Source organism: Sminthopsis crassicaudata, chromosome 3 (genome assembly GCF_048593235.1).
Source record: "Sminthopsis crassicaudata isolate SCR6 chromosome 3, ASM4859323v1, whole genome shotgun sequence".
Lineage (NCBI taxonomy): Eukaryota > Metazoa > Chordata > Mammalia > Dasyuromorphia > Dasyuridae > Sminthopsis > Sminthopsis crassicaudata.
In genome coordinates this window covers 137,152,543-137,224,631 of record NC_133619.1, presented here as the reverse complement: position 1 = coordinate 137,224,631, position 72,089 = coordinate 137,152,543, and the positions used below count along the sequence as shown (strand labels likewise).

Genomic DNA, 72,089 nt, shown 5'->3' with positions numbered 1-72,089 from the left:
ACCAATCCAGAATATTCCAAAAATAATCTTATACATATATGCATATATATGATATAATAATATTCCAATAATATGTGTGTATATACATGTATATGTATGTAAATATATAAAACTAATGTAGTTGAGAAGAGTGATTACACCTGACAAAATACATGGCTAAATTAATAATAAGCATTCCTTCCATTTGGTAAACATTGTAATGTTTCCATATATTTCAAACTGTGTCATAAATCTATTTCTGTTCTGTCTAATATAATGGAGGATTTTTTTTCTAATTTATTTAACATTATAAGAGTACCAAAGAAACACTAGCTCTAGCCATCTGCTCTCACTACCTAGATACCTTAACTTCTGTGTATGCTACTTATGTCCACCTTATCTTTCTCCATTGTCTTTTGAATAAAAATCTTTCCTCATTTCATACTTTGGACATTGTGTTTTCCCATTATTGAAATGCATATGGAATTACTGGGACACTATTGGGAATAACGAGATTCCTTATAGATGGTGAAGTTCTCTATATGCTTCTCTTTTCAAATGACATTGTAATGAATATATCAAGATACAGAATAAGAGGGGCAGCTAGGTGGCACAGTGGATAGAGCACCAGCCTTGAATTAATTCAGGAGGACCGAGTTCAAATCTGGTCTCAGACATTGAACACTTCCTAGCTGTGTGACCCTGGGCAAGTCACTTAACGCCAGCCTCAGGGGAGAAAAAAAAAAAGATATGGAATAAGAGCTTCTTCAGTACATCCCAATTCTTCTAAAAATAAATTAATCTAACAATTTTTAAAATTTAATAATACCACTATATATACACTAAACCAGTCTGGTGTGAGGGTTATGGAGCCCTTTTCAGGGCTGCTCCTTCATCTGTCCACTGGACTCACACAACTATACCTGTGCTTCCAAGAAGCTATACTATGTACAGTGGGCATACCCCTGGTAAATCATTTTGGCAATGGGTTAAACTAGATTGAGGATAACTGAGGGGTCCAATACTCTTCTGTGAGTTAATGGAATGTCTACTCAAAGTATGTAAAGACCTCTCCTAGTGGAATGGGTGGATGAGAAAACTTTGTTCCAACAGCCATGAAAGTGGCTGAAGCAGATGCTGTTGAGTATTTAGAGTTTAATTAGATATCAAAGATACTAAGTTCATTCATGGCATCTTGGAACATCATAACAAATCATCTTGACTTTGTTTTGCCACTGGACTTTGATGACTATGGAGGAAAAAGTGAGCCCAAGAGCTTCAAACAATACTGCCTCACTCAAACTCTATTTATGTATAAATAAAGTCTGAAGATATCACTCATACCATTTGACCATTTCTATTTCTCTTGAAGTCCTGTAATAAGAGACAAGTGATGAAGCAATTGGTAGGAATACATTGGGAACTTTAGTCTATGGCGCCCCAGTCCATAGAGTTGTCTTCTCAATGAAAGTAGCAGTAGGATTTAGCACTCTTCTAGGTGTCTAAGCAACATTTTTAAGGGCTACATGGCTCCCTTCCTGATGTAAAGAAAAGCCTAGAAAAGATGGCCTAAAAAAATCGTCTGCTGTACCCTCTACTAGTTTGCTTACTTTGGCAGGGGAGGGTCCTACTCTGTGGTCAAAAGACAAAAACTGTACAAAAAATTAGCAAAAATTATTATATTCACTAACAATATATATGGACACTAACAAACATATGGACAACATGAAATCTAGGAGACCTGAAAAAAAGCACTCTCATTATGAGAGAACTCAGCAAATATTGTATCCAAATAGCAGTCCTAAGTGAAATAAAGCTAGCACATGAAGTTTACTGAAGTTTGAGCAAAATATACATTTTTTCTTAAGTGACCACAATGAAGAAGAGCAGTGTAAAGCTGGCAAAGGTTTTGAAATCAAAACAAATTTAATCAACAAACTTGATGCAAGCCAAAAGGAGTAAATGATAGGTTAAAGACAATGTTATGGATACTTGCAGAAAAGTACCACATCAATATTTGTGCATGTGTTTCCATCATGACAAACACTGATAAGGTCAAATAAAAATTTTATGAAGACCTGAAGATCATCATCATCAATGTACCAAAAGAGGAAAAGCTTAAAATTCATAATAACTTTAATGTCAGTGTAGGTAGGCACAGACTGTCAGACATCACAGGAAATCCTTATGAGGAATGGAATCAGAAACAGCAATAGCAATGGTCACTTGTTACTAAAGACTTGTGCATCTCATGACTTTCTCATCACCAACACTATCTTCTGTTTACCTAAATGCAATAAAACTTTGTGGATGTATCCTTGCAATGAACACTGTCATTTTGGCACTATGTCATTGTAAAGACAAAAATAGGATGTGAGAGTGACAAAGGTCATGTGTGGAACAGAGTGGTGGATTGATCATAGAGAACCCTCTCCAAGCTAAATACTTGAATTCAACAAAAGATGCAGCCCCAAGATTGGCCTATGACAATTATAAGGGGATCTCTCTCAGTTACTTATGAAAAAAGTCTTGTCAAAGTTCTAGTTTATACCTCTGTCCTTCATCTGTAAAATGGTCAACTACTTGAGGATTAGTGAAGCTTCAGAAAGCCAAAGAATGACTGATATGGTATTTGCTGTCTGACAGGAGCACCATTGAGATCTGTAGGCAATGTTTGTGTATTCAACCAAGGTCTTTGATATTATCAGTTGGACTTATGTAAAATTATGGCAAAACTTGTGTGCCTGGAGAAGTTCAATAGTATTATGCATCAGTTTCATGATAATATGTTTGCCTGGGTTCTTGATAATGGATAATACTCTTCTGCTTTATCATTCACCAATGAAGGGAAACAAGGTTGTGTCTTTGCCCCCATGTTTTTATCATGACGTTTTCAGCTATGTTGTTAGACACCTTCAACTAGAATGAAAATGGCATCAAGATCACAAATGCAAGTGTTGGTAAATTATTCAACTTGAAAAGGCTACAAGGCAAGACTAAAATGAAGATAGAGTTAGTGCATGCTTTTTTGTTTTCAGGCAATGAAGTCTCTGAAGCTAAAATGCATCAAAACATGGATCAATTCTCTGCAGCTTGTGCCAATTTTTGCCTAACAATTAACATTAACATCAAGATTTAATGTTAATAATTGATCCACATAACATCATACACCAAGATCAGGTCAAAATGGATTCATGATCTAGGCATAAAGAATGAGATTATAAATAAATTAGAGGAACATAGGATAGTTTACCTCTCAGACCTGTGGAAGAGGAATGAATTTATGTCCAAAGAAGAACTAGAGATCATTATTGATTACAAAGTAGAAAACTTTGATTATATGAAATTGAAAAGTTTTTGTACAAACAAAATTAATGCAGATAAAATTAAAAGGGAAACAATAATCTGGGAAAACATTTTGAAGTCAAAGGTTCAGATAAAGGCCTCATTTCCAAAATATATAGAGAATTGACTCTAATATATAAGAAATCAAGCCAATCTTCAATTGATAAATGATCAAAGGATATGAACAGACAATTCTCGGATAAAGAAATTGAAAGTATTTCTAGTCATATGAAAAGATGCTTCAAATCATTATTAATCAGAGAAATGCAAATTAAGACAACTCTGAGGTACCACTACATACCTGTCAGATTGGCTAGAATGATAGGGAAAGGTAATGCAGAATGTTGGGAGGGGATGAGGGAAAACAGGGACACTGATACATTGTTGGTGGAACTGTGAATACCTCCAGCTATTCTGGAGAGCAATTTGAAACTATGCTCAAAAAGTTATCAAACTGTGCATACCCTTTGACCCAGCAGTGTTGCTACTGGGTTTGTATCCCAAAGAGATCTTAAAGAAGGGAAAGGGACCTGTATGTGCCAGAATGTTTGTGGCAGCCCTCTTTGTAGTGGCCAGATACTGGAAACTACGTGGATGCCCATCAGTTGGAGATTGGCTGAATAAATTGTGGTATATGAATAGTATGGAATATTATTGTTCTGTAAGAAATGACCAACAGGATGATTTCAGAAAGCCCTCAAGAGACTTACATGAACTGATGCTGAGTGAAATGAGCAGGACCAGGACATCATTATGTACTTTAACAACAATACTGTATAATGATCAATTCTGATGGACGTGGCCCTCTTCAACAATGAGATGAACCAAATCAGTTCCAATAGAGCAGTAATGAACTGAACCAGCTACACCCAGAGAAAGAACTCTGGGAGATGATTATGAACCACTACATAGAATTTCCAATCCCTCTAATTTTGTCTGCCTGCATTTTGGATTTCCGTCACAGCCTAAATGTACACTATTTCAAAGTCCGATTCTTTTTGTTCAGCAAAACAATTGTTTGGTCGTGTATACATATATTGTATTTAATTTATACTCTAACATATTTAACATGTATTGGTCGACCTGCCATTTGGGGGGGAGGGGAAGAGGGGAAAAATTGGGAAAAAAAAAGTTTTGGTAACTGTCAATGTTGTAAAATAAAATAAAATAAATAAAAATAAACAAAATAAAAACTATTATTAATTTAAAAAAAAGATTTGATGTTAATGGCTCTTCACTAATAATTACCAAACTATTCATACATGAAAGGATCCAATATGGCAAATGAAGAATTTTTGAATACTATGCATAAGTTCACTTACCAAGTTGCATATTCCAAGGATATCCAAATAGTTGATGAAGTTGATACACATATTGCAAGAGCCAATTCTGTGTTTGGCGGACTCCAAAGCTTTGGCTACCAAACAAGCTCTATAAAGCCCTTGTGCTAACTTCTTTGTTTTATACCTATAAAATCTGGATAGTATACTTGTACCATGCCAGGAAACTGAATAAATGTTATTTGAAATCTCTTAAGAAGATTCTGAAGATCACCTTGAAAAATAAAATATAACACACTGAGGTCTCTTCTTCAGCTAAGCTGCCAAGTATTTAAACTCTACTGAAGATAATGTACCTCTAATGTATTGGCCACATACAAATGCCAAATGTACAGTTGCCTAGAAGACTATTTAAAAGAAAACTTGTGTAAATGGCTCACATTGTGATCCAAAGAAATGATACAGTGGCACTCTCATGGTCTCTCTGAAGAACTTTGGAAATCAACTGTGTGATTTGGGGGACACTGAAAGGACTATTCATCATGACATAACCACATCAAAGAAGGAACTGTGTTCTATAAGTAAAGCAGAATTGCAGTAGTTCAAAACAACCATGAGATGTGCAAATTTAAGGACATTTCCACACCAAATGTTCATATGCACTATTTCTTCCTGACCTGTATCAGAACTTCTAAAGCTTGCATTGGTCTGATCAGATATATTATATTTTGACCCCATGATATTAATATTATTTCTGGAGACATAGTGTCTAAATAATCTAACCGTTTTATTAAGAAGGTCAGCACATTATTAATAAAATGATTTTCATTTGGCCATCTCTTTTAGACCAAAAACAATCATGGCAACAGGATCACAGTTTATGTAGTTCAAAGAGTGGGTGTTTCTGAGCAGTGGCAATTAATTCTGATTGTATAACCCAATAGAAGGTGAGCTATATTAAAATGAGAGCTGAGATTGACATCATATTATCATTGGAGAAAAAAACTATCTCTATATTCAGTCTACCCCCAGCAAAAGGAAGAGAACAGAAAACAATAAAGAAAAGAAAGAAAAACATGCTTCCAACAACTGAATAACACAATCCCTGGTGCCACATTAGTCCTTATGGAGAGTGGGTTCAAACTTAACACAATTTCTATATAACATTCATTATTCCAATTCATTGCCAAGTGCAGCATGATGAAAGAAGTGCAGAATCTGCATCTCTGCTATTGCTGGACTAGGACCGATGGATCATTCAGTTTAAGTTTGCACCAATGTCCTTCTTAAAAATGCCAGCATTAATATCAGATCTCAGTGTTCTGGTAGCTCACTTTATCTACCTTTTAAAACCATAAGGATGTAGTTATCCCAAATCTCTTTCAACTCAAACAATAAAGAATAAATCATAAAGAGAGAAAAAACAAGGACATTTATTCTTTGGTCATGCATCATTCTCAGATGGAGAAGTTCCAAGACCTTATCATCGTCTTCCTCACCCAAACAGCAGTTAAGCATATTAGTACATTTTGAATGCATGCCAATTTTATCTACAAAGTAAATGAACAGTCTATTTCTTTATTACATGGTTGGCAGACCAAAATCACTTACAGAACACCTGTTCATACTCCAAATGCAAAAGTAGGACTCTTCCATTATACTTCATCATGCCTTTCCAGAAATAGTTTCTCCAAACTACTGCATGCTATGCTTATGTATAAGTCCTTTGTGGGAGCTAGTCAGACTGAGAGAAAGAGAGAGAGAGAGAGAGAGAGAGAGAGAGAGAGAGAGAGAGAGAGAGAGAGAGAGACAGAGAGAGACAGAGAGAGACAGAGAGAGACAGAGACAAAGACAGAGACAGCTAGGCAGAAAGAGAAAAAAGACAGATAGCATAATTAGACAGATAGATAGATAGATAGATAGATAGATAGATAGATAGATAACAACTGAATAAAGTAAGATCTTAGACTAGATAATATTTGGCATGTTGTACTATTTTCAATGAACCCAAAAATTTACTGTTGCTACAAAAAGTCATTTAAACATTTTGAAAGAAAAGAAAGACAATGCATTCAGAAAAATATGCTCTTGGATTTGCTGATGAAGAAAGATTGAAAAATGGAAGGGGAATAAATTTGTCAAGGAATCTGTAAAACAATACATAATGATCTAAAAAGAAGTTTTTTAACTTCTATATTTAAAATATGCTATTTCCAAGTATCACATATAGATGCATACTGGTACAAGGGAGAAAATAATTTCATGCCCATTTCTGGATAATTTACTTGTATTGATCACCTTCATAATCAGCATAAAATAAACATCATTTTATTTTATTTATTTATTTTTTGCTGAAGCATTTGGGGTTAAGTGACTTGCCCAGGCTCACACAGCTAGAAAGTGGTGAGTGTCTGAGACCAGATTTGAACTCAGTAGACATCATTTTTAAAGAAATATAAGAAGTAAACTATAGGAAATGTGCAGAAATGATCTTTGTAAGATATCCTATCAAAGAAAATCAGTTTAAAACTTTTCAAAAGGTTAAATAAGTTTGAAAATGGTGTTTATCATAGATATTTCTCTGCTTCCCATATTGGTAAATAATTTGTTCTCATATCTCTATAAACTACCGCTTTCACAAAATAAAATTGGTCTTATTCATGAATATGAGAATATTAATTTCTCTATCCATAAATCTTTCTGAATGTACATGAGCCTATCTCATGGGCTTTGTAAAGATGAGGAAAACTGACAGCATAAGGATTTATTTAAAGGAAAGCTTCTCAAAAACTTTATCTATGTTCAAATGGAGAAGACTATTAAAATAGAAGATGGAAAATGAGATATGGGAAGCTATTTTGAGACCTGCAATTCTAAGTTCTATGCCCTGCAACATTCTTCAATTTTAAAGGACAGTTTAACCCGTGGTCCATTTCAGAAGGGGAAAACAATAACCAAAGAATAAGCTAAGCCCTTGGGCCTTGTTTGCAGAGACAGAAAGAAGTTGAGTGTTGAGAAACTATATGATGCATTTGATTGATGTAGATAACTAGCCTGTTTCAGTTCTGTGTTTTCTTTAGTTTGCAAAAACAAAACAAAACAAACAAACAAACAAACAACAACAAAAAAAAAAAAACAAAACAAAACAAAACAAACAAAAAAAAAAACAAAACAGGTTCAAACACCAGAATTCTCCTGTGCCTGCATTCCCCTGACTGCTAATTAGTTATTCACTGTGTAGTAGAATTGCAGTTCCTGAACAAAAGTAATGCATATCAACAAAACCATTGCAGGTTGGGATGTTTAGTTCTGACTATGGTGTTAGAGGAGAGGATAGAGGTGAGGAAAAGAGAAAAGAATTAGGACCTGAAAGGGATCATCATTAAGTCAATTAACATTTTTAAAGTACTTACTATGTACCAGTCATTATATTAAATGTCTGCTTTCATGGAACTCATAGTCCAAGGGGTAAATAATATGCAAACAATGTATAAACTTCATAGAGATAGATAGATAGATAGATAGATAGATAGATAGATAGATAGATGATAGATAGATAGATAGATGATAAACTGAGAATAAATTCAAAGGGAAGGCATTTATAATATGGAGTGAAAGGTCTGAATTCAAATAATATCATAAATATATATTATGTAATCCTATGAAAGTCACCTAACCTCTCAGTTTGTTTTCTTATCTGTAATCAGTAATAAAAAAGGCACCTACCTCACAGAATTATTGTAAGGATACTATAAAATAACACATATGAAATACTTTATAAATCTTAAAAGAACTGGTAGTGGTGATGATGATGATGATGATGATGATGATGATAACAATGATGTATGTGATAGTCACTTTGCCTCTCTTGTTCTAAAATAAGACTTTAACTTAAACAACTTCTGTGATTATTTTCCTCAATCATTATTCCTTATTGACTATCTATATCATTTTCCCTGTAAAATACATTTCATATAACATGTCCATTTCTGTTTAATACTATTATCTTATATATCATACATAGCAGGCTGACTTACTATAATTAGTTCATGTTGATACAATTTTTTTTTTTTTTTTTTTTAATTCTGAACCTTCTAAATTCCCACTATCCAAAAAGGACAAAGAAGGGGCAACTAGGTATGACAGCATATAATCCAGTGCTGAACCGGGAATCAGGAAGCCTCCTCTTATTAAATTCTAATCTGTCCTTAGACACTGACTAGCTGTGTGACCCTAGACAAATCACTTAACCCTATAAGCAAATGGAAAACCACTCCAGTACATGTCCAAAACAAACAAACAACAGCAAAAGGGATCTTGAAGAGTTGGATAAAACTGAAAAGGGACTTAAGAATAACAAGAGTTTTTTAAAGTCAAATTTTGTAGCAAGCAAACATATCTGAACATATGTATCCATGTGTTATTTCAAAAATAAGCATATGGTTTTATAATCTAAGTTCAGTATATTTTATTCTATTAACATAATAAAAGGAATTAAATAAAAGCAGAAAAATGCTGAATAGCATATGCAACATATACTTTCAAATCGTACTGTTAATTATCTAGAGGGAAAAGGAATCAGAGAAGAGAAGACACTAGAACTGATGCTGCAATAATAGGAAGAATTCCCACTCTGTAAGTTTGCCTGGGCAGGGAGGGTTTAAGTGATTTCTTCAAGATCACCCAGCCAATATGTGTGAGAATAATATTTAAATCAAGATCTTCCTAATTTTGAGGCCAGTTTTCTATCCATTACACACACTACCTTTCATTAGTTATATTATCCATTTGAATATATTATCCAATATCAATTAGACTCTAAGGAAGCAGAGATTATTAGCCTTGTTCTATAAACTTTTTTGTTTTTCAAGAAATTACCCTCATTTTTCTTCTATCTTTCTCCTTCCCAATCTTCTCCCCTAAGTTTGTTTCCTTCTCTTTATATCTTTATTCTCTTTATACCTTTATTCTCTCCCTGGAATACACAGGAGCTGTTGGAATACATGGGAGCCATCTGACAGTGGCTGCTAGAGATCCAACCCAGAATGGATCTCCTCTTGTGAGAGGATGATACAAGGAGACTGAGAGGCACTTGCTGTTCTCTGACCTCTCTGAGAGGCCGTTGCATTGTCTGATCTCTCTTCTTCCCTCTGTCTCCAATTTATCTCATTCCCAGTCTCTAACACCAGTGTCAGCAAAGGCTGTCTTGCAGCTCCTTCAGATGTTATGATTCACAGCTATGGAGGCTCTCAGAGAATTGACCTGTCCCTTAACACATAGAGATCTTATCTATTATTATAACTTTTAAACTATCAATTTTTTGCATGTAACTCCTTCCAGTCAAGATTTCTTCCTTGAGTTTTAGTCATAACTTCAGGAAGTATCCACTTGGATATTCAGCTGATATCTCAAACTGTCCAACACAGTTCATCTTTCATCTAAAAACCTTTTCTTTATTTGAATATTCTTATTTCTACCAGTTTAATTCTAGGCCTAATTCATTATCTAGTTCCAATGTATCTCCAAAATATAGATCTACAAATCAATCTCATATTACATGCCTTCTCAACAAATAGGGGAGATACTATACATCAATTTTAAAAATATATATATGTTAAAAATAAATAATAAATCACATGCATATACATATGGGAATGTATTTTTTGTTGTTGTTGTATACACTAGTGAATGAACACAGAAGATTGTTTGTCTTATTCAGAGTATTGGTTACATTACCTTTGGGAAACTGCAAAATTTCAAAGAGAAACATCAAATGATCACAAGCCCCCAAAAAGTTTTTGGAAGAACTTAAAAAGGATTTCAAAGCAAATGAAAGAGATTCAAAAGTAGGGAGGGGAAAAAAAAAAAACAAGAAAAAATTTATGAAAAGAAAGTCAATCAACCAGATCAACCAGATGAGAGAGAGAGAGAGAGAGAGAGAGAGAGAGAGAGAGAGAGAGAGAGAGAGAGATCCAAAAACTTGAGGAAAAAAAAAATAAGCTCTTGAAAATTAGAATAGGGCAAGGGAAGTTAATGATGTTATAATATAACAAGAAATAAAATCACAGAAATGAAAAAAAATAGAAGAAAAAGTGAAAAACCTTATTAGAAAAACTATTTGGAGAATAGATTGAGGAGAGATAATATCATAAGGTATTTATGACAAAAAGACCAGAACCCAATGAAAAATTCAACAAGATTCAGAAACATATAAGATAAACATTAATGATCAATTATAAGGAGCTTAATAAGGTCAAATTGATTGTTTCTTATTTGTGAAAATGTTATCAGCATTTTTAAGGCTATCATCATTACTTACGTAGTTTAAAAGAAAGATTTGGGCTGAGCTTGTTCTAAATATATAACAATGGGTAGGGAGAAGTCAAAAGGAGCAATTATCTTCTTCAAATGAAGCATGAGATAAACAGGGAAAATACATTATGTGTCACCAATATTATTCAATACCATTTTAGAAATAGCAATGCAAATAAGGGGGAAAAAAAGTTGAAGGAATCAGAATGAGAAATGAGATAATAAACTCTTTTTTTTTTTTTTTTTTTTTGGCATGCAATATATTTAGAAAACCCTGAATATTTAACTGAAAGCTGAAAAATTAATAATTTTAGTGAAGTAGTAAAATGTAAAATAAACACATAAATCATCAGAATTTTTATATAACACCAACAAAACCCTGCAAGAAAAGACAGTAAAAGATACCTCACTTAAAATAACTATAGAAAGGATTACATACCTGAGCATATCCCTGCCACAACAGATCCAGGAATAGCACAAACATAATTATAAAAATCATTATAAAATAAATACAGATTTAAATAATTAGAGAAACATTAATTTTCATATGTAGGCAAAGTCAATATAATAAAGCCAACAATCTTATGTATTTATTCAATCCCAACTAAATTCCTAAAAATATCATTTTTACTGAATTAGAAAAAAACAACCAAATTCACTTAAAAGAACAAAAGGTCAAGAATCTCAAAGAAACTAAGGAAAAATATAAAAGAAAGCATTTCAACAGAATCAGATATAAAACTATTATATCAGTTAATATCAAAACTATCTGGTACTGACCAAGAAATAGAAACATCATTCAATGGAAAATAGGCAATACACAGTAGAAAAGGATTAAAGTAACCTTGTGTTTGACAAGTGTAAAGATTTAAATTTTGGGGTAAGAATTCATTCTTTTTTGTGAAAATTGTTAGGAAAGTTGGAAAACAATCTGGTAGAAATAGGGCATTGAACAATATCTTAAACTAACAAGAGAAGGTCAAAAAGGATACAAGATAGATAAAAGAGAGATATCAGAAGAAAATGTTACTGCCAGACTTATGGATAGGGACACAATTTATGAATAAACAAAGAGATAAAAAGCACAATAGAGACCAAATGAAAATTTAAAAGGAAGCACAGAAAAAAAGAGTAGCTTTGAAAACAATGTGCAGTATTTATTAGTTGTTTTTTTTTTTTTTTTATCTCATACACAAAAAGAAGTAAATAGTTCGATATGAAATTCATGATTTTATATTGAATCCTATTTTAATGGTCTGTTATGAACATGGAAATGTTCTCTTTTTTCTTTTTTGCATTTAAATTCAAAATGAATATGAAAAAAAATTAAAAGCTTGTGGGAAGTGGGAGGAGTTAAGGGATAATACAGATATGATTCAGGTGAAATGTTAAAAAAAAACAATGGAAAGCTCGATAGTATATGAAGCTAGTCTTGCCTAAGGTTTGACTAGATAGAACTGTTTCAAATATGAGTTGAGTCTCTCTCTCCCAGAGACTAAAGTTTTTGTTTCCAGAGGTCCAGTCTGGAGAGTACACTTTTGGTAGAGAAAAGTGCATACAGCAAGATGACTCAGGTGGACAGCTGAGTAGAATGACAATTTTGTTTAGATATGAGCAAGAGTAGCATAGGATGGGCAGCCATGAATAGTTTATAATCTGCTTGTTTAGAGGGAATATCTCCAGGAAAGATCTCACATATACATTCTATTTGTTTTATTTGAATTTTTAAGCATTTTTTTTTTATCAGTAATGCTCCCGTTCACTAAATCTCCTAGGTGAAACGCTATTGCTTTTCTTTCCCTCTTCTTTACTTTCCAAATCCTATTCATTTGACAAGTCCTATCAATTCTACCCTTACAATCTCTCTTACATTCTTCTCTACTCTTTTTACTCTGTTGCTATCTCATTAACCACTTTCCTAGGCTGATACCACAGTCTCATTAGTATTTCTGTCTCCACTCTCTCCCCTTTATTCAATTGTTCACACTGATGCCAGATTAATCTTCCTTGTGCACAAAGTTTGCCATGTCACTATTCTGTTTAAGATTTTTCAACTTCTTTGAATGTCCCATTGAATAACTTTCAACCTCCTTACCCTGACAGGTCCCAACCTTGCCTTCATATTTTGACCTCATTTTACTCTCCTAAATACTTAGTGATGAAAATAAGCAGGATCATGCAAACATGCCCTAGTCTTCTCCAAAGAAGACTCATACATTTTGAACAGATATTTAAGGTTAGAATAAGCTTTTTTACTTCCTACAAGATCTATTGAATAGGGATTTCACAACTTTAAACACTAATTTATATACAAAGAATCAAGAATTTCTTCATAATTTCTCTTCTCTCACCCATACCAACTTCCAGGTAGTAAGGACCTTTCCTCCTCATAACTCACAAAGGATTCCATTTACCCATTTCCTATGCATTTATTATTTATGATTTTTGTATTATTATTATGTTTATGCTATACCCCCTTCCTTTAAGTCAAAGAAAGCAGAGAAATAGATTTATGCAGATATTTGTATTTCCATCAGCCTCTGTACCAACTTCAGCTCAAAAAATATGTTTTGTGTTATTGAATAAATATTGATAGACAAAATTTTGATGTTTCAATTGGTTGTTGTAGCAATGTGTATATGCCATCACTAAATGTTGAATTTCTCCTAGCAACTACAAACATATTATTTAACTTTTATCTTTTCCCCCAATAAAACTTTCTGTCACAGACACATTTGCTGGAGACACAATTAACTCTCCCTGGTGATTGTTATAACAAATGCCTTTCCTTAGAATCCTTCATTGAAATCACAGTTCTCCAGCTCCTGTTCCTTAACATTTTCCATTTTAAGGAAGCATTCCCCTAACTTCTTGAATCTGATAAATGCAGGAACCCTCTAAGAGAGAAAGAGAGAAAGAGAGACAGAGAAACAGAGAGACAGAGAGACAGAGAGACAGAGAGACAGAGACAGAGACAGAGAGAATATCAACAGTGGCAATTACTTAAGTATATGAGACATAAGCTTAATTTATCAAAATTTCAAATATTCCTGCTGTTCTTACAACCCACACACTCTTCCCAATCCATGACTGTTTTTACTCAGCCCTGTGGGGTGCATAACTACTGGTAAAGGGTATTTTTTTTTTTAATTTTTTGAAGGGTGGGTGGGTAGGAGGAGTATGCAGCTGCATGCTACTTAACAATGCCAAGTCCATGTATTTTACTCCCTTTAGGACTAGTGGGGGGGCTTGTAGGAGGAATGAAAAATCTGCTTCCTGAAGTAGTCAAATGACCTGGTTTTAAAACTCTTCTCTCCCACACATTTCTCTAAGTTGAGATTCTTTCATTTAAAGAAAAAAGTATTTGATGGATTAGGTCCATTGACTTTTGATCCATACATTAAAAGTCAGTTTTTTGTTTTGTTTTGTGCTATTTGACACCTTTCTACTCTTTTTCCATTATCAAGAATTTTGATTGAGAAAGAGCAATGAAGGAATGACAATTTCAGAATGGAATACTAGCAAACATAGGCTTAAATGGGATTTCATAGTTACTGAAGTGTCAAAGGTTACTTTCAATTTGAGTACATCACTCACTAAATTAACTCCTCTCATTTTGGATTCCTTACTCTCCCTAGCTTTCCATATCCAATGTCTTGATGGGTTCTATTAATTTTACCTACATAACATCTCTGAATATGCTTCCTACTCTCATCTAAGCTACTACTACACTGGGTCAGGCCTCATTGCTTAGCTTTTGGAGTCTCTCTCCATTCCAGTTTACGTTCCTTCAAATTGTCATATTATTCTTCCTAAGGCACAGGTCTGACCATGTCAGCCCCTTATTCAATAAACTCTCAGGTCTCCCTACAACTTCCAGTTTCAAATATAATCCAAAACCTTTTACAACTTGGCCCCTTCCTCATTATCCAATCTCTTTTCACCTTTTTCATCTTCACATATGAGCTTTGCTTTTCCTTGCACATTGCATTATGTAGTTTACTTCTTAGATCTGTGGAGAAGGAAGGAATGGTAGGAAAAGATAATGGTGAATGTTGAAGGAGATGTGAGAAAACTGGGGCACTAATACCTTGTTGATGGAGTTGTGAATTGATCCAACCATTCTGGAGAACAATTTGGAACTATGCACAAAGGGCTATCAAAATGTGCATATCTTTTGATCCAGCAATGTTTCTACTGGGCTTATATCTCATAGAGATCATAAAGGAAAGAAAGGGAACCTTTTGTGGCAGTCCTTTTTATAATGGCAAGAAACTGGAAACTTAATGCATGTTCATCAATTGGAGTATAGCTAAATAAATGATAATATATGAATGTTATGGAATATTATTGTTCTATAAGAAATGATCAGCAGAATGATTTCAGAGAGTCCTGGAAAGACTTATTTGAACTGATGCTGAGTGAAATGAGCAGAACCAGGAGATCATTGTACATGGCAACAGCAAAAATTATATGATGATCAATCCTGATGGATGTAGCTCTTTCTAACATTGAGATCATTGATGCCAGTTCCAATGATCTTGTGAAGACAGCCATCCACACCCAGAGAGAGGACTGTGAGAATTAACTCTGGATGAAAACATAGCATTTTTTTTTTTAATTAAAGCTTTTTTTTAAATTTTATTTTCAAAACTTATACAAGGATAATTTTTCAACATTAATCCTTGTAAGACCTTGTGTTCCAATTTCCTCCCTTACCCATGCCCTTCCCCTAGATGGCAAGTAATCCAATATATGTTAAACATGGTAAAATATATGTTAAATCCAGTATAAGCATACAATTATCTTTCTGTACAAGAAAAATCAGATCAAAAAGGGAAAAAAAATGAGAAAGAAAATAAAATGCAAACAACAACTAAAAGAGTGAAAATGTGATGTTGTTATCCACCTTCAGTTCCCACAATCCTCTCTCTAGATGTAGCTGGCTCTCATCATCATAAGATGGAACTGGCCACAATTAGCTTGTTGTTGAAAAGAGTCATGTCCATCAGAATTGATTATCATATAATCTCATTGTTGTTGTGTACATGTACATTGTTGAGGGATCATATACTCTAGCAACGTTTGGGGATCCCCAGATTGATGTTGCAGGTATGGTGAAAGAATTTGCAGTCTCAGTCTCCAAGTTAAGTTGGGAAAAAAAAAAAAAAAAAAAAAAAAAAGGATTTATTGACACTGAGAATTTTCTTGGGACTAGATTCCTTATTGGAAATAGCAAAGCAACGAAAGAGTGAGAACAGCTTTATCTAATCTTCTATAGCCTAAGGCTAAGGAGTATGTGTTGATTCTATGACCCAAGGCTAAGGAGTAATCTTCAAATGAATTAAGGGTGGAGAGTGTTGGGCTAAGGAATGGTTAGAATCAGGAGAGTTTTCTGAGAGACTTCAGGTCAAAAGATTTAGGGTTTCCTGACCCAGGTCCCTAAAAATCAGGGGACCAAAGAATCCTGTCACATCACTTCCCCCCTCAAGCAGTCATCCCCAAATTCATTTGGGGCAAAAAGACAGAGATATTATCTTCTGGAACTGCTCTAAGCTGACAAGGGGTGTACTGTTGTTCTTATGCTCAATGGAGGTTTAGGCTGGAGGGGAAGTACATGATTTGAGGATGGCAACAACATCTAGGGGATTTTGAGTGTCTGAGTCAGTCAGCCCATGATCTTCAGTATAAGTAGTTGGAGGTTTGTAACTTGGAGCTTGGAGGAAACAAATCTCACAAATAGGTTAAAAATGGAATGGCATCCAAGGTGGACATTTGGGAATGGGACCTTTGCAAATAATATATCAGGTCCCTTATGTGGCTACTTTGGGGATGCTGATGGCACATCCAACAATACTGAAGGCCCCCACTGCTCTCAGAGTTCCCTACCCTGACCAAAGACTTAGGAGTTATCTCCCCATTGGCAGGGCCCACAGAGTAACACCAAGAGAGCTGGAGAGGTAGTACTAGGAGCAAAGTTCTCATTCTCAAAGTGGAAAATAGCAAGATAGAAGACTAGAAATGATAGAAAAAATGATGCAAACAATTTGATCCTTCTTTCTTGAGAGTATTTTCAGGGGTCCTGCAGAAGAGTAGTTTCAGGTCCTCTTTGAGTTTACAGGAATATTCAGAAATATCTGAAGGAGAAGTAAAAGAAGCAGCATTTTTAATCCTAGAAATATGAGTCCAGCTGGGGAAACTGACAAGGGGGATAGAGCTGTCCCTATGCTCAGTGGGGGTTCAGACTGAGAGGAGAAATGTGAGAGGGGAAATGTGAGATTTGAAGATGGCAGCAGCAATAGCTAGGGGATGCTGATTGTCAAAGTCAGTCAGTCCATGATCTTCAGATTGAACTTCAGACAGTTGAAAGTTCATATCTTGGAACCTGGAGGAAACAAATTTCAGTAGGTTAAAAATGAAATGGCATCCAGGGTCAAGATGGCAACATTTGGGAATGGGATCTAGAGACGCCCAAATGTTATTAGGATATCTCATCCCTCAACACAATAATCTCCTGGTTCTGCTTATTTCATTTAGCATCAGTTCATGTAAGTCTCTCCAGACTTCTCCGAAATCAATCTGCTGATCATTTCTTATAGAATAATAATATTCCATTACATTCATATACCATAACTTATTCAGCCATTCTCCAATTGATGGACATCCATTCAGTTTCCCAGTTTCTTGCCACTACAAAAATAGCTGCCACAAACATTTTTGCATATGTGGGTCCCTTTCCCTTCTTTAATATGCCTTTGGCATAAAAGTCCAGTAGAAACATTGCTGAGTCAAAGGGTATGCACAATTTTTTAATCCTTTGGGCATAGTTCCAAATTGTTCTCTGGCATGATTAGATCCATTCACAATTCCATTAACAATGTGTTAGTGTCCCAGTTTTCCCATATCCTCTTCAACATCCCTTATCTTTTCCTGTCATTTTAGCCAATCTAAGAGGTCACAACATAGCATTTTCAGTCTTTTTGTTGCTGTTCACATGCATTTTGTTTTCTTTCTCATTGTTTTCCTTTTTTTAAATCTGATTTTTCTTGTGCAACAAGAAATATTTATACATATATTGGATTTAACATATATATTTTAATATATTCAACATATCCTGAATTACTGGAAACCTAGGGTAGGGAATGGAGGGAAAAGGGAGAGGAAAATTGGAAAGCAAAGTTTTGCAAGGCTCAGTATTGAAAATTTATCTATGCATATGTTTTGAAAATAAAAGGCTTATTTCTACCTTCTGAATCCAATTCTTCCTGTGCAACAAAAAATTCGGTTCTACACACATATATTGTATCTAAATTATACTGTAATATATTTAACATATATAAGACTGCTTGCCATCTGGGGGAGGGGGTTGGGGGAGGAAGGGAAAAAATCTGAATAGAAGTAAGTGCAAGGGATAATGTTGTAAAAAATTACCCATGCATATGTACTGTCAAAAAATGTTATAATTATAAAATAAAAAAAAAATAAAAAATAAAATAAAAAAAAATCAGCTAGGGGAGAGTCAAAAAAAAAAAAAGAAAATAAAAGGCTTAGAAATAAAGATATTTCCTCATGAAAATCAACTTATTGTAATAATAGTTAATAAGTACTTTAGGGTTTCCAAGGTGCATTACATAGAATTAATCTTTCCAAAACCCCCCCAAAAAAAAAAATTATACCCTTTTATTATCTACATTTTATAGATGAGGAAATTATGGATGAGAGAAAAATAAGGGGAATTAAAAAAAAAATCTTTGACTGAAAAAATAATGATTCCTGGGGGAAGAGAGGAACAGAAGGGAAACTGTTTAACTGGGGGAAAGGAGTAGGAATACTGGACTGAAGGGAAAAAAAAATAACTGTCTCAGTATTATCTACATTCTATGTATTATATCTAGTACAATGATGAAATCCTTATACCAGCCATACAGGAATTTATATTCTTGATTTAATGTTACATTTCACTAACTCCCTTCCCAACTACTCCTTTCCAAGCTTTTTAAGTACAAAGAAATGTCAAAAATGAACCTTCTGGGAACAAACTTTTTTTTTTCTTTTTTTAAACAAAGTTGATCAAAGAAAGGGATTTTGGGATTTTTCCTCATTATGGGAAATCTGCTTAGGGGGAATTAAAAAAAAACAAAAACAAAAACAAAAAAAAAAATCATTGATAATGTGTGGTAGACAAGAGCAGGAGCCTAGATAAGGGAAAACTGCATCCTTGATAAGTATGCATCTGTGACTTAGAGAAGAGAATCCTAAGGAAAGTGGGAATCTTTTATCCTCTTTTTCCAATTTAATACATCACTGTAGGGCCAAAAAGTCAATCTGCTGTAAGGAATGATAAATTCAAGGAGGTCACAATTTATTGTGGTGTCTCAAAAATCCAAAATGCATGATTGGTAGGTATGCTATGCGTTTTTAACATGTACATAAAATAGGTTTGCTATTTAAGATTTTTGTACCTGGAAATTCCAATCTACTTTTTGGAATATACACAAACTGATTTTTCTTGCTAGTAAATATCTGGTGAACCCTTCTTAGAATGTTTTTAAATGAATAAAATAAAATAAAAACATTACAAAGAAAGTCAATTACATATCAAAATACTCTTGAAAACTTATCAATGCCAGGTTGAGAACCTCTGATTTAAATAGAGCTAAAATAATATGCAAGACCTATTTCCCCTAATATTTATATTCTTATGAATTTGAATTTTATTGCCCAGCTAAAACCCTTTGAGAATTTCAGCTAGCATTCATATGTAGAATCTCAAGGGAAAGTTGTTAGCACCTCTATCAAAAGGCTTTTATCCTCATACTAGAGAAAACTACCTGAGGCTAATTTCTTTGAACTGGTCAAGCTGAGATAGATAAATCCCTTTGGGAATACTACTGCCATTGCCAATTGCTTACAATAACCTTAGAAGTTTCTTACTACCTTTTCTTTGACTATTTATTATTTAACCAAGATAAGAGGGTCTCAACCTGTCTCCAAAATTAAAACTTCTAATTGGAATATATACCTGAACAGTCTTATAACCAGGTTGAATAGCAATAATGTCTACAAGCATACACACACACACAAAAACCTTCATGTATATCAAAATGATGTAAACTGAGATCTTTTGGGGGAAAAATGGTATAACCTTTGGGGGGGAGGGGATGTAAACTGTGCCTCCTTTGGTGAGACTCAAACACTGGAAAAAGCATACCTTCACAAGTCAAGTGGTTTCATTCAATGAGAGATCTTGGTCAATCACCCTCCAATGAAACTGAGATCTTTTGGGAGTGGCCTAGATCCCTTTCAGGGAGTTCCTAGACCCTGGGAAAAAGCCTTAAAACTCCCAGTTAAGTGATTTTATTTAAGTGGAGATCTCTGTCTGATTTAATTGGAGATCTGGGCTGATCAATAATCCTCTATTGATTAGCCCAGACAGCTCCCAACCCCAGGCCAACATTTACTCATATAACCAGGGGTCTATTAACCACCTTTGCCAAACTCCTAATGAGGAGTTTTGCCCACTAAGAAAACTTCCTTTTTAATGAACAATAAAATTCTCTTTTCTTGCCACACAGATTTAGAGTTTGAGAATTCTTTTGCATTGGACCTGGGCTGATCAGAGGGGATTTCTCACCCCAATTCTTGCACCTCTTCATTATCACTAACTAATCATCATTTGTACCTCATCATTTTGGTTCCCTGCGAGAATCTTGACAAGGTAAAACCTTTTTATTGATGACTATTGTATAGCTAATTCACTCAAATACCCTAGAAAGATTTGAATTGTTGGAACTCAACACCGGAGCAGAATTCTCTCAGGGATGCCTGAATGGGAATTCCTACATTCTTTGAAAAAAGTCCCCTTAATCAGGGAGCATTTTGTTATTTCTTCATCTCTAGAGACTTCTAGAGAAGGATGAAGCACTATAGAATCAGGGAAACTAAGGCTTGTGTCAAAATGGGACAGAACACCTCTGTTTCTAAGGATCCTTCCTTAGGCAGAAAGAAATTCAGCTTCAAAGATCTCAAAATTAAAAAGCTTAAATTAAAACAGCAATGCAGGATGCTGCTTAAGTTTGCTGGAAGGAAATCAAACTCCTTCCTTCCTGCTTCTCTAGGACCTCTAAGCAGTCTTTATCAGGAGGCTTCTGTATTCCTTCCAGGACTTTTTGTCTGGCAATATCTCTTTAACTCTATCTCTCCCACCTGAACCAGATCCTTAGACTCCCAACTTTTTTTTTCTCCTCCTCAGGAGACTGATTTTAACCTCTCTGCCTCCTGGGAGAAGCAGCAGATTCTCAGGGAGAGACACTCAGAGCAGAGGTGCCTCTTTCAATGTCAAATCTTTCCCAGACTGAGGAAAACCTCAGCCATTACTCTGAGGACCCCAACCAGAATTTTGAGGGGTCTAAGGTCAATGCCCTCTTTAATCTTTTCTGGGGAGATGTTATTATTAACCAATCTGGCCCAGATATATGGAGGAAACTGCAGAGGTTAGCCTTGGGGTCCCAAACTCCCATGACCTAGTTGTTAAAAGCAGCTTGTGGAGTTTTGAACAACAGGGACAGAGCTGCAGCAAAGGAGGATGATTGCTAGAGAGCAGGCCCATCCTTTGACTGCTGATATTTTTGGGAAGCACAGAGGTTCATACTTTAGGTATCATGGGAATTGTCCAAGGAACCCCCCCCCCCAGTCCTTGTCCTGAGTTTGACCAGGAGTAACACTGGAAGCCCCCACCAATGCCCTGCCCTTCAGCAGGAGTTGGGGCTTGGTCAAGGTCCCCCTCACTCCACCAGGACATCAACAGTGAAACCCTGGCTATCCCCGGATGTGGCCAGTAGGACCATTGAATTTATTTTTGCTATGGGAGGGGCTTCATTCTTGCACTGGCACTCTGGTCTCATCTGTCCCTACCCACATAGATTGGGGATTGCAGGGGAGCTTAAAAACTGCCTTGAGACCTCTCCTCTGCCTCACTAGCTTTAGTGAACTGCCATTTAAATGCCCGTTTATTATTCCTTCCTATCCTGCTCCCTTTTTGCAGCGTGATTTAATGGTGAAATTGGGGACCCAATTTTCTCTTTTCAGACCTCCAGATTTCTTTTGTGCTGCTCCCAAAGCTCTTCAGGATTGAGAGATTTCTTAAGTACAGACTTTTAAAACAGACTATTTGAGGTCTTCCAGACCCTGCTCAAAGAAACAGCTATGCACTTTCCTGGGCAGAGAGGGGTCAAGCTTTCTTGAAAATGGGGGAAGGAAGGAAAGTTATTCTATGGTGACTCTCAAAGGCACCCTAGAAACCAAGCCACTGCCTCCTGAATATTCTGCCTAGAAGGCTGAACTCATTGCCCTAACCAGAGCTTTGGAACTCAGGAATGGAATGAGAGTTAACATCTATCCTGGCTCTAAATATGCTTTTCATATTTTTGCATCCTCACAGGGCTATATGGAAAGAGAGGGTTCTTTTGACAACAAAAAAATTCTCCCATTAAACATGCAGGAGAAATTCTACAACTATTACAAGCTGTCCACAAACCCAGGGAGGTTTCAGTCATATTTTGTAAAGGACACCTGAAGGGAGATTCACTTCCAGCCAAGGGAAATAGGTTTGCAGATTCAGCTGCTAAAGCTGCTGCCCATTTACCCCTGACCATGGCACATTTAATCTCCAAGCTCCCTGATTTTTATGCCCCTTCCTATAGTTCATAGGAAAAAAGCCCTTGCAGAAGAAAGAGGGTACATCCTTTCTCCTTCTGTCTGGCTTTAAAAACCGTCAAACCAACTCTTGATCCCACAGGCAAGTGAGTGGAAACTGATCTTTGGTTTCCATCAGGTGACATACATGGGAAGAAACACTCTTCAATCCCTAGTGAAATGCATTTTCATTGGTCACAAGCTGGGAGAAACAATAAGATAAGTCTGCCAGACCTGCCCAATTTGTGCCCAAGTAAATCCTGAGGATCTCTTCCTCTACTGAAGCCTGTTCAGAAAAGGGGCAAACACCTATGGAAAGAATGGCAAATAGACTCTTCTCAAATGCCCCCTTGCAGGGGATTTTCAAGCTGCTTTTGGTTTTGTTAACACCCTTACTAATTGGGTAGAAGTTTTTCTTTGCAGGACTGAGAATGCTCTGGAGGCATCAAGACACTTGCCTAGCTTCTTGCAGAAAAACAAATAGTCCAGTTTTTACTTCTCAGGTATTTCAGAGTACTCCTATAAGCACTCTGGAGAAAGAAGGGTAGAATTGTCTGCATCCTTCTTTCTCTCACTCTCACTCTTCTCTCTAATTTTTCTCACTCCAAAGATGAGAACTTTTGCTCCTAGCATTTTCTCTGCTACTTTTCTTGATTGTCATTCTATGGTCCCTGCCAGCAGTTAACTCCTTAGCATTCTATGGCCCCTGAGAGAAGGGAGTTCTGTGGGCAGTAGAGGTGTTCAGGAGTGTTGGGTGTGCCATCAACACCCCCAAGGTGGCCCACAGATGTGGCCTAATGCATTTTTTGCAAAGATCCCATTCCCAAATATCACCATCTCCTCTCTGGACGCCACCCCATTTGTACTAGCTACTCCCCACAGGGGAACTACTCTGACTCGCCTATTTCCTTGCTGGGAAAGATTTCATATTTACACATCACCACACCTCAGAGACAGTAGTTGTCACCGTGGCCCATAATGGCCATGTTTACATCCCTGATGTGGGGTCAATGACTTATACCACCAATACTGTTGGTGCAAGTGAGTGTGATCTCTCTCTCTCAAGCCTGCTGCAATATCACCTAGGCAACTTTTATTAGCTGCATAGGTGGGTAAAAGGCTAGATACACCTATGACTGTGCCCCTCCCCAAAGAATAACTGTAGGGTACCCATTGCAGGATTATCCTGGCAAGCTCGCTCACAGTGCTTGTACAGCTCCTCCTTTGAAGCTTCTCCATAACCTCTTGAAAACTAACATTCTGAATGATAGAATGTCATGTAACTACAATCATCCTTGGGGAAGAGCTACCAGGAGACTGCAACAGAACCTGACCTCAGGTACTATCTGTACATCTAAGGAATATGCTTTTCTCTGTAAAGTAAATTCTCTATTCTATTTCAAAGTTTCTAAGATTTCTGTTAAGAGGAATGACTCTCATTGGAACCCTCCCCTACCCATAATTCTCTCCATCCTATGTTTAATCCCTTTTAAGCACTATGGGTTGTGTATACTTTAGGCTACTTAAGTGCTTCCTTCACTGTATTTAATAACACTACCTCAAATACAGCCCCCACCTCCTCAAGGAGACAAGGGTGAGGATTTTGGGAAAATGTTCTTTGGTACTTAAAGAAAGGCGCAGGAATGCTAGTCCCCTGGGTGGGATATTTAAAACATGAAAACATACTTTACTGCCACAATCAATCAACTGGCCAATGAAACACCACAATCATTCTGAGAGATCCAAAAATCTTTGAACTCTCTTGCTAACATGGTTTTAGATAATTGAATGGCCTTAGAGTATCTCCTTGCCTCATGATACAATAAAAACTACATTCAACAAAAAAGCTAGGGGAAAATAGACCAAAAAGTAATTGGACTAAATAATCTCATCCTAAAGAATGAATGGATGAAACAGCAAATCATAGACACAATTAATAATTTCACCCAAGAGAATAACAACAATGAGACAACATGCCAAAATTTGTGGGATGCAGCTAAAGTGGTAATAAGGGGAAATTTTATGTCTCTAGAGACTTACTTAAATAAAATAGAGAAAGAGAAGATCAGTAAATTGGGTTTGCAACTTAAAAAGCTAGAAAAAAAAAAAGCAAATTAAAAACCCCCAATCAAATATTAAACTTGAACTTCTAAAATTAAAAGGAGAAATTAATAACATTGAAAGTAAAAAAAATTGAATTAATAAAAGTTGGTTTTGTGAAAAAAAGAAAAACAACAAAATAGATAAAAATTTGGTAAATTTGATTAGAAAAAGAAAAGAGGAAAATCAAATTGTTATTCTTAAAAATGAAAAGGGAGAACTTTCCACTAATAAAGAGTAAATTAGAGCAATAATTAGGAGCTACTTTGCCCAAATTTATGACAATAAATTTGATAACCTAAGTGAAATGGATGACTACCTTCAAAAATATAGGCTGCCCAGATTAACAGAGGAGGAAGTAAATAACTTAAATAGTTCCACTTTAGAAAAAGAAATAGAACAAGCTATTAATCAACTCCCTAAGAAAAAATCCCAGGACCAGATGGATTTATATGTGAATTCTACCAAACATTTAAAGAAGATTTAACTCCAATGCTATATAAACAATTTGAAAAAATAAGGATTGAAGGAGTCCTACCAAATTCCTTTTATGACACAGACATGGTACTGATACCTAAACCAGGTAGGTTGAAAACAGAGAACGAAAATTATGGATCAATCTCCTTAATGAATATTGATGAAAAAATCTTAAATAAAATATTAGCAAAAATATTGCAGAAAATCATACCCAGGATAATACACCATGACCAAGTAGGATTTATACCAGTAATGCAGGGCTGGTTCAATATTAGGAAAACTATTAGCATAATTGACTATATCAATAACCAAATTGACAAAAACCACATGATCAGAAAAAAGGATTTGATAAAATACAAAACCCATTCCTATGAAAAACACTTAAGAGTATAGGAATAAATGGACTTTTACTTAAAATGGTCAGGAGCAACTATTTAAAAACATCAGTAATCATCATATGTAATGGGGATATTTCACTATTTCAAAGTCTGATTCTTTTTGTACAGCAAAACAACTGTTTGGACATGTATACATATATTGTATTTAGTTTATAATTTAGCATATTTAACATGTATTGGTCAACCTGCCATCTTGGGGTGGGGGGGGGAAGAGAGGGAGGAGGGGAAAAATTGGAACAAAAGGTTTCACAATTGTCAATGCTGTAAAATTACCCATGCATATATCTTGTAAATAAAAAATATAATTAACATAAAAATAAAATAAAATAACTGCCGATAGTATAAAATATTTGGGAATCTATCTGCCAAGAGAAAGTCAGGAACTATATGAGCAACACTAAAAAACACTTTCCATACAAATTAAGTCAGATCTAAACAATGGGAAAAATATTAAGTGTTCTTCAATAGGTTGAGCAAATATAATAAAGATGACAATGCTACCTAAATGAATCTATTTATTTAGTGCTATATCAATCAGACTCCAAAAAAACTATTTTAATGACCTAGGAAAAATAAAAACAAAATTCATCTGGAAGAACAAAAGATCAAGAAAAAATCAAATGAAGGTGGCCTAGCTGTACCAGATCTAAAACCATATTATAAAGCAGTGGTCACCAAAGCTATTTGCTATTGGCTAAGAAATAGACTAGTTGATCAGTGGAATAGGTTAGGTTCACAGGACAAAATAGTCAATAAGTACAATAATCTAGTGTTGATAAACCTAAGTTTTTGGGATAAGAATTCACTTTTTTTGACAAATTTGCTAGGAAAATTGGAAACTAGTATAGCAGAAACTAGACATTGACCCACACTTAACGCTGTATAACAAGATAAGGTCAAAATGGGTTCATGATCTAGGCATAAAGAATAAGATTATAAATAAATCAGAGGAACATAGGATATTTTACCTCTCAGACCTGTGGAGGAGGAAGGAATTTGTGACCAAAGAAGAACTAGAGATCATTATTGATCACAAAATAGGAAATTTTAGGTATATCAAGTTAAAAATTTTTTTGCACAAACAAAACTAATGCAGACAAGATTAGAAGGGAAGCAATAAACTGGGAAAACATTTTTACAATCAAAGGTTCTAATAAAGGCCTCATTTTGCAAAATATAGAGAATTGACTCTGATTTATAAGAAATCAAGCCATTCTCCAATTGATAAGTGGTCAAAGGATATGAACAGACAATTTTCAGATGAAGAAATGGAAACTATTTGCCATAGGAAAAGATGCTCCAAATCATTATTGAGCAGAGAAATGTAAATTAAGACAACTCTGAGATACCACTACACACCTATCAGATTGGCTAGGATGACAAGAAAAGATAATGATGAGTATTGGAGAGGATGTGGGAAAAAGGGAGACTGATACATTGGTGGAGTTGTGACTACATCCAGTCATTCTGGAAATCAATTTGGAACTATGCTCAAAGATTATCAAACTGTGCATACCCTTGTTGTGCCACAGTTGTCTTTTAATGTCCTGACCTAGTTTCCCTAATTGTCCTATTCAGTTACTTTACCTCAGGTCATAATCATTCCCTTTTAATGTTAGGATAAAGGTTTTATATCTTACAACTTAGACTATACTTATTCCCTCTTAATGTTTGATGGGATAAAAGTCTTTATCCATTTTAGACATTAGAATATCAGGAGCCTCTTCAGTATCTCCCTCCATTAAGCCTGCCTACATTATGTCATAATCATCCTAGGTTCCTCCCCCCATTAAGTCTTCCCCATCCAGGTACCTCCCCCATTATGTTATTGTTTTTGTTCTATAAAAAATCCTGTATCTGGTATTCAGTGCTGGATTCTTTGAGAAGATAGTCTCATTCAGCCCTGGGATTAGCCATGAATCCATCAGTCCCAGTAAAACTCTCCATTTAATAAATTCTGTATTGAATACTCTCTAATCTCTGTCTTGCTCAGTTTGTCTGGCATTATACCCTTTGATCCAGCAATGTTATTACTGGGCTTATATTCCAAAGAAATTTTAAAGAAGGGAAAGGAGCAGTATGTGTATTTTGTGGCAGCCCTTTTTGTAAACTGGCTAGAAACTGGAAACTGAGTGGATGCCCATCAATTGGAGAATGGCTGAACAAATTGTGGTATATAAATATTATGGAATATCATTGTTCTGTAAGAAATGACCAGCAGGATGATTTCAGAAAGGCCTGGAAAGACTTACATGAACTGATGCTGAGTGAAATGAAAAGAACCAGGAGATCATTATATACTTCAACAAGAATACTATATGATGATCAATTCTGATGGACATGTCTCTCTTCAAAAATGAGATGAACCAAATCAGTTCCAATTGTTCAATAATGAAGAGAACCAGCTACACCCAGAGAAAGAACTATGGGAAATGAGTATGGAGCACAACATAGCATTTTCAATCCTTCTGTTTTTGTCTGCTTGCATTTTGGTTTTCCTTCTCAGGTTATTTTTACATTATTTCTAAATTTGATTTTTCTTGTGCAGCAAGTTAGCTGTATAAATATGTATATATATATATTGCATTAACATATACTTTAACATATTTAACATGTATTGGTCTACCTACCATCTAGGGGAAGGGGTAGGGGGAAGAAAGGGAAAAGTTGGACCAAAAAGTTTTGCAAAGGTCAATGCTGAAAAATTCCCCATGCATATGTCTTGTAAATAAAAAACTATTAATAAAAAAAAAAAAAAAAAAAGAGGAAGAGGAGGAGTTGCACACGACTTTAATGACTCAATAGTAAAATGTGCCAAATACTCTGCTAAGAGCTAAGGTTACAAAAAGAGAAAAGATAATGCCTCAAGCTTCTAAAGGAGTTTACAATCTAATGAGAAAGACAAGAAGTAAACAACATGAACAAAAAAGCTATATAAGAAAAATAGAAAATAATCAGAAGAGTGAAGTTTCTAGGAGTTGGTAAAATATTCCTGTAGAAAAAAGATACTTTAGTTGGGATCTGAAGGAAGCCAATAACGGATCAAAAGAAGAGGATGAATAAACATTCCAGGCATGAAGGGAAGCTAGGAAAATGCTCAGAGCTGAAAGATAGATTGTCTTCCTGGGTCTGCAAGAAGGTCATTATTATGATATTAAAGAGTATAATAATGAGTAAAGTGAGTAAAGGAGATTACAAAAGTAAAATTAGCACATAAAAAAACTCTGAATATCAAATCAGAGGACTTTGTAATTAATTATGGATTAAACTGGACTTCATTGGAGTTTGTTGAATGGGGAAGTTAAGTGATCTGGCCTGAAGCAGGCTACTGATATTATTCAAGTGTGAGTTGATGAGAGCTCCCAGCAGGGGGATGGTAAGAGATAGTAAGAGAAAAGAATTGCCTATTCAAGAAATATTGCCACATACTGGATATGGAGACTGAGATATAGGGAAAAGTTATGCATAACTTCAAGATTGCAAGTCTATGGAACAGGAAAGATAGTATTCCTTAACAAGAAGAGGGAAGTTAGAAGGGAAGGAGGATTTAAGTGGAAATATAATGAGTTCAGTTTTGGATATGTTGAATTTCAGGTGTTTACAACTAGACAATAGAGTGCTGGATGAGAAAATGTCTTCCTTATTTCCAAAATGATCTTAGACACTTATTATGTGACTTTGGATAATTCATTTAAACCTTGTTTGCCTCAGTTTCCTCATCTGTAAAATAAACTAGAGAAGGAAATGGCAAACCTATCTAGTATTTTTGCCAAGAAAACCTCAAATGGGGTCACAGAATAAAAGTGATTAAACAGGAATTGAACTTCTAATATGAGATATCTGAAAGGCAACTAGAGATGGGAGATTTGGGATCAGCAGAGAAGTTAATACAGGACAAGAAGCTTAGAAAATCATCAGCATAGAGAAGGTAATTAAACCCTCAAGAGCTGATGAGATCATCAAACAAGGAAATATATAAGGAAAAGAGAAGAGTGACCCTAAGGACAGAAATCTCTAGTACACCTATGGTTTGAGGGCATGATCCTGAATGAGGATCAAGCAAAGAAGACAGAGGAATGGTTGGAGAGGAAGAGAAGCAGGAGAAAATGGTATTCCAATAAACCTAGAGAGAAGAAAGTATCATGAAGAAAAAAATGATCAGTAGTATCAAACATTGCAGAGAACTCAAGAAGCATGAGGATTGAAAAAAGGCCATTTAACTTAGCAATTAAGAAATTACTGTTATCTTTGGAGAGAGCAGTTTCATTGAAAAGATGAGATCAGATCATATTGAAAAAGTTTTTAAAAAAAGTAATAGAAGAGAAAGTGAAAATATCTTTTGTAGAAATCTTTTCAAGGAGTTTAACAACAAAGGGCAGAAAAGAGATAGTAATATAGTTACCAGAGAGATCAAAATCAAGTGAGAGGGTTTTGAGGCTGGGGGGATATATCAGCATATTAGTAGGGAAAGAACTAATATACAGAGAGACATTAAATAGTAGCAGTGGTGAGAATTGAAATAATAGTCTATTGGAATAAAAAGAATGAAGCAGATTCATTTATATTAAGCTTGAATGGCTCAAAAAATTGTGGCATCTGAATGTAGTGGGATATTATTACTCTATAAAAAATGATAAATATGGGAATTAGTATATTCTGAAGAACAATTTGGAGCTATGTCCACAGGGTTATAAAACTATGTATACCCTTTGATGCAGCAATACCTTAAGAGGTCTGTATCCCAAAGAGATCAAAGAAGAGGGAAAAGAAAATATTTGTGCAAAAAAATACTTATGGCAGCTCTTTTTGTAGTTTCATGAAATTAGAAATTGAGGGGATGATCATCAATTAAGGAATGGTTGAACAAGTTGTGGCATTTGAATTGAGATAAAAAACAACTGTGCTATAAGAAAAGAAGAGTATGATAATTTCAGGGAGAGAAATGGGAAGACATATAAAATAAAGTAAACAGAACCAGGAAAAGATTGTTCACAGTAACAGTAAAACTGTTATCAACCATGAAAGATTCTCATTAATACTAGGGATGAGTAGTAATTGGAGGCTCTAAGCAGAGATGGATCAGCTCTTTTTATGGTCTGATTAACCTCTCTCTCTCCTTCCCCAAAGTAACCCAAGAGCAGGTTCCATAGTGAATGAATTCGCTACTCAATGCTGTATCAAAACAAAGTCTTTATTGATAGTAAAGGGATAGACAGGCATTTGGCCTCCAGAAAGGCCAAACTAACTGGCAAGGGGACGCCAGTTGGCGGGCACAAGGCAGGTGTAAACCTAATGCGAGGAAAACAATTTTAGAACTTCATTTTATACATAACTAGGGTCATAAAACAACATTTGCACAGAGATGTTATCCAAGAGGTTCCGGAGATATTTAAATAAGACAGGAATTTCTCTTAATCATTTATGTCTCAAGTTATCTCCTTTTAACCTCTCCCAAAATAAGAATTTTCCTGTTAATTATTTTTATCTTGAACTATCTTTTTTTTTTGACCTTATCATTAGGATCCAAGACAAGTCCAAATGCTCTATGGTGAAAAATATTATTTATCTTCGTAGTGAGAACTGATAAAATGAGTAAAAACTTGAAGTATACTTTATTATTTTCTTGTTTGTGTATGTGGGTGTCTACAACATGAATAATATGGAAATATGTTTTACATAATTGAACACATATTATCAATCTCATACTGCATATCTTCTTAAGGCAAGGGACAAGAGCAGGAGGGAAGAAGAGAATTTAGAACTCAAAATTAAAAAGACAAAGAATGCTAATTTTTTTACATGTGATCAAAAAATATTTAATGAAATAAATAAAATATATATTTTGAGAGAGATCATCTGCAAGGAAGAAGGGAACAAGTTATTAAATAACATCAAGAAATTTTATAATAGTGATTTGTAGTATTGATATTTCTGTATATTAAAATATAATTTTCATGTAGTATTGATATTTCTGTATATTAAAATATAATTTTCCTTTTTGAAGATAAATTCATCTTATTAGTTTTAAAAGTTATAAACCTGATGAATATAGAGAATCATGATAAGAAATATGAATTTATGCAAAATAAAGTAAGTAAAATCAAGAAAAATATAAATGAACAGATTGATATATAGATAGGTATAAGTAGACATAAATATCTATCTACATATAGGTAAACACACAATGATAATTGAACACACACAGGATAAGTGAAAAGAACAAAAACAAAACAATTTAAATTGGATGCTGTAGAATTATAATGATCAAATTTGGTTCCAATGAAGGGATATAAGAAGACACTTAAGTTTTGGGACACAATATTTATGTTAGATTTATTAGGTATATTGACAGGTTTTGACAATTTTTTTTCTTCTTTGAATATTTTAAAAAGTATTTGTTCTAAAGAATAGCTGTCTTGAAATAGGAGGCATACTAAGGAAAATGCAAGTGATGAAAAAAACAAAAGATACCAAAAAAATCCCTTTGAAAAAAGAGTTGGGAAAGGTCAGCCCCCTTAGGCAACCTTTACAGAAATTATATGTGTATATGTATGTATATTTGTATGTTTGTGTGTGTGGTACATTTTATATATACATATACACACATATCCATACACATAAAATGCGTATGTGTCTATACATAAAATATGTATATATATATATATATATATATATATATATATATATATATATATAAACATACATTTGTCTATATATTTGACTTTCTGAGAAAAATACTTTGAACTGAAGCTAAAACAAATAGGATTTCATATTGACATTTCATAGAGCTTTGTTCCAACTGCCTGATAAATATCTATCTTTTTTTAAGAGTTCAAATTTATTATTTTATAAGAACAAAGAAACTTTAACAACTTTCTTTTAAAAAGGGGCTATGTAATTCACTGTTTTTATGTCTTATTATACTTTATTATATGATCAAATATTGTAGGTGCATAGTGTTAACTTAATCACTTTAAACACTATATTATTTGAAAACAAATCACAGAAAAAAGTCCATTGAGCATGAAAGTTAGCAATACAGTACATGCTTCCTATCATGAAAAAAATGAAGGCTCATCCAATTAATAATTAAAATATTTCATCCTATATTTTAGTAATAACTATACAAAAGGCAGTAGATATGTGAAAGTTGTATCTTGTGTTAATCCCCCATGACTAACAATCTTAAAAATATAGTAAATTTTATGGGTAGTCAGTAAAGTGACCATTAGCAAGAAGTGAAATTACAAAAAGAAACCTGGAAATTATGTACAAATAGTCCTAAAGATCAAGGGAGCATACATTGAAATTTGTATGATATACTGAAGAAAATTCACATCCTAATGATGAGTCAAATGATGTGTCTATCTAGGCTTTGTTTGTCAAAGTTATTCAAAATAGATGACCACATTTATACATAAGTGCAATAGACATTTTCCTATATAATATGATATAAGGTGCTATATCATAATCAAAAATATACACCCTAATGGCTTGCCATAATAGTTAAAACTTTTGAATTATATTACTTTTTAAAAGGTAACACATTAGCCAGGACTGGAAAAGTGAACTCCTGAGAGACTCATAGGACAAATATATTTGATAGGATATAGAACCACAGAATATTAGAACTGAAAGGGAACTAATGTAATTTCCAATCCAACACCATTCAGCCAGTATATATCCTTGATGCATCTTCTCTGCACCAAGCATTGTGTTATTTTAAAATTTGAGAGTTGGAACATCTGGACCTCAGTAGGCACACAGTCTAATCTATACTTGAAAGTAATCCGAACTACAATTTATGTAGTAAAGTTTCATTATATAATCTGATAGAGGAAAAGAATATACAATCTTGTTTTTGTGGAAGGTAGATTGACAGCTCAGTGAATAACTTGACCAGGTTTTTCCTATTTCCTAAAAAGCATGTATTAAAGGTATGTTGGAAGTGACATTCCATAGTTGCTAATGAGAGTTGTATTGCTACTGCCAGAATTCAGTTATAACTGCCCATTTTAATTTGTGCCTATTTTCTAAAAACAGAACAAAGGAAATCTCATCTTTCCTATAGTTCTACAGAAGCATCTAGCTATGGGTTCAAGGGAGCAAGCAGAGCCTGTTGTTGTTGTTGTTGTTGGGTTTTTCCCCCCTCCCAAATACAACAGCCCAGTGACCCTAGTGTTGTAATTGAGATGTAAAACTTTGAATAAAATGTTGTAATAGCATGCATATATTATACTTAATAAGCAGTTAACTGTCCATAACATATTACTGAAAAATAAAGAATTTCTAAGAATAGGCTAACAGCTTTCTTACACTCCAGATGTTCTTCAGAGAATACTACTAAATTAATGAACTGAGTGGAGGGCATTGATTAAAACCTGTTCCTTAGTCAGTCTTTATATGCTCAGCTGGCTTAAGATGTTATGATTGAATTTTTAATATTCCAATCACAGCTTTGTAGTATTCTTTTTCAAGCTTGAAAATACTTGGTACTATAAAATATCAGAATTGCATCAATTCTAGCAATATGAAATCGGGCTTCCAGAGCTATCTGTAGGCACTGGAGGGAACATTCTCCAAAATTCTGTTATTTTGAAAGGTAAATCACAGTGAATAAAAAAGCTATTTCATGAGGGAGGTTAAAATATTATTTTAACAAAAAGAATTACTTCAATGTATAAAGAAGGGATAGGATCCAAAGAGGTAAGAAATAATTATTTTTCTTTTCTTTTCTTTTATTTATTCATTTATTTTTTGTAAGGAATAATTCTAACCTCTGTCAGGAATTTTTGGGGGTGGAAACAGGATAAAGGGGAAATAACTATTAAACACTTGGAGCTAAGTTATCAAATATAAGACATTTTCCCAAGGTGAAATGAGCTAGACATATAAAGAGAAAATGGCTGTTTTGTGCTCCAAGCATTTACATTATAAATTCTTAAATGCAATCAGATGAGAATTTATCCAGGAAAGGTCAAAGGAGAAAAAAATAATAATAATTATGGTTGATAATCTCCATTGAGGGATGATGAAGCAACTATATAAACTATAGAGATCTATTCTAAATTCTAAAAATATACTTATGTAGGACAATGTATTTAGAGATGGAATGGGCCTTAAACAACATAGAATAGGAATATAATCTCTTCATTTTGCAGATGAACAAACTGAGCCAAAAAGGAATTAAATTACTTGCTATGGTGTAATAATTGATAAATATCTAAGATATGATCTAAGATCAGATTTTCCTAACCCCAAGCCTATTCTTTATCTACAGAACCATCTTACAGCTATTTTCATCACTGCTATCAAAAGAATACAAGGGGATATTGGAAGTAAAGGGCAGGATTGGGAGAGTGAGCAATTAGTTAAGAATTTTGTACTTGAATATAAAATGCATTTATTTAGATTATAGTTTAATATGTAGACATAGCAAACATAGTGAGGAATGGCATATACTCAATAAGAACAAGTAAAAATGTATGTCTGAAGTTTTATAAACATAATCAAAAGGGTTTTACAGTAAAAAGGAATGGAAATTGGAAAATTCATTATTAATATGAATTAATAAAACATTTATTAAGCGCTTACCATTTTCAAAGCATTGTGCTAAGCATTGGGGGTACAAACAAAGAAGTAAGACAGTTCATGAAAGCAAAGAGTTCACATTCATTTTAATGGAGATATCACTTAATGATATGACTTCAGCTTGAAATAAGATAGAAACAAGATTTACTATGATCATTCCCATATCAAAACAGATGGTAATTTCTTGTCTTAAATGATAATTCCACTGGTAATATGACATCATTTTATGTTATTTAAGAATTTTGGGGGTAAGAATTTTATTTTCTGTTTCAATAGATGTTCACGTGTAGCACCTGTAGGAAATGTTGCCAGGCTATGTCTCCAGAGGTAATGTCTCCTATGATGCTGGCTGTGAAAACTGGGATAGAAGAGTTGTACTTTGCGTGAAAGATCCTAGTTTATCTTCATCAAGATCTGAAAGAAGACGGTGGTCTTTTGTTTTGGTTTGTTTGGTTTTTTTTTTTGACCTGAGGTCTATGGACCTCCAAGATATCAATTGATAGTGTTTGGAGGGTACATGAATTTAAAAATTAAAAAAAATGCATCTTCATTTTCATTACACTCTAGCTGAAATTTATATATACATTCAACTTTATTAAAAATTGTAGCGAGCTGTCGTCTCTAGAAGCTGCCGGATCACTCTCTGGGAAGAGATCTGCTGTGTCTTCTACTCAAATCTCTCCGACAGATTCTTCTTCCTGTAACGAACCGTTGTCTCCAGGCAGTTGCTGTTAACTCTTGTCCAGAGAAGTGACTTCCCTTCCTGCAGAGAGCCCCATCAAGCCTGATGCAATGCAGAGTAGTCTTCTATCTCTGGGTGTCCTCTCTTTTATTCTCCCAGAGAATGGGCATGGGATAATGCAAGGGCTTCTGGGAAGAACCACTTCAGCCAATGAGCTTGCTCCTTCTATCAAGTCAACCTGAGTTCTCACCTTGTCACTATCCAGACAACCTGAGTTCTCACCTAGTAATCCTAACAAAAAATATATATTCTATGGACTCTATAGGCTTCTATATTGCTATATTGATACACAATTGATATAATTGCTATATTGATACATAATGCAAAAATAAATTAAGGATTTCTGAGTATAATAATAACAGACTTACCAATTTTTTATGGGAGACAAATAATAAAAGAAATCAGAAATTAAATTTATAGTCACAGTACAAATTACAAATTAGCGGTAAAAAACAAAATAAAACAGAGTCAAACAAACAAAAACCTAGTGATCCTAATTCAAAAAATTAAATCTCACATTTTGGATATTATGGAGAACTATAATTAAACTAGAGCTATAAAAGGTTTTATGTTCTTTAAAAAAAAATAAATAAATAAAGTACATGTGAATGGTAAGTAGAGTCACAATGGGTGTAGGTGTGAGAAAATCCTGGAACCAAAGAAGAGAAGTATGAGAGAGGGCATTTAGACATCAAAAACAAAAAGGAAAGCAGTACTGTTCTCAGACAGTTAAAATAGAAATAAGAGCTAGATGATGGGACTGGGAAATATCACAATATTGGAATGGAACTTTGACAAAAATACGGATAAAGTAATGAAATTATGTGAATATTGGCAAGACTTTTCTTTATCTCTTTTTTTTAATTTTTATTTTATTTTATAATTATAACTTTTTTTGACAGTACATATGCATGGGTAATTTGTTACAACATTATCCCTTGCACTTACTTCTATTCAGATTTTTTCCCTTCCTTCCCCAACCCCCTCCCCCAGATGGCAAGCAGTCTTATATATGTTAAATATATTACAGTATATTCTAGATACAATATATGTGTGTAGAACCGAATTTTTTGTTGCACAGGAAGAATTGGATTCAGAAGGTAAAAATAACAGTTTACACTCAATTCCCCTTGTTCCTTTTCTGAATGAAGCTGATTCTGTCCATCATTAATCAATTGGAATTGGATTAGCTCTTCTCTATGTTGAAGAAATCCACTTCCATCAGCATACATCCTCCTACAGTATCATTGTTAAAGTGTATAATGATCTTCTGGTTCTGCTCCTTTCACTCAGCATCAGTTGATGTAAGTCTCTCCAAGCCTCTCTGTATTTCTCCTGTTGGTCATTTCTTATAGAACAATAATATTCCATAACATTCATATACCATAGTTTGCCCAACCATTCTCCAATTGATGAACATCCATTCATCTTCCAGCTTCTAGCCACTATGAAAAGGGCTGCCACAAACATTTTGGCACATACAGGTCCCTTTCCGCTCTTTAGTAGTTCCTTGGGGTATAAGCCCAGTAGTAGTATGGCTGGGTCAAAGGGTATGCACGTTTTGATAACTTTTTGGGCATAATTCCAGATTGCTCTCCAGAATGGCTGGATTCTTTCACAACTCCACCAGCAATGTATCAGTGTCCCAGTTTTCCCACAGCCCCTCCAACATTCATCGTTATTTGTTCCTGTCATCTTAGCCAATCTGACAGGTGTGTAATGATATCTCAGAGTTGTCTTAATTTGCATTTCTCTGATCAATAGTGATTTGGAACACTTTCATATGAGTGGAAATAGTTTTAATTTCATCATCTGAAAATTGTCTGTTCATATCCTTTGACCATTTATCAATTGGAGAATGGCTTGATTTCTTATAAATTAAAGTCAATTCTCTGTATATTTTGGAGATGAGGCCTTTATCAGAACCTTTAACTGTAAAAATGTTTTCCCAATTTGTTACTTCCCTTCTAATCTTGTTTGCATTAGTTTTGTTTGTGCAGAAACTTTTTAATTTGGTGTAATCAAAATGTTCTATTTTGTGATCAATAATGGTCTCTAGTTCTCCCTTGGACACAAACACCTTCCTCCTCCACAAGTCTGAGAGGTAAACCATCCCATGTTCCTCCAATTTATTTATGATTTCGTTCTTTATGCCTAAATCTTGGACCCATTTTGATCTAATCTTAGTATGTGGTGTTAAATGTGGGTTCATGCCTAGTTTCTGCCATACTAATTTCCAGTTTTCCCATCAGTTTTTGTCAAATAATGAATTCTTATCCCAAAATTTGGGATCTTTGGGTTTGTCAAAGATTAGATTGCTATTTTTATTCACTATCTTGCCCTGTGAGACTTTTCTTTATCTCAAAGTGAGAGCAGATAATAAAGTCTTCATGCCACATAAAGATCAATTCAAAAACTGCAGGTGGTTAGTTTTGAGAAGAGAAAGAAAGAGGGCCATAATAATAGCATTCACATTTCAAGTATGAATAAAATCTATGAAAGAAGGCAGTGGAGTTTTAATGGAGTCTGAAATAGAAGCATCAAGTAGTTGCCTATCTGAAGAGGTTCCATGTGGAAGAAATGTAGAATTCTTCTATTAAGTACCTGAAAGAAGTAGATACAAAAAGTTAAGTTAAAAAAAAGAAAAAAGAAAAAAGAAAATTTGTGCTTTATGCAACAACAACTTTCATAACATTAAGAGCTATTTAAAAGCAGAATTAGGCTGTTACAGCTCATAGTAACTTTACCTTCATGAGAGTTCTTCAGACAAAGTTGAATGACCATTTAACAGGAAGGAATTATTGTTTTGGAACTCTGAAATACATTTCAATGATGAGATCAGTGATTCTGAAGAGGCTTGACCTGAACTTGAATTTGAAGTAAAATAATAATTTCTGTAGGTAAAGCAAAAATAATTGGCAGTTTTATATATGGGGGGAAATATATGTAGGTGTAATAAGGCAGGAAAGAATTAGCTAGCATTAAGGAATGCTAAGTACTCTGGTTTGATTGGAATGTAAGGTGCATGAAAAGGAGTGGTGTGAATTAAAACTGAAAATGTTTAGTCCAGAAAAGAGAAGTTGTATCAGAAGCATGATAGATATTTTTAAATATTTGAAAGACTTATTATAAAGAAAAGGGGTATATTTATTCTGCTTGACAATATTTAAAATAATGATGCAGATTAAAAAGAGACAAATTTGATTGGGTGGAGGGGAGGAGAGAGATAATGCCCTAACAGTTTGAAATGAATCAAAATGGAATGTGTGTCTCAAGAAAAAAAATGAGCTCCTCCTTATAAACTCCATAGTGAGAATTCTTGGTCAGGGATAAATAGGACTAGTTGATCTCTGGGTTTCTTAACAAATTTGAAACTGTGATTCTTTTGGTAAAGAAAAAAAGTAGACTGGAGCAAGAATGATTTTGAAGACCATTTAGAAATTTTTAATTTGGAAGATTACTTTAACACAAATGTTAATGATATATTTTATAGTAAAGATACTTAAGGTAGAAACATTAGTAGATTATAACATCAGTGTGCATTAGAGATATTGATGAATATTACAAATAGGTAGAGTGATGACAATATGAGAAATATTATAGATAATAAAGTTAAAAGCATAGATTTAAGATTAGAAGGGACCTTAATCCCCTAGTGTCATTTTACAGATTTTCTTTGTAAACAAGTAACAAAAGACAAAGTTATTAGGGCATAAACAGTAGAAAGTGGCAAGACTTTGGTTTCAAACTTAAATTATTTGCCTATAGATGCAAAGATCTTTTTACTTCATAACTCTTTTCCTCATAATCAGAGAAGAAAAAGATGGTAAATATTATGGAAAGAATTCAACAATACTGCATTTTTTATTGGCTGTCAGATTGGGAAGAGAGCAAAAGGAAGTGTGATTACTAGGTTGAATGACTAAGAAGAGCATGATTCTATAGATATATAGTTTATTTAGGAGTAGAGATAGAGTTTTCATTTTGTTGTTAGGCAAAAGGGGTAGTATATATTCAGGTTTAGATGAAGTTTTTTAATCTGGTATAAAACATTTCAGTGGAAATCATAGTTAAAATTATCCAGCAATTTTAAATTAGAAATATGATATTAAATACCATAACCAACACTTCATATCATTTCAACTATATCAAAAATTTTGTTGTTGAATCTTTTTTCAGTCATATTCAACTCTTCATGATCCTGACTAGGATTGATTTTTTTTTCTTTTTTTGCAAAGATACTGAAGTAAATTTCCTGTTTCCTTCTCCAGCTCATTTCATAGATGAAGAAACTGAGGCAAATAGGATTAAAAGTGACTTCCCTAGCATTACCCAGCTAGTAAGTTTTGTAGTCAGATGACTCTTCCTCACTCCAGGCCCAGCATTCTATTTATTGAGCCACCAAAATGCCCTACATTAGACACACTCATTTACTAAATCTCACACTGTTCCATTTCCCCAAGTATAAACTGTAATAAAACTCTGTATAATCTGAAACTTCCATACTCCTATTTCTTTATTTTTTCCATACTCCTATTTCTTTATTTCCTTATTTTTTTTTTCTTAAACCTCTTTCTTTCCATCATGGTGACCTCAATATTTTCTCTGGCCATTACCAGTTCTCTGACTTCTTTTTCCTACTTTTCTAACCTCAGTCTCCAAATGATCCACTTCAGCTTTACACTGAATCCCTTGCTTCTTTTTTCCTCACTACTTTAGAAAAGGAAAAAAAAAGTTTTTCTTTTAATATAAGCTACACTATAAAGCTACCATCCTGTATCTCTCCACTCATCACTGATATTCTTTGAAAAAGTTTTTGTTTTTTTTAATATTTGCAGTTTCTACTTTCTCTTACTTACTCCTCAACCCTTTGTAGTTTCAGAATGAGTTCACAGTGACTTCAGTGAGCAGAGATGCCTGAACAAGGCTTCTTGCCTGTGAGCAAGCTGCTGAATACTGGATTGGCTCTCATCCCATAAGGCTATCATGTTATACCATGAATATAAAAGATATTGCATTTGGATTAATAATTTCAAATTCTACTTCATACACTATCTAGACATGTAATACTATGTGTAAGGGAGGAAATGTTTATATAGTTGTGTAACCCTATGTTTTAGGAAGTAAGTGTTTGAGAGTAGACATGAGAATGAAAAATTGCAATTTATGAACTAGAAAATTGTGATCCCAGATGATTTGTGCAAGTAAATCATAATTACTTATTACTAATGACTTTTTTGTATTATTGCCAGAAGGAACTTGGGAAGCAGTATTAATAAATAGAAAGTCTTAGAAAACAAGCTAAAAACTTCAGAGAGTTTCATCACTACAATCCATAGATGGCAAATGATTCAAAACAAGATTTTGAAAATATATAGCTGACTAAGAAGATGATATCTGAGAAGGATTGAATTTAGTTTTCTCAGCTATGGTTTAAAATTTATGACAGGATCCTGATCAGGTGTAAAATATATCCCTCAAATATCACAAAGAAACTATTGGCTCAGAGTCTTGTAGATTTAATTTAGAGGATTTTAAACTGAAGATAGGATGGAGACAATATTGACTATGCATATCCTTCAAGATTGATACCATTGAAAGATGATGAAATATAGAAAAAAGTAGTAATGTAGATATTCAGAAATTCATAAGAGACAAAATCCAGAATGAGAATAGAGGAAATAAAACATTCCTTCAAATGTCAGTATCCAGAGTGTGGTAACAATGCATGTAAACTAGGGTTCCTAAAGTAAGGGTCACCCAGCTAGTAAGTGTTTAGGGCTTGATTTGAACTCAGGAAGATGACCCTCCCTGGCTCCAGGCTGGCACTTTATTCACTGTGAAATCTAGCTGGGACAAATATTGGGAAATTCTAATCTAGATCTTATCTTTGCCAATGAGGAATAACTAATTTTTTGCAGCATAAATGATAGAAAACATAGGAGTAAGTGACCACACTTAGAATTTGTGATAAAAGAGAAGAAAACTTGAGGTAATCTGCCATTTGGTCTATGTTACATGAAGAGAATAGATTTAAAAAATTTAAGGTATAGATAGTATTAATATTATTTAGGGAAGTCATTTCAAGAGGGATGAGAGGTGCTAATAAATGAAACTCTGAAAATTCAAAGAGAGACAATTTTCATAAAGAATAAAGAGGTTGATTAATTTAGGAGACTTGTATGGAAATGTGAGAATGTTCACAACTTAAATTTCATAAAGACAACTCAGGAAATAATTTAGGGAAAATAATTCATAATTAACAAAGATATGTTCAAAAGATGAAAAAGGTCAATTAACAGAGAATGAATATAAACAAATGAGGTGGTCTTACAAGAATAATTTTAGAAGTACTGAAGTTCAGAATGAGATAAAGTTGATTAAAAAAAAAAAAAGTTAAGGATAATAATAGGGAATTCTTTCAACTAAGAGTAAAGAACTTCTTAGGAGAGGCATACTTCCTGTCAGGAGGGATCCAAAGACTATGAATCAAAGTTAAAAAGCCAAACTGAAATCAGAGAATATATAAATGTTCTAAACAACTGGTTATATCAACTGCTTCTTCTTCTCTTCTTTCCTTTTTCTTCCTCTTCCTCCTCCTTTTTCCTCCTCCTCCTCCTTTTCCTCCTCCTCTTCTTCCTCCTCCTCCTCCTTTGCAATTGGGATTAAGTGACTTCTTTTCGTTCTTCTTCTTCTTCTTCTTCTTCTTCTTCTTCTTCTTCTTCTTCTTCTTCTTCTTCTCCTCCTCCTTCCTCCTCCTCCTCCTCCTCCTCCTCCTCCTCCTCCTCCTCCTCCTCCTCCTCCTCCTCCTCCTCCTCCTCCTCCTCCTCCTCCTCCTCCTCCTCCTCCTCCTCCTCCTCCTCCTCCTCCTCCTCCTCCTCCTCCTCCTCCTCCTCCTCCTCCTCCTCCTCCTCCTCCTCCTCCTCCTCCTCCTCCTCCTCCTCCTTCTTCTTCTTCTTCTTCTTCTTCTTCTTCTTCTTCTTCTTCTTCTTCTTCTTCTTCTTCTTCTTCTTCTTCTTCTTCTTCTTCTTCTTCTTCTTCTTCTTCTTCTTCTTCTTCTTCTTCTTCTTCTTCTTCTTCTTCTTCTTCTTCTTCTCCTTCTTCTTCTTCTTCTTCTCCTTCTTCTTCTTCTTCTTCTCCTCCTCCTCCTTCTTCTCCTTCTTCTCCTTCTTCTCCTCCTCCTCCTCCTCCTCCTTCTGCTCCTTTGCAATTGGGATTAAGTGATTTTCCCAGAGTCACACAGCTAGTGATTATCTGAGGCTAAATTTGAATTCAGGTTTTTCTGACTCCAAGGCCAGTGTCCTACCCATTATATGACCTAGTTTTCCCTATATCAGTAGTACTTGATGCTTTTGGGTCATCAACAACTCTAGCGTACTAGCTAAGGCTTTAGAACCCTTCTTAGAATGTTTCTAAATACATAAATACATAGGATTACAATGAAAATAAATCATACTGAAATACAGTTATCACAATATGTTTTAAAAGAGAAAAAGTCATATTTCTCAGAATAACACTGAAAATCAATTCTAAATTGTATAGATTAAGACAGACATTTTTATTTTGTCACTTCTGACAAAAAAACTTTATATTCAAATATGATAATGGATAGGGGCTAGATTCTAAACCCCTAGAAGGGAGAAACTGTATCTTATGAGTTCTATGTGTCCCCCAAATTCCAGTAGTGCCATATAAAAAGCAATTTGTTGAAATAATAAAAAAAAAGATTATTCACTTGTAGTGGGGCAAGAATCTGTGTGTGTTTCAAGAATAAATCAATGGGCAGTGTTCACTAGTTCCTTGGCAATGCTGTGAAATCTTTTTCATTTCAATCTACAGTAAAAAGTGGGAGTAGTGAGCCATTCTGGTACATATTCTATGTCTTCAAATGGCAGCCCAGCTTATTTTCTGGGCACAGCTGGACATAATTCTGAATTCACTAAGGAATGAAAAGGAAGAATTTTAGAAAAAACAAAATGGCCCCTCCAAATAAAAGGGAGTCCTTTGATAATGCCCAATCAGATACAAATTAAAGACTCAATCCATAGATGATTTAGGCTTCTTAATAAACTTTCAAATAGAAGAACATATGTTAACTGTCTTGAAAATTCATTTATTAGCTAAACTTACCAAGTCATCTATCACAAGGAATCTATCATGAGCTAAAGAACATTCAGAATAATGGATTTAACCTTTTCAAAATGGGTTGTTTTATTTTATTTTTTTGGAAACAAAAAATAACCAGTTTATAAAAGGAAAAGTAATTCTTCCAAAGAAGATACGATTTCCAAAATGTCTCTAGAGAAGATAGGAATAGCAACCTTTAATTATGATTGCGATTTATACTGAAATTCTGGTACACCAGCTTAATCAAAAACAGATGTGCTTTCTCCATAATGGGAAATGATGACAATAGTGCATTAGTAACAAACAAAATCGGAAATGTAATATTTAACTAATATTCATTTTGCTCAGTTGCAGACCTTTTTGTGGTTAGATATCCTTTTGTCTAAACTGGGCTTGATTGCTATAATAGTTTCCTAAATGAGTTTCCTTTAAAGTCAAGCCAAATGCAATGATAATTGCAAAATATGGCTACTCATTTATTCCATGAATCCATTTGTTCTACCTAAACTGTGAAGTTTGACCAGTGCTCAAAATATAAAATACATTTCCTGTATGGTCAATTTATTAGTAACCCTTGCTTTCTTGGCATTTCCCAATTGGATTTTCCAATCTATGTGAATATCAAAGCACTTTCCATTCTTTTTTTCCCATAATTAGAATAGCTCATATTTATATGTCACTGAACATAGGACTTTGTTTGCATTCCCTCATTTGCCTTTCACAGTATTCCTATGATACATGTTACTCTTTTGAAGATGAAAAAAATCGAAACTTGGAGAGGTAAGTGACCTATTGTTACAGATAGAATGTATTGGTAATGGGATTTAAATTTAGGTCTTACTGTTCTATGCCATCCTATTGCTCTATTCCTAATTAGCAATTTAGATAAATTCCCATTACTTCATTAGGCCTCTAAATAGAAATCTTTTGGGAAGTCTCAATCTTAAAGAAATCTTAATAGTAAAAACAGGAGTGAAGCTCCAGATCCAGTCACTATTTGTACTTCTCTCTATAAGCTCTCTCCATTGTTAAAATTTTAAAATGTCCCAAAATAGTGGGCTTATAGGCCACCTGGGAAATATTTGAAGGCCTTGTGGAGTAAATGTAAATTTCTGTGCTGTTCCTTTTCATTTCCTATCATCGTTATAGTCATTATCTTAAGAAGTTGAGGATTTGAAGTTCAAATTACTCAATTTTGCTTCACATGAGTCACACTGGCCAAATACCTTAGCAAGGGAATATAAAATATACTTATCGCACATTCATATACCAAGAATAATATCATGAGATACCCCTTTTCTTATGGATAAACATCTACATGATGGCCTGGATTTTCCTTTTTTCATTCAAATGTTTTGGTATCTTATGAAATATTCCCAGAGAATAATTTTCTTTGCATACATAAATGGGTAGAATTGGAATAAATAAACTGTCCTGACAGTATAATTGGAAATACCCGAATAACATATTAATAAGGTGACATAATTTTATAATTGAGTGACGTGAGGAAGATTGAATTTTTAATTGATCCTGGAATATTAATGTATTAAATTTATTTTTCACAAATGCAGTATTAGAATACAGCAGTATTCAAAAGCTGTGATGATGATTAAAAAATAGAAGCCTCACAAATTATTTTAATGTCTAATTGGATTTCAGTCAAAAAGAAAATATTCATCCTCTTTAAATATATGACTTTGTCTAAATGAAAAAAAAAATATACTATGCCATAGAATAATCATATTTTAATTTAACATTTCTAATCAGGGATCAAGTAATTAAAACATCTCAAAGGAAACTAATTTTCAATCATTTTAGCCTGAAATATAAGATATTCAAATGTGTATTTCAAATGTATACTTTTATTTACTTCACCTGTTATTTCATACATTGTTTGGCATGATGCTATGGCTTAACAAATATTTTGTTTAAAATACCACATTTTTTGGTGAGAATATGCAATCTTCTTCAAGAGAACACATGCACCTTTTATAAATATGGTCAAAAATATTTTTGCTGCATTAAAATGTAGTGATATTACATTGAAAACTGACTGACGAAGAAAACTTTTATTTATGACATCAAAAATAATGTGATCTGGTTCTTAAGTGGCTTAAGTTTTACTCTTCAATTCTTGTGTTATTTTTAAATACCCTGTGTCAAAAAATAAAACCCTCATTGTAGGAAATACATTTTTCTTTAATTTTTAAAAACAAATTTCTCTAATATCATGGAAAAATGAGAAACACATCAGCACCCATCATCAGCATGCTTATTGTTATTATAATAATTATCTGATTGTGTCACTATAGATAGTGACAGGGCCCTGTTATTTCAATTATATTTTACTCCAATTGGGACATTTTCTTTGTCATTTCCTATTCATTGAAAACTACTATCCAATCTATGTGGATATCAAAGCACTTTCCATTCTTTTTCTCCCATAGTTAGAATAGCTCATATTTATATGTTGGAAAATCCTAAGAAATTTAATCAAATCAAATATATTTGCTCTAGAAAAATTATTGACCTCATAATTTTGTTTGAGAGCATTTCTCAAATGAAAAATAGATTAATCACTCTGCACTGACTAATCCTATGTTATAATAGATACTTAGGTTAACTACTTGTTATTTTGGATACATTGTTTATGGGTGTATAAAATATCCATGTACTTTATGTGTATTTTATATGTGCCTACTTAGTTACCAGTGGTCTTCTCCATGTCAATATAAGCTCCCTAAGGACGGGGACAATTTTTACCTTTCTTTATTACCACAAAATTTAGTTCAGTGCCTGGAAATTTATTGTGACATAATATATGAATTTCATCTTATGTTTATATATATCTATCTATACAATTTCCCCAATAAGTTACTAAATTATTTTTATTTTCCTTAGTATTTTATAACCTTAGTTGATTGGAAATGAATCTAATTTATGTTTTTAGTATTAATTAAAACTCATCATTCTATTTTCTTCTATTTGGCATCAGATAATTTTAATAATTATTACTATATGATATAAGTTACAGTCACATAAATCCTTCTTCCTATTAATGGTCTATTAATGACACCATATCATGCTTGTGTAAACTCAAATGCAGAGTAAACATGGTCTCATGGACATATAGAGTAGCTTAGTAAAGAAGCTGGATATAGAGTCAAGAGAGATATGGATTTAAATCCCTTCTCTTACACTACTGATGTTTCCCTGGGAAATTTATTAAATCTCTCTCAGCCTTTATAGGAATAATAACAACATCTATCTTATAAGGTTGACAAATCTATATAAAGATTTTTGCACATGTTAAAGCTTAATACAATTTTCAAGCTTTTCACCATTTATCCCCACAGTCAGTTACTAAACATTTTATACTCTTATTTTGATTAAGCAGATTGAAATTATAGGAAAATATTCAAAATATATGTACTTGCTATATGGTCTCCACATTTGATTTTATTTTTTTTTTGTTGTTTATTTTTTTATCAAGTCAGATGATTCATAAATTATTTTTCCTTTTTATTTGTTTTCCAGGTCAGTTATTTTTAATAGCAGCTATTATATTTTCTTCTGTGTTTTCAAGCTTTTATATTGTTCTAACATTTCTTGCTATCTCATGGAATCATTCAATTCTATTTGTTCTATTCTAATTTTTCAACAGTCCTTACTTAGATTAAATTTTTTACCCTCTGTTTTATGCTATTTATTCTTCATCTAATTCTTTCATCAGAATTCTAATGTATTATTTATTTTAAAAACATTCTTTCTTAACTTACCACAGGTTATGCTATAGACCTTGTGGCCAATACACTTTTTTTTTTCCCCTTAGGTTTTCCTCATAGTAATCTTATAGTTACCTTTCAAGAGGAAAAGATTGAATTTACCTTTTGATTTTCTCTTAACCCATAACATTTCTTCATATTGTTTGACATCCTATTCATTTTTTCTATTTATATGGCCAATCTCAGTTCATAATTTGTATTTTTGTTCCAGGGATAGTCTCTGTCTGATGAGGTGGTGAAGTCCTTCATTCCCTGATTTTTTTGATTCAAAGTCCTGGAGTCCTGGTAGGTTTTAATGTTCCTGGTCAGAGGTTTGTAGTGAACAGTTCTTAGTCTGGACTATTATATAAACTTTTGTTACTTCCTTGATATGTGTAGCTTAGGATCCTGGACTTGTTACTTAAGCTCATGAGAGTTTTTTTTTGTAATGGAAAACATCTTTCAATGCTTGTGGATTTTAGTTGTCATTTTTATGTATTTCTTGGTTAACTGATAAAGCTTTCTGATGTTTTTATTTGTGCCTTTTAAAAACATGTGGAGCATAGTTAGGAAATATATACAGTTTGAACTCACTATAGATGAATATATGTATAGATGGGAAAGCTGGTCCATTTTGTGATATTTTATTTTATCTGCAATAAATCTTTGTAACAGAAATTTGATCCTTTGTAGTCCTACAAAGAAATTATGTTGAGACAAAATGAGCAAGATTTTTTTGTTGCTTGTTTTTGAAATTTTCTTTCATTGAAATGAAAATTGTTAAATGATAAATAGAAGATCATTATATGCTAGTCTTCTAGTCTACATTCCTAGTTTTAGATCTGTGTGTATATGTCAGTAACAATAGCAACAACAATAAAAACAGCATTAAAATATTGACTTTTGTTTCTGGCTAGAACAAAATCTTGCTGTCTGCTTATAAATAAAAACAGCTATCATATGTACTTTACATTTTCTCTTCAATAAAAAATTGTCCACAATTATTTTCACCAATCCTCTTTTCTGGTACCCAAACATTTTGAGCACCTCTCACCTATTCTAATTCTACAATATTGTTCTTACAATATCATGCCATGAACAGGACACAGATATAATCTGTTCAAGAAAGTCTTCAATAATACTGCTGCCTCCCTTCTCCTATACACTATGGTTCTTTTAATATAGCTTTAGATTCCATTAACTTACACTTTCACTTAACTTTACTGCCTAAAGTAAACTTAGTCCTGGTTGAATGATTCTACAAATCAATAGTAGTACCCACTGTTGCTACAATATTATTCTAACTCTGTTATAAGGTGACCAGGAGACTACAAATAAAAAATAAACAACGGACTGTGTCCATAATGAATTGCTTTTGAACATAATAAACTTGTTAACCAAGCATGAAAACAATTTAAACTACTTTAGGCTCTGTGGCATAGAATTCCATTCAAATTTCTTTCTGTATGGAGCTGATAGAACACTGACAGATTTTTCATTAGTCAGTCACAAAAATTATTAAACTTTATATACCAAGCATAATGCTAAGTGTTGGAGAGAAACAACGAAGCAAAAGATAGTCCCTTCCCTCAAGGAGGTCACAATCTAATAGAAGAGAAAATAAGCAAAAAAAAAAAAAAAAAAAAAAAAAATTTATATATATATATATATATATGTAGGAAATAAATAAGATAAGGGAGGTGCTAGACTTAAGTAGAGATGGGAAAATTTTATTTTAAAAAGATGAGACTTTAGTTGGGATGAGACTTAAAGGAAATTGAGGAAGTCAGAAGGCACACATTTTTGGTATTCCAAGCATGAGGAATAGTAGAGAAAGCAGCCAGAGCTAGAGATGGAGTGTTTTGTTCATGGAACAGTGAGATTAGTGTCTCAGGATCAAAGACTACACAGGGAAATTAGGAAAGAGAAGATTATAAAGGTAGGAGAGGTCTAGATTATAACATCTCTCAATTCCAATCAAAGGTTTTCGTATTTTATCCTGGAGCCAACAGAGATACTTTGCAGTTTTAAAGTACAGGTGATGGAGAGCTGGATTGTGTAAGAGTTCAGAAGGGAGAATAAATTGAATGGATTTAGGAGATAGTAATGATGCAAGGATGACATTTAGTTTGTGAGCCTTTTGTGAAAGAAAGTTGTTGCCCTCTTACCTTATCAAACTCTTTTAAATGCAGAGGATCTGTTGCTTATTGTCAATCTTCCCAAATGACAGGTCTAGGGGTAGCCCTGAGGGTTTGAGGGGTATATTTTCTCATGCTATAGTTCACAAGCCTCAACACAAGTACTTTGCGCCCCAAGTTTGTTTGTTGATGTAAATTAGTCGGCTTAACATTGTTTTTATTATGGAATGGCCCTGTAATTATTTTTTTTAATTAATTTTTTAATGCTAAATCATCTTTTTCTCTCGATATAAATCCAACATGGTTATAATGAAAGTTTTTTGGAAATAATGTAATTCTTTTCTAATGTTTTATTTAGAATTTTAAAACATGTTTATAAATTATATGAGCATATATATGTATATACATATATATACATGTATGTGTGTTTGTATACATATATACATATATATATATATATACATTTTCCCTCTTTGCTTTATCTTTCCTGACTTCTGTATTATGACTATATTTACCTAATAAAAAGTTTGGTAGACTACTTTATTTTTTATTTTTTGAGAATAATTTGTTCAGTATAGAAATAAATTGTTCTTTAAAAGTTTAATATTTTACTCCTATAAATCCATATGAATTAGTGTAATGCTGGAGAAACTGAGGGCAACATAGAGATTAGAGACTTTTTAACATTTTATTTGAAAGGGATAGATTGTGCTGGGGGCATGCTGCCCCCAGGGCTGATGTCCAAAGCATCCAGAAGTTAATGTGTGCTTCCCATGAAGTATATACACAAGTGGCTCCAAGCTACCAGAGGGTAGACTGAGGCAGGGCAGAGTGAGAGAATTGAAAGTGGGAACAGACTATCAATTGGGTTCTGACAGGATGGAGGAGGCACTGGACATTCTGATAAGATGGGATTAAGAAGAACAATGACAGGATAGGGGGAGGCACCAGATATTTGAGCAGAACAATTAGGAACTGAGGCAGAACAATTCAGGGATACCAAGGCAAGACAATTAGGGAAACTGAGTCAGGGCAATAAAAGGGAACTGTGGCACAACATGCCACACTCTTTCTCTTCTGAATATTCAAATCATTGAATTACCTTCCTCTAGATACCTGTAAGGTCTTAGCACCATAATTTTGACCAACCCTATGTGAAGCAAATAAACAAAAATAAAACTAGAACAATGTAAGGACTTGTGGCAAGAACAATTCTCATCCTGATAATCCCAGAGTTAATCAGTAATACAAAGGTTCCCTGTTTCAAGCATGTCAAGTCCTCTGCAGTTCTGGAGCATCTCAGCCAGAGAATCCAGTTTGAAATGAACAGTTCACTGTGAGTTTGGTCTGTGGTTATTTGTGCACTTAGCCTCTGCTTATATAGCAGGGCTCAACACAGTCATACTGCCTATTCAGAGGAGCAACCCACTCCAGGTGAGAAGGGTGAGACTTGGAGTAGCTCCACCTGTCCCCTCACAGAGGAACAGACAGTGCTGTTACTAGGATACAGAAAGGATCCAGACTTCTGAGCAGAGCTATCAGAGTGTGCAGTTAGACCATCAAGGCAGGTAAACCCCAAATTTTTAGAGGCTTGATACCAAACTGAATTGTCCTTTGGAATACTGAAATACCAATTAAGGAATTAGGGTTACAGGCTGAAAAAATGGATGAGAGACTGCCATTCTCAAGACAGGTGTCTGTATCTTGGAGATTTCCTAAAAAATAGGCTCTGAAACTGAGTCTGCCAGGGCAATTCCAACAGAATAAGAGGTTTCAAAGTTAAAGTATAGTAAAAATGAAAAAAAAAAAAAGGACTGCTAGAAGGCTTTCAATTCAATCTGAACTAGTGATATAGGGAGTGGAGTAGAAATACCTAAGACAAAGTGAATAGGAACTAAAGGTTCCCATTCTTTCAAGTATTGAGAAAAATCCATTGGTTTCCCCAATTTCCTATCTCTTCCTTCCTTTTTTTCTCATGGAAAAGAATTATCAAATAACCATGCTGCATATAAATCCCAAGAGTGAATCAAATCCTATACATAACAGACTAGTACAGTAAAGTTTCCTAAAAATCCTCAAACATTACAATAATAGTTACACAATTTTAACAATTTCCATCCCAAATTTTAAAACACACAGTAATAGTAACCCAGTCAGGGTTTAATAGTCATTAATCAACCATTCCCAAATTCTCCCCATATCAGTCCCAAAGTACACTAGGAGCAAGGGCAATGGTCTCTCATTCAAAAACTGCTTTGTGTTGAAGACGGACAGAGACTCTCAGTCCAGGGAGAGGGATGGGTCTGGTGTAGCATGCTGACAATCAAAGCTGATCTTAGGTCCCAGATATAGCTGAAATTTGACCAAAATCTAGGGGGGGGGGAGGAAAGCAAATCTAACAAATAAAGGTTAGACCAGTCTAAGATAAAAAGACTGGTCTATAAGGACTGCTACAAGATGTGGGGAGGCCAAAATAGATTGACTATCAGATTCCTATGTGAAGCAATGCTTGTCTTACAGGACAGGCAAAAGGCTGTCTGTCAGTTATAGTCTCATTTAAAAAAAACAAAAAACAAACAAAAAAAGCAGTTAGGTTTCACAGACCACTGTTAATTGTCCTCTCATTAGTTAGAAACCTTGAAAAAAAAAACTTGAATATCATAGAAATAATATCCAGTAACAGATAAAATCTAACCATAGAAATCAGTTACAGGAGGAAAAAATTAGTCCCAATGGAGCTTTAAGACTCCTAAATAAATATTAACTACAAGCCCAAGAAATTTTGGGATGATCCTGGAATAATACCATTCTCAAAATTTAATGCCTATCAGCATTTTATTATTCTGAGAATCCAGATGCTAGTACAAACAGAATAGGTAAACAGATCAGATTATGTCCTAAGACATCCAGAATTACTTTCCTGTGGCTGAAATGAAGATGTTCACCATCAGGCATGCTTGCGTTTGAAAACAGCTCTCTTTCCCAGAGACTCTGGAAAAAATCCAGAGGGCCATCCTCTTCAGGCCAAGAACCCAGATCCTCAACCATCCCAAGGTCCAAGGCAGAGACATGTAGGTCTCTAATCTCTAATCCTATTCTCATATATTGATGGGAAGCCTCCAAAAAGGTAATGCCAGAAAAACTGAGGGACAATAGAAGTTAGAGAATTTTTAACATTTTATTTAAGGGAGAGATTGTGCTGGGGGCATGCTGCCCCAGGACTGATGTCCAAAGCATCTAGCAGCTAATGTGTGTTTCCCATGAAGTGTATACACACACACACACACACACACACACACACACACACACACATGGCTCCAAGCTATTAGAACATAGACTGAGGCAAGGGTGGAGTCAGAGCACTGAGAGGGGAACAGACAATCAATCCGGTTCTGACTGGGTGGGGGGGAGGCACTGGGCATTCTGATAAGATGGGATCAAGAAGAACAATGACAGGATTGGGGGAGGCACCAGACATTCTGATACATAGGGAAGGGTTGGTTTCCTGATGTCTAAGATAAAAGGTCTTTCTCCTTATCTAGATCATGATGATTAGGAGGGAGAGGTGGTGTTGCAGAACTGAGCAGAACAATTAGGAACTAAGGCAGAACAATTAGGGAAACTGAATCAGGACAATAAAAGGGAACTGTGGCACAACATTAGGACATTCTTCTCCCAGACTCTTCTTAACTTTGTATATTCTTCTACATCTAATTCTTCTTCTCTTTCTTATACTAGATTAAACTTAAGATCTGTATTCGTGGTTTTGTTTGAGTATTTTATATTTAAAAATTCATTTATTTCTATTGTGTTCTTATGTCTGTTGACATATAACTAAGAATATTAAAATTTGCTAATTTATTTAGTTATCAAATCAAGTTTCTCATTTTTTTTATTCTGTTAAATGTCAGTCTCATCTAGATAAAGATCTATTGAGAATCTTATGTATGACTGACAAAACAATAGGAAGGGGATTTAAAAGAGTAATTCATATTTTTTTCTTGTAAAAAATACATTCTAAAGAGGAACATGTTTTTTTCTTAAAAATAATAAAAGTGGACAAAGAATGTTGGTTTTTTCAGATTAGTTTAAAGAAAATAGTAAGGTATAAAATATGAGATCTTTTAAGGTAGATAATGTTTTTGTTTTTCTTTGTATCCTCCAAACTTAATCCAAGAACTGGAACATAATAATTAATTAATAAATGCCTCTCAACTTTTTTAGCTAGTTAAACTAATAACATCTAAGTCCATATTCATTAGACCCTGAGAATCCCTTAATATTGACTATTATTTCTTAAAAAGACCAAATTATAAAATTTTATAATTGTAATTATATGGCACAACACTATGACTATTTCTAAAGGCACCAAAGGAATAAAATAATTAGTTTGCATTATGTTATGTAATGGTTTTCTTTAAACAGCAAATATTAGAGAAAATAATAAACTAAATATTATAACATTTAATCAGTTTTAAAGACAATCAAATAGTCACTAAAGACATAAGCATGTTAACTACTTTTAAAATATTTTCACTAATCATTAGAATACATTGGAAGATGTCACATTTTATATCTTATAATTCTAAAGAATAAGAGAATACAATTTTCTTATTTATTTATATATATGAAAACTAAAGTTTTACATCATACAATAACTTGCCCAAAGTTTCAAAACATGAAACTAGGATCAAATCACAAAAATCCCAAGTTGGAAAAGACTAGATCAAATCCAAACCTGGAGTAGCTGGGGTGGCACAATGGATAAAGAACAACATCTGGAGTCAGGATGATTCATCTTTCTGAGTGTAAATCTGGCTTAAGTTCATTATTAAATAATTAACTCTGATGAAGTCATTTAACTCCATTTGTCTCAGTTTCATCATCTTTAAAATAATCTGGAGCAGGAAATGGCAAGACACTTTAGTATCTTTGCTAAGAAAGGCCCAAATAAGATCATGAAGAATCAGGGACACTTCAAAGTGACTGAATAAATCAACAAAAAACATAGAGAGCTTGTGAGGAGATATGGTCAAATAAGTCATCAGTGACACATTTTTGTAAATGATTGCAATATATTTTTTAAAGGTAGCTTGATTTTGTATGTTAAAAGTCTACATATTGCCTAAATAATACTTGTGACTTCATCCATAGTCTTGGTCTGCTGCTGCACCTGCCCCCAAAACTAAAAGTAAGTGAGGCAGGACTTAAGTCTTTTGTCTATCTCAACAAAAAATAGAAGTTTCTTTGTTAAAATGGATAACTGAAGAGTTGCAGCTTGTGAGATTCTAAAAAATAGTGCCGTTCCTGAGTTTAGAATAGTGCAGATACAAACTCAAAATGTATGTTATGCTCAAAATATTTGCTCTAATATATCAATCACTTTGGAACAAATTCACATTTTTGAAATACAATTTATAGCAAGTACTGATTGTACTTGTTGCATGATATTGGGCAAGTTATATAAGCTGTCTATGTTCCAGGCAATTCCCTATAATAGTAAATTGTGTAAAAGGTTCTTGTTTGCATTGGTAGAAGTTACTTCCTCATCTCTGATGCTTTGCCCACAGATGAAATCATAAAGACACTCATCAACATCATTATTTTTGCCTAGTGTTTTAAAAATTATATTGATATAATTACTGATATAATTTATATAATAAAATTTTGCAAGATATTTTACTGAGAATTAAATGCTACTATTATTCCCTTTTTTAGAGATGAGGAAAGAGATTAAGAGATTAAGTTACTTGCCCAGGCTAGGATGGCTAAATAAGATTCTGAAGATAGACTGAAACTGTATCCAGTGTACCATGTCACATAGTTTTTACAAAATGTAAAACAAAACCTTAATAACCTTGAGATATTTCAGTATACATCTGAAAGATAAATAATAGCTACAGAACAAACCTCATTCTCATAGATTTTCTTTGACATTTGTTTTTTCCATTAATTTATTGGATCTCAGGTTGTCTCAATTTTTTAGATTTTGCCTCCTGTTTGGAGATCTGTTTTCCATTAAAACTATCACATTGCTATTTTTAAAAATCCTCTTTTATATCCTTGTACTTCATCATCACAGAAAATATTTTAACCCTTATAATGGCTCTTTTACATTCATTTTCTCCTTTGATGAATATGATATGATGCTGATTTTCATGGTAGTATTTTGATTTTTTTTGTTTTCAAATCTATATTCATTATTGGGATCTGGGACACCATTAGGGTTAGGACATTAAAAATCTATGAAGTGTCTACTGTGTACCAAGTACAGCATTAAACTTTGGTGATACAAAAAGAGGCAAGACAATTCCTTTCTTCAAGGAATTTGCAATCTAGCCAGGGAGACAATACAAACAAATATATACAAAGCAAGTTATTTATAGGATATGTGGAAGATAATTAACAAAGAGAAGGCACTAGATTTAACAAGGGTTAAGAAATGCTTCTTGCAAAAGATGGGATTTAGGTGAAATTTACTGAAGAAGAATTGGATCTATTTGACTTACCTTGCATCAGATTAGAGAAATTAATGATGGAAAAAAAGAGCAAACAACATTTATAAATTAAAATTTGTGGAGGGATCTCAAAAAATGCTACAGAGCACAGGCTTAGACTAACTCAAGGACATTGGGTTATTTGAGGAGAGTTTGAAGGCATGCTTGAGGTAAATGGAGATGACAAAGTAATATATTCAAATAATCAGACAACTGACAGGTGTGGGAAGTAAAAGAAAAGTCAAGAATGAATATATAAATACTTTTAAGTAAATTCTAGGAGGCTAAAAATTATATTATAGACGGGAAGCAAAGAAGAGGGATGAATTTAACAATGGTATAATGGGATAGGAGACTGAAAGTTGGAATGAGGTATTTTTAAGGAAAAAATGAAAACCAATACAAATGATCATGGTTAACATTTGTATCAGTCTAAATGTTATCAACCAAAAAATGGTAGAAACTGAATTTTCATCTGAATCTGTGATTTTGTTACTGAAGAAACTCATTTTCTCCTAATATAGTCCACAACTACTCTACAATTTACATTTTTCTCCTTTTTTTCTTTTCCCTTTTTCAATTGCAGGTAAAGACAATTTTTAACATTTATTTTTAAAATAAAATTTTGAGCTCCAAATTGTTTCCCTCTCTTCCTTCTTTACCCCTTCCCTAAGGTGGTAAGAAATGTAATATATGTTATATATGTGCAATCATAGGTTTTCATATTAATTGTTACCTGGGCCACTGAGAGATTACATGATTTGTTTGTCACACAAACACTATGTGTTAGATATAGGATTTGAAGTCATCATTTTGACTCTGGGACTAGCTCTCTATCCACTCTATCAACCATTTCTCAGAAAATGAACATATAAGTATGCTGTGTGTGTTGCTCATGTAGCTTATATATGTACACACGTGTCTATCTAGATGTTATTGTCAGGGAGACAAGACTAGAAATCTCTAAAACCTCTTCTGCGTACTTTTTTTCCACAGGAGACTAAACTCAGGAGATTGAGGCCTCAAGTCTGATCACTCTGTTCTCCTGACAGGCTACCAGGTTAAATATCCAACTGCTTCTTAAATATTGGAATTCTCAGGGGCAACTAGGTGGTGTAGTGCCAGCCCTGAAGTCAGGAGAGACCTCAGTTCAAATCTGGCCTTAGACACTTAACACTTTCTAGCTGTGTGACCCTGGGCAAGTCACTTAACCCCAATTGCCTCAGGGACAAAAAATATTAGAAGTTTAGGGAAAAATGTTTTTAGTTTTCCAGTTTTTATTTCTCAATGGAGAAGGAATGGTCCAACTTTTATGCCCAAGATTTAGTCCTTCCTTTGTCTGAGACAATATCAAAAAGACACTAAGGGACAGCTAGGTGTCAGAGTAGATAGAATCCCAGCCCAGTCATAAGTAAAGTTCAAATATGACATAAGACTTACTGGCTGTCTGACCTTGGGTAAGTCACTTAATCTTACATTGCTTCAAAAACAACAGTAACAACAATAAAAAGTCATTTAAAGTTATGCAAATAGGAAACACAATATCTCAAATAAATGAACTCCCTCACTGGAAGTAACCTATCTCAGTTCATTGGAGAGAGACAGACCTCAGGAGAAACTTTCTCAAGTCTTTAGAGAAATTAGAGACATGATCACGGTTATAGTTATTTTATCTATTGTTATTTTTTTCCCCCAGAGTATTTCCTTCCATTCAAGGAGCTATCCCAGGAAAGAAAAAAATTGCAATCATGTATCTTTTTTTCTGAAAGCTGGAAGCCAGAAGACCAAGACCAACCTCTCCCAAGTTCTTATCAGTTTCACCTCTCATATAGGTACAGAGAATAAAATGATTAAGCTCTACCAATAAGAGTCTTATACAAATGGACTTGAGCCCTCTATACATACAGATTACTGAAAACTTTAGAAAAACTTCTGAATGATAGGTATTAATATGATATTGAGATATATATCAGATTATCTGAATTCCAAAGAGGGCACTAAGAAAATAATGGTATCACTCTAAGGGACAGAAAATTATACTGGCTGAACAATTACTGGGAACTAGTTTTCAGCTTCTTGTTGAATGTAAAACATATATGTATACACACATAAATATATTGAACATATAAGTGTATGTATGCATACATATATATGTGCAGGGCTACATGTATATGTGTATATACAGCTATATGTATATGCACATATATGGATCTATGTATGGATATCTATGCATATACATATACATACACAAATTATACACACACATATATGTTATTAGTGATCTCTAAACTTCTAAATTGCATAGAAAACACAAATGAATATTCTCATTCTAATATATGCTAATAACAAATAGATGTATTTATGTTAGTGTAAATTCAGATTTGGGCAGAAATGTTTTGTTTGATATTTAACTTTGGATCTGGAGCTTTCATGTCTTCTTTTATATTCATTAATCTAATATTTCTTAAGATTAAAAATGGTTATTCAGAATAAATACCAAATACTGAATTTTACAATTTTTGCTTTAATACCAGTGATTTTTTTCCTACCTTTGTTCTGCTTTCAATTAGGCACCTTTGTGCTGCGGTAGATATAACTCTGTATCCAATTTCTAGATGAGCCTGCACAAATCACTTATTATCAACCTGTTTCCTTACCTGTGACATGGGTATAATTATAGCAACTACTTCATAAGTTGTTTATGAACATTAAAGAACATTAAATCAAAATATAAATGCTAGCTATTGATTGTCAGCAAAACTAGGTGACAGAGTGGAAAGAGCTCTAAACTTGGCATCAGGAATATCTAAATTCAAATCCTGTCTCAGACACTTCCCAGCTAAGTGACCCTATAAAAGACATTTAAACCCTTGGAAACTGTCTTTGAGTACCCTACATTTGTTCTGTAGTTGTCTAGAAAAAAAGATCCAAGCCATCCAATTATGATGATAAAGACCCAAAATGGAGGTGGGGGAGGGTGGAAAGGGGAAAAGGATATAGAGGAGGAGAACAACAAGAATAAAATGTAAATCTTTTGTTTCTCAAAACTAGTCAAGAATTGATTTCTAAGCTATTTCCATGTTCCTAACAAATATACATTGACTGAAGGGGGGAAAAATAAAATAACAGGAACTGATGGTGAAACACTATAATTAGATGGTGTGTGGAATACCTCATGGAGATATTTTTGAGAGCTGTTCTGGCCAATTCACATCTAATGAATAATTAAGCTGTGTTCTCATCTGATTAATGTTTAAGGGCTTAATGGACTGGGGGTAATTTCAGCCTTACCATTACAATTCCCTTTCCACCAAGTTATATTTTTGGAGTCTTCAGCAAATCCACTAGAAGGTTGGACAAAGTCCTCAGTCTCAACTCTGGAATATCTCTTTAGTGGTTTGGGCAACTTCTTTCTTCTTCTTCTTCTTCTTCTTCTTCTTCTTCTTCTTCTTCTTCTTCTTCTTCTTCTTCTTCTTCTTCTTCTTCTTCTTCTTCTTCTTCTTCTTCTTCTTCTTCTTCTTCTTCTTCTTCTTCTTCTTCTTCTTCTTCTTCTTCTTCTTCTTCTTCTTCTTCTTCTTCTTCTTCTTCTTCTTCTTCTTCTTCTTCTTCTTCTTCTTCTTCTTCTTCTTCTTCTTCTTCTTCTTCTTCTTCTTCTTCTTCTTTTCTTCATCCTCCTCCTCTTCTATCACCTCCTCCTCCTTCTTCTTCCTTTTTTTTGATGTTTCCCCAGTGCCTTATGCAAAAAAGTTCTTGTGTCACAGTACATAAAGATGACTGTCATTCTTTCATATACCCAAATATATGATGATAAAATTTACAAACATCATTTTACAAAATTCTAATAGGCTAACACCTGTTTGCTTGCTTTCCTCAACTCAAAAATAATAAAGAAAAGAAAATCAATACTCTCTTCTAGAGGGGACAAAATTCCTTGACCACACAAAGCTCTCCCTGAATGGATTAGAGACCTTGGATTGATTGAAGTCTTCCAACTCACTTTTCAGGTGAAAAAACAAATAAATTTAGGTTAGTATTTGTTTAGTAACATTGGTACAATGGTTCTAAGAGGAACTTGCTTCCTGGTCATCTTACTCTAACATGGAGGAGCTATGCTTATCTGGGCTCCTTCAGTACCAAGGAGTACAATAAATTCGTGCTGTTGGGTTTAACCATTAGCTAATGTAAAAGGAAAATAAAATAGAACTCTATTACAATGATTAGGGACCTGAGGTCAACTGAAAGTCATTTTTTCAAACTTCAGATACAAAATCAAACTCTTAGGTGAAAACTCTTCATGATTTTCTGTTCTTAAAGGAATCCATCTGGGACATAGAGAAATGTGAAGTCAGAATATATGGACATATTGGATTACTTTTTCTACTAAGATTGTCCTAGGGGTTCTGCAATAGATGTTTTCTTTTAAAAAAAATAATTTTCTCTCTAACTCTATACCAAAAGGCACACCACATGTCACTCAATGGGATAGATTCCTGACATTGTGAGGACAATCCAAATTGTATTTCTAACTCATCTCTAACTAGGACAAGCTGAAGTTAGGGTTGACTTGAAGAAATACAAAGAGAGAAGAAAAGTTTGTGAGACTCTACAAAAGGGATTTAGCACTTAGTGGTGATTTTTTCATGTTTTATGCCAGCAGGCAAACATATTCTACAAACTGAAATCCCTAGAACTTTACAATAAGGCAAGTGGCCTATAACTGTTTAAGAGCAGGAAAAAAGCTGAGCTTTTTAAGCTAAGGGGTGCTCCTTTGTTGTCTGAAAGACTAAAACTGGCAAATTTCTTCAGTTCAAGAGTTCTGAGCTGCAGTGGACTATGTCACTGGGCATCCTCACTAACTTTAGTATTAGAGGGTAAACCTCTAAGAGGGTGAGGGGAGCACTAGTTCATCTAAGAATTGGTGATCAATTCCAAATCAGAAGCTTTGACCTACTGGTTAACTTATTTATGATTATTATTTTCTGACTGCCTAGTAGTTCCTGTTCTTCCATAATGGGTGAGATAGGGAGACATAGTGTTTTTACTAATAAAGAAGTAAAATAAAAGAAGAAAATACAATTTATCATTTATGCAACAACATTTTGGAGAAGCAATTTCTATACTTTTCATATCACCTTTAGTGTTAATATGTATAAAGTTATGTGTAATATAGCAAGCATTAGTACTTAAATTCTCAATCATGCAGCATTTGTTTTAAAGTAGTCTGGCTTTTAATGAATCACATTGTTGTACCACTGAAGCTTAAAGAAAAGAAGTTCATTTTTCTCTAGTGGGTCCCCAAACTAGTGAATCCAATAAAGGAGTCTCTAGTGAAAAATCTTTCCACTGAGTCTGTGCAAATACAACAGACCTGATATTTATTCTAGTCAAGGGATAAAGATTCTCACAAAGTAGTACAATTAGTCTCTGGATTTACTCAACCTCAACTTGCATTGCTTAATCTAGCAGATATACAGATAAAAGTTATCACTTTTCCCTTCAGTCTAAAGGAGTCTAAGAGAATGTCTGAGAGATAGTGCTAAGAGAGTATTCCCAATGTTAGGTTCAAAATTCTCCAACATTTTTTTTTTATTTGAATCATTATTTCTTATCATTTAGATTTAATTTTTTGAAAGGGGTATTTGCTGGGGTGATACAATTGATACAAAACATTCTTCCAAAAGTCTGTTACATGATCTCCCACCAATAAATTCAGAATCCATCTGAAGGAGGGTTCATATTTAGAAAAGCTATGTGATGAAAGTAATTCCCAATTTCTAGAAATCTATTTCTAATTGTTTGTTTTGGCTAGGTAATAGGAGTTAAGAACTTACCCAGACTCACAGAGCTAATAAATATTAAGTGACTGAGGCCAAATTTGAACTCAAGTTCTCCTGACTCTATCTACTTTGCCATCTTGCTACCCCTAGAAATCCATTTATGGAAACTTCAAGATGATCTCTGTAATTATAATGCACTTTCCTACTTCATGCTTGTTATCTTCTTTGTAGAGCCTTGAAAAAGTGTCCAGTAGACCTTTCTTAACCAATGAAGACACTGCTTTCAAATGTCAGATGCTGCTGCTAGTACACTGATGGAAAGATGGGGAATTTAAAATTATTCAAAATTATTGAAATTCACATGGTACTCCTCCGGCCAAGAAGAAAGAGAGGAGAAGTCCAAGACTAAGATGTTCTCTGCTCTTTTGCTTCATCATTTTAAGATCTCTGATTCTACTATGCCCAAAGGATAATCAAACTATGCACACTCATATCTAGCAATACCAGTATTAGGTCTGTATCTCAAAGAGATCATAAAAAGGAGAAAATACAAAATATTTATACAAAAATGTTTACAAATATATTTATATTAGCTTTTTGTATGGTGGCAAAGAACTGAAAATTGTGGGAAGTCCCATCAATTGGAGAGTGCCTAAATAAATTGTACTGTATAAATGTAATAGGATTATTATTATTATTATTATTATTATTATTATTATTATGCTATAAGAAATGATGAGCTGGCAGGGTTCAGAAAAACTTGGAAAGACTTATATGAACTGATGTTGAGTGAAGTGAGCAGAACCAAGAGAACATTGTATATAGTAACAACAACACTATATGATTATCAACTAAGATAGTCTTAGCTTTTCTCAGAAATACAATGATCTAAGATAATTCCAAAAGATTCATTATGTAAAATGCTATCCACATCAATATAAAGAACTGAAGAACTCTGAATGCAGATCAAAGTATACTATTTTTACATTCCTTATTTTTTTTTATTTTTTAAATTTTTATTCTGTTTTTTCTTCTATAACATGACTAATGCTTAACATGATTGCACATGTATGGTCTGTATTAGATTGCTTACGGTCTTGCAGAGGAAAAAGGGAAAGAGTGAAAAAAATCTTACAAAAAGATGAATGCTGAAAACTATTTTTACATGTTTAGTGGTGCCTGAGCACAATCTACTTTGAAACTCATTTAATTCAGTATTTGATACATCAGCAAGAAAAGAATGTATCAACCAACACTTGATACTTGCTCTGCACTCATAGCACTTGGTTGTTGTCTTGGTTGAACAGGAGGGATATGCAGTTGGCATGCTGCCCAGCCCCTGCCACAGAAGTGATCAAGACTATAAGGTTGGAGCCCACAATGCTAAGGTTATGCCTCTTGGGTAGCAAGCTATAGGAAGTTTTTGTAGGACTATGTGACTACATAGTATAGTCTCCCAGCTCCCAAAACAGTACAGGAACAGGTCTGCAGTAGTCCATGTGCTTAACAGGAGAAGAAACAGCAAGAAAGAAATAGAAAGAAACAATACAATGAGAAAGACAGATCTCTTCAGGAACATTGGCTACATCAAGGAAAAGTTAAATGACAGAGACTTAACAGAAGCAGAAGAAATCAAGAAGAGATAAAAAAGAATACACAAAGAACCATATAAGCTAGATCTTAATTACAGTGATGACTGTGATGATGTGGTTACTTGTCTTCAGCCAGATATCCTGGAAGACAAAATCAAATAAGCTTTAGGAAGCATTGCTAACAATAAAGCTGGTAAAGGGGTGGAATTCCAGATGAACTATTTAAAATTCTAAAAGATTATGTTATGAAATTATAGCACTCAATTTGCCAGCAAAGTTGGAAAACTCGGCAGTGATCACTGAATTGGAAAAGATGCATTTATGTCTCAATCCTAAAGAAGGATGATGGCAGTGAATGTTCAAATTAATGAACAATATATTGTGCTCATTTCACATGCCAGCAAGATTATGCTTAAGATTCTGTAAAATAGGCTTTAGCAACATGTGAACCAAGAATTGCCAGAACAGCAAGCTAGTTTTCAAAGAGGAAGAAGAATTAGAGAATGGTAACATTCACTATTATGTTTAAAGAAAGGGAGTTCCAGAAAAATTCTACTTCTTTATTGACTATGCTAAAGCTATTGACTATATGGATCACAGCTTAACACTGTGAGTCTTCAAAGAAATGGGAATATAAGAATATCTTACTTGTCTTCTGAGGAACCCATAAACAGACCAAAAAGCAACAGTTAGAACTTAACATGGAACAATTGATTAGTTTAAGATTAGAAATGGATTAAGACAAAGCTGTATATTGTCACTTTGTTTAGTTAGCTTAAATGTAGAATATATCATGTGAAATGTCAGGATGAATAAATCAAAATCCAGAATTCAAGTTTCCAGGAGAAATAACAATATTTTATGTGCAGATTATTCTATTTTGATAGCAGAAAATGAAGAAGGATTAAAAAGTCTCTTAATAAAAATGAAAAAGAAGAGAAGGTGAAAGCTGGTTTGAAGCTTAACTCAATAAACCCCAAATCTGTTCAAATGTTCTCCCCACTTCCTGGTAAATAGAATGAGAAATGGAAGCAGTATCACATTTTATATTCTTGGCCTCAAAGATCATTACAGGTGGTGATTTCAGTCATGAAATTAAAAAACACTTTCTCTTTGGAAGGAAAACTATGGCAAATATGAAAGGCACACTAAACAATATAGACATCACCTTTTTGCATAGTTCCATATCATCAAAACTATATATATTTTTTCTAATAACATTGTATAGCTTTCAGAGTTAGAAGTATAAGAAAATCTAGAAGTATAAGAAAATCACAGAATAGATGCTTTTAAATTGAGTGCTTGAGAAAACTTTTGATAGTACCTTTGGACAGCAAAATCAAATCAGTCAATATTTGAAAACATTTATTCAGACTATTAATTGAAAGATCAAATATTGAGGCTGAAACTTAAATATTTTACCCACATAATGAGAAGAAACTCATTGAAAAAGACTTTGATGGTGGAAAAGATTGAAAGGAAAAGAAAACATAGAGAAAGCAGAGGATGAGATGGATAGATCATGTCATAGAAACAAAGAACAGGAAGTTTTTCGAGCCTCCAGACAATAGGAGATAGAAGGGTCAGGCATCTTAGGTCAGGCATCTTAGGGTCAGGCATGGTTCATGGGGCCCTGAAGAGTCAGATACAATTCAATGTCTGAACAAAAACATTTTAAAATTTCACATAAGGGAGACAAATTTACTGATTTAAATATTTTTTCAATCAATTAATGAGCACTTATTAAATATCTACATTTGCAAACTAAACTATATCAGATATTAAAGATAAAAAGCTGAAAAAGGAACTCCCTTAATTTTTAATAAGCTTATTATCAGAAATATTTTAAAATATTAATATGCTAAGTTTTAAAAATAATGCCATTCGGCAAGTCTTATATAAATAAACTTAAATGTATTAAATATAAATATAAAAATATTTAAGTATCATTGCTGATTTAATATACAAACTATAATGCAACTTAATAATTTTGGTTAGAATTCAATATATTTTTTATCATATTAATGGAGTCAAATTTTAAATATTTCACATTTCAAACATGAAAGTAATTTGGGGAGAGAAAAAGAAGAATGAATTTTACTTTTGAAAGATAGTCACACTTTCTATCATCTTTTTTTTAATCAAAGCAACAAAATATCTTAAGTAATTCTTCTTACCCATTGTCAATTATTTCGAGTATTATTAATAGTTTCATGAAATAAAAAATAAGCATATAAAATTAATTTAAAATGCAGATCTGTTTTTCCAAAGAGGCTTAGCTACTGTTACTGTATGAACTCAAAGTTCCTCCTAATTTAGGATGGTGTACAACTTTAAATAGCTGCTTTTCTTCAGCATAATAATCTTTCTATGTTTCTGACAACTTATTTGGCAATAGTATCAAATGGATTGTAACTTCATTAACAAAACATGTGCCTAATATGAGTCAGGTTGGTAAGCTTTCAGTACCTTATTTTTAATATTATCCCCCAGGAAAATTAAAGATGATTGAGTGGGCTGTCAAGAACTTACTCTGGCATCACCTATGGCAATTTTCTTTCTCCAACCCTTGCATTCACTATAATCATGCCAGCATTTAAAACAGAGTCAACAACAAGAATATTAACATACGATCTTTTCAAAGGGCAATCCTCCATGTTAACAGGTAAGATTTTTTTAAACTAACTTTGATTCCTAGCATACAATTTCTATTTAATATTTTTTTTAGATATTTAAAGCTACAAAATAAATGTGTTCATGTTTCTCACATTCAACAAGATTATTAGAGACAAATAAATTGGTTTTCACTCAGTTCACATGAAATCGAAATGCTCATCATTGTAAAGATTATTTCTATGGAAAGTAGCATGGTACGATGGGAAAAAATTACTGCTCACAATGAGAAAACTCAGAATTCAAATCTAGCCAGTAATTTTTAATTTCTTCATAAACTAAATTGGGAAGATAATACTTTTATTGTCTATTCAAAGGTAATATCTTAACCACAGATTTCATGTGAACAAGGTTAGTTTTATCTTTAAAAAACTATTAAAATGCTCTCAAGATCTATTTGGCTCAAGCTATCACAGACTAGTGAATCTCTCCCTGGTTATTTGAGTACAAAACAAGCATGGAGCTCCAAGTATGGTCTGATGGTTGGCTGATTGACAATGATAGATAATTGAGGCATCCTCAATCTGATGAATCCTGGGATGTCCTTCTGGAAAAATCAATTTTTGCAATGCTCTACCAAATGTCCTTTTATTAATTGCTGAATGACCTGCTAATGTCTCATTTCAAACATAAACTACCTGGCAGTTAGGCAGCATCAAATCCAGTCCAGGACAAAAAGTGTTGCTGTTAACAAAGGTCTATGTCAATCTGAGCCAAAGTCATGATTTGGAATGTTCCATATTTATTTGTAGCTTTATATTTCTTAGTGAAATCTCAATAAATATGTGCATAATATTTGATGGATGATTTATAATCTATATCTTTAACATTGTTTGTAGACTATTTCAAATTTTACATTCCAGTATTTCAAGGGGTATGCTTTCCGAATGACACAACATATAATTTTAATAGTTATAAATATGCTTAATGGACTTTTATTACTAATATATATTTTATTATAGCCAAATATTTCAAATTTGTTAATATATATAGTATTAGAGTAACAGAAAAATCCAAATTCTGCCTAAATGAAATGCTTATTTTGATAGTGATTTTCATTAATTCTGTAATTATGTGAAAACAAAAATCAAAAGAGAGTGAATATTTTGGCTTATTTCTCACTTTCAATAATAACCAGAATAATATTATCACTCTCATTAACCAAAGTTGTGTTTGTCCCATCTTACCTATCATTAATATAATTTTAAATATGTGACTAAGAACAGGATGATGAAGGATATAATTTATTGTAATTGGAAGAATTTTGGACCTAGATGAAAAAGGATCTGGATTTAAATTCTATTTGCACACTTATTAGGTGGACATGACATTTATGAGTCTTAGTTTCTTCATCTGTAAAATGAGAATATAATACATGAAGAATTTAGATAACCCTGTTGTGAAAAACCAAATAAAGTATTATATAAAATTCTTTGCAAGCATTAATATGTGTAAATATAGTAATTACTATCATCTTGTTTTATCTTTTTTTTTTCCAGTGGTGGAATTCAAATAAATGTCACCTAGACAAAGGTTCTGGGATACTTGGACACTACTATTCTTTTACATTAGTGTTCTGTAGATTATTACACAACTGGATAACATAACTGCTTTTGTAATTAAGTGAGAGTATTGGGATGTAAGCTCATCTTATGTAGATTTACTGAAATAATTTTTGGAATAATTCCAGTAAGTAAACAAAAAATAGAGTTAGTATGTTGTTTCTACACCATTTTAATGTCTCCTAACTAAATCCCTGTATTTTGAGAGCTTTATATGTCATGTGGTTTGGTGATTATGAGTATGAGAGCATCTGTTAAGAATGCTGCTTTTAATTTTTTACAGGACCTTTTTATAGGCAAGGACTTGTAGGCAACAGTTATGTCTTTAATGTTACTCCATTTTAATTAGTCTTTTCATTAGTGTTTAATTCTCAAGGTTATTTTGAGGTTTAGATTTATAATACATAGTCTGCCAATTTATACTAGAGAGAAAACTTTAAAAGTATCAACTGATATCTTTCTAGGTATTTGGGAGGTGTCAATTTTTTAAATGTGCAGTGGTAATCTATAGTCTCTATCGGTTCCTTGGTTAATCCATGTAAACCCATAGTTCATGTTCCTCTAGAATAACCTGTAATTTCTGGTCTTAATGATCTGATCATGTATCATTACCCTAAAACCCTTCAAATCATCTCTCTTGTTCCATAAGCAAAATGGCATCACTCTGTTTTATTATTATTTATTATTATTATTTATATGTTGCTTTTGGAGTATTTTTTTTAAATTTTAATCTTGAGTCTTACCTATGAAATAGGCTCTGTTTAGAGATAACCTATTTTTGGTTATAGTTATTAAAATTAGTAGGATATACCTGATGTGAATTTTAATCATTGCTTTATAAAGCAAGGTCTATTTGTCTTAAAAATATTTCTGTAAATTCACTTTTATCTTATTTTCTGACAACATTTAATAATTCCCTTCTTTTTGAGATAAAGATCATTTTCTCTTGGTTGCCTTGGAGTGGTAATAAATCATGTATTTATTGTAAGGACACAGATCCAGAAAGGTCTGGTGTCAAACAAAGCCTGTCTCTACATATAAAGGTTGTGTGTTCTTGAATAAGTCACTGAACCATTCACTGTTCCAGATAACTCTTTACGACTATAACTTGCAATCCACTCATCACCACCTGAAAGAGACCCTACACAGACATCCAGGAGCATCACTGCTAAATTTCAAAACTTCCAGATCAAAGAGAAAATTTTGCAAGCAACAATAATTCAAATATGCTAGAACTACAATCAGAACTACACAAGGCCTATCAGTACCTATAATTAAAGATCACAGGTCTTAGAATACTATATATCAATAATATTTTTTTAAAAAGCTAGCTTTGAAGTAAAAATATTAAATCCAACAAAATTAAGTACAATATTGATTGAAAAAATAGACATTCAATGAATTGTTTGATTTTCAGATATTGTTGCAAACAAATCTGAACACAATAGAAAATGTAATATATAAGAGCCAACATCAAAGACTAATTTCATGGGACTCAATAAGGACAAACTTTTTATATGCTTTTTTGGTGGAAATGTAAATTATATGTCTAAGATTCTTATTAGTAATTGGGTAGTCCAAAAGAAAGATTGGTGTAGAGATGATTATGATGTGATTCTAAAAAAGTAAAGTTGTGGAAAAGGTAAAAACTAATTAGGCTATGAGAATGATGTTCAAGATCAAGAACCAAAAGAGAAAAATTTGATGGGAGAGGAATGCAGTAATTCTGAAATCCTACTAACATTGGGAATAGATTAAAGAGGGAATAATAAATAAATATAATTAGAAGGATATAATACCCTCCAAAATCTGTAAAAAAAAATAAGAGCTGAAGTAAATTGTATAAGGTGGGACATAGAAGTGTGTGTAGATTAATAGGAAAGGGATAAAGAGAGGGGGAAAAGGTCACGGGAGAGAATATGGAAGAAATCCTTGGGAAACAGGAGTAGGAAGGTGGATGTAAGGATAGGTGAGGATGGGAGGCACATTAAGTAATAGCAAAGCAAGCTAACTGGTAGAAGTAAAGTAGAACTGTTAACAGGAATATGAAATAAGATATAATGCAAGTATAAGTATATATGTATGTATGTATATGTAAAATATTTAATAAATATATGTGTATGAGTATATATGTGGTGAGTATATATAGTTCATGTATATATGTGGGTATGTATAAACATAAATATATCTGTGCTTAACTGTGTTCTGCTTGGGGGAGGTGGAGGAGTGAGGAAGAATAAAGGAAAAAGTGAATAACAGAAAACAACAGACCTACAAGGAAGCAAAGATAGTTCTGAATGAAATGTGTTTCATTATTACAGATGCTTTTTTGAAATCAATATATGTGTATACTATATATAGATTGTATGATATATTGATATATAGAGAGAAAGATTATAACTTGCAAAGAAGATGCTTATTTATATATTTTAGCAGAATATATTTCATCATTTGAGAATTTGCTACATCAATGAAATCATGGGTCAAGTAGCTGAAACTTTCTAAACTTAATGGAAATCAAATCTGTTAATGCCCCATTTCTATTTTTTAAATTCTGAAATGACAAGCAAATACTATTAATATATATATATATATATATATATATATATATATATATATATATATATATATATATATATATAATCAGAGATGGTATGCAAGTTAAGGATCAAAGAAAGAAAGAAAGAAAAAAATCTTTCCAGCTCCCTCTCAGAATGGCTTAAATTTCATACCAATGTCATGTCAAGTCCCTAAAAATGCTAATCTCTCCTATTTAATTTCATGTAATTTCATATTGTTATAAGTTCATAGATTTTTAAGCTGAATAGAAAGTAGCAGGGCATATAACTTAACCTTCTGTATAAATAAGGAATCTATGTCTCAAAGTAGTTAAATGATTTATTCATAGTCATATTGGTGTTAAGTGACAGAGACAGGATTGAAACCAAGGTCTGCTAATTTTAAAATCAGTTCTCCAGTGGTCCTTATAATCTATACATAAATTCATTGACATATAACAGGCTGGATAGGAGTTTTCAGATGCAAAAATTCATGAAATAAGGAAGGATTGTATGAGTTATGATTAGACTAAGTGGCAGAAGTGCTCCAACAATGAAATTGCAGTTTTTTTTGTTTTGTTTTGTTTTTTTATGGTATCAAAATAACATACTCTATAAATACTATAAATTTCCTAACAACTTAAAGATAAGGAGCAAAAAGTATTATATAAATAATATATAAATTAACAAAATCTGGAAATTTGTCAGGAGCCCCAGGCTTCAGCTGTGTTTCAACACTTTGGTAAATTAATGATTTTACTATTGGGGTTACTTCTGCTATCATTATCAATCACAATACCTCCATCTATGTTTATCATACCATGTATTTTTTCTCATCATGATGGCCTTCATATAGAATAAAATGAAGATCTTATGTTTGTTTTTTTTTTCAATGACATTGGATGTAGCGCTTTGTCTGTTTTTATCTCTCTTTTCACTACAAGTGGCACACATTTTCTTCTGCTCATATATGTCCTCATCAAGGATCATGGCTATATCTAAATATGTAGTGGAAAAAAAGCTTCAATTTTCATATGACAATGACACAGGAAGTTACCTATTTGGATAGCCACTATAATGGTCATTATGTGATAGTTTTTGCAAAGATTTTTGATTTGGTTTTAATTTTACTTTAACTATACAGTATCTGTAGGCAGATTATTCTATAGTTCTTCAGTTAACTAACTGGCACAGAGATCCCATAGTATGAAATCTTGATATGGATAATTTGATTGTTGCATAGCAACAGAGCAGTTGTGTTATAAGAAAATCCTGTCAAAAAAATTGTCCTTGTTCATCCAAATATTATCATAAGGTATTTGTTTTAAATAATCTTTAAGACACTAGATTAGCCTAAATGATCTCAAAGTTTATCTTTGAATCTAGTGTTAGTAACAATCTCACTATTAGTAAAACCATAATAGTTTAAAAATGAGTTTATGCTCCTACCTTCTAAAAACAGGCTTAATTCCAAAGCTACATT

General features: G+C 33.4%; 2 long non-coding RNA genes across 2 annotated transcripts in view; both read left to right on the top strand.

The window, feature by feature from the left end:
* Positions 1-23,761: 23,761 nt before the first annotated feature.
* On the top strand, positions 23,762-58,325 carry LOC141560717 (uncharacterized). Its single transcript, XR_012487794.1, has 3 exons — positions 23,762-23,949; positions 48,042-48,115; positions 58,141-58,325. It is a non-coding gene; the product is annotated as an uncharacterized LOC141560717 (long non-coding RNA).
* Positions 58,326-62,456: 4,131 nt separating this feature from the next.
* LOC141560718 (uncharacterized) overlaps positions 62,457-72,089 on the top strand; it is a 23,164-nt gene continuing 13,531 nt past the window's right edge. Inside the window, exons 1-2 of the long non-coding RNA XR_012487795.1 lie at positions 62,457-62,734; positions 66,307-66,478. This is a non-coding gene — a long non-coding RNA (uncharacterized LOC141560718). The remainder of the gene's footprint in view (positions 62,735-66,306; positions 66,479-72,089) is intronic.